Genomic DNA, 72,089 nt, shown 5'->3' with positions numbered 1-72,089 from the left:
CCACTGTAAAATTGCCTTTCTATGTCTATTAAGATGAGTTTTTTCCTAGGACCATTCTTTCATGAAATTCAATTGTATAATTGTTGTATAATTTTCACTTCACTGTTTGTTTAGAATGCTATAGAAACCATTACATTATTTTATGAATAATTGAGAGCAAATTTTCAAATGGGTGGGCTTGTTGGGCATTGGCTGTGTTTGGTATTGTTGAACAATCTACAATTCTACATGGTCCTTTCTCGTTGAACAATCACATTTAGATCCTTGTAGTTGGTCCCGTTTTCCCCTTAGGTCCTCACACTTTCAATTTTTTGCATTTAATGATTGCAATTAGGTCCAAATCATGATTTTGCCCATTTAATTGATAAAAAGGTCACGTGATACTCACATGTAAGGTTATTATATTCATTTTATTGGTCATAGATTGACTAACTTTTGATCTATGTATTTTGAACTATTTTTCACTTTGGTCTATGTAGTTTCAGTTTTCGTAATCATACTCCTATAATTTATTAATGAATACAATTGGGTCTAAAATTGCATTTTTGTTGATTTGGTTTATGGAAATACCATGTGCTGGTCAGGCGGAAGGTTATTATAGTTATTGAGAAAAACTTGCATGTAACGGGTGTATACAACTTTTCTCACAATAAATGGTTACATGACTAACATGTAAGGAGATGTTGTGAGTGTGTAGATGTATACATCCGTTACATGCAAGTTTTTCTCGTAGTTATTTAACAATAGATTTTTCTAATAAAAACTGTTGCCGACCATTGCACTCTATGTTGATAGGGATGAATTTAGAAATTGAAACTATATTAGGCTCTTTGCAAGGGGATATTATTTATGGATTTGGGTTCATAAGGGATCATGGTGACTAGGGACAGGAATTTCGAGTTAGATGCTCAGATTTGCATTTTCTGTTCATCACTTGGATTCGGAGTTGATGCAATTATTGTGAGAGTAAGGGAAATAAATTTTGCATGTAGAAGATACTTGAGAGTTGTTCATTTTAAATTCCTATCGTTTTACTTTTAGGTAAATTTGGGGTCAAGGGCCCAAAACAGGAAGCACCATACACTATCTTTAAGCGAGTCTGGCAACTCCAATGACATCTTCAACCAAAACCTATACACAACATGAGGGAGGCCCAGCTCTAAATCAAGCCCAAAAGAAGCCCAACTATCACCTACCATGTTCTCTTCCCTATAAACATGAAGGGAGCTTCTTACGAGACCCCACTTTTTTCTTTTCATTTTTTATCATTTTTTTTGTTTGTTTTTCTTTTCAATAATTTAGTGCGAAAATGATGGGTTAAAAATTCGATAAGTTTTTGTTGTATGAACAATTATTTTTAATTATGATATTTCTAATTGAAAATGTCATTAATATTGGTTTTGTTTGGACCGAAATTAAGATCCCATTGATAATAGAATCTTGGTGTTAATTATTGGCAAAAAAAAAAAAAAGAATCTTGGTGTTAATTAGAGATTAAAGAAATTACTTTTTGTCAACTAATTTCTGGATGGAAATTTATTGTAATAGGTCATGGTAAATGAGAATGTTATAGGGATGTTTATTGAAATACGTTGTGGAAATGATTATCCAAATGAATCATGGGAGCATGGAGACCAAAGAATGCTCAATTCAATTTGCAAACACACCAAAAGGGGGGAAAAAAATCAATTCAAGCATTTATATAAAATAGGGTTATTTACAAAAAAGTCAATAAAACATTTCAAAATTACAAATAAGTCAATAAACATTTTCCTAAATCCCAAAATAGTCACCATTGACTAAAATGAAATTATGCATTATACAAAGGAGGACATAACAAATACTAGAAATTACAGCTGTCACACCCCAAACCCCGAGTATGCAACAATTGCACCTATCTTAAATGTCTCAAAAGATTAAGGCTACGTTTGGTACGCCGGACTGTGTTGGACTGGACTATTCTTATGGATTATGCTGGATAGTGTTGGACTGGAGTAAGCTGGACTAAATATTATCCTGTGTTTGGTGCTGTGTCGGACTATAAAGCTGGATAAGCTAAATAACACTGTCCTGTGTTTGGTGCATGGTCGGACTAAGGTATAATTATTTAAAATTTTAAATTAATTAAAAATTTTAATTATCCTAAAAAATAATATGGTCAATTAACTTTTTATTTATTTATTTTAAAACAAATTAATAAAATGTTGCACATTCAAATATGTTTTTCTTCTCTCTCGCACTATAGAAAAAAAGGAAAAAAAAAGCTTTGTTGACCATATAACGCATTGATAAGCCCCTAACTACATATACTTTCTATCCACCATGATTAACTTGATGTTTTATACATAATTTTTCTTCTTTTTTTTGTCTTAAATAAACTTTACAAAAATTGGATAGCATTCCCTTTGTTTTTTAGACATTTTCCAAATTTCACAACCTGTAGATCAATGCATAATCTATAACACAGAAACCCACACATTAATACATATCCACAATCAAAATATTTATAATATTAGATTCATTCATATATAGTTCAATACATAATTTCAAACATTAAAGTTCAAGTCCTAAATAAGTTAATACATATATAAGTTCATGCATAAGTTCATAATCCATTTCAAAGTTCATGTCCTACATAAGAAACCACAGCAAAATGTCTTGACCGAATATAATCCACAAAAACAACCATTATAAGCACCCACAATCAAGACATCACATAACCACATGTCATTCTTAAACATTGTCACTTAGCAACCTACGAACAAACACTTCTTTGACCTCATCGTCCAATGACTTGAACAATGATATAGTTTGAGGCTTTTCCAAAATAATGCACATGGCATCAATCTGCTCTAAACCAGAAAGTCCCATTTTTTTTAGTTCTTGAGCAATGTCACTTCGATCTTCATTACCTCGGACTATAGCATAAGTTATAGCTTGCATTCTTTTTCCGGATTCTGCAATTAGCTTTTCCAATGCAAGAACTATGGTATCTGCTCCATCACTTGAGTTTCCAGTTGCTCTTTTCCTCTTCCTTTGGCTACTCTCAAATTGAGTGCTTTGTTGGTTCATTGACATAGGAGATGTATCATTCTCAGCTCCATTGTCACTTTCATTAACCCCATTATTGCTTTGTTCCTCCATCATCTCAACAGGGGCTTCCGATCATTTTCCAGTAGCACAATCTTTTCCATATATATTAGCAAACCTGTCAAAAAGTGGAAAAGGTTTGTTTCTCCAACTTCTGCATCTTTGTGTTTCTACAAATAAGAAAATGCGTTAGTTTAATTCTAAGATGTAACAATGATAATTAATATAAAACTCATTTCTATTCATGTACCTACACATAAGTTTCCCATGCTTCGTTACTATCAACCTCAATGCACTTTTTGACATCATTCCAAGCAAATCCACTTGTGTTACACATGTCATAGACTAAGCTGTAATCCTTAATTTTTCCATTTTTTGGTTTTTGACTCAATGTGTGGATATGCCTTTAGATTAGAACTAGGACATAATTCATTCACAACTTTCTCAATTTGCATCATCGTACCAGATTTGAAACTGCCTGTATCACAACGATGGCCTCGAGCAACAAAATCCTTAATGACTTTCAGCAATGCATCCTCTTCAAATTTTGACCAAGTACGCCTAGATTTTTTCTTGCTACCACCAGATTCTTCCATTTCTAAACATCCAATATTGCAAAGCAAAAACATATAACATATGCTAATAAGAAATCACATAAGAAAATAAATAGTTAAGTGTGGTTATGCAAATACATAACCAAATACATAGTTAAGGTTAAGCTCACATCACATCAGCAAATACATAGTTGGACTTTGAGCTAAATAACATAACCAAATACATAGTTAAGGTTAAACTCACATCACATCTTATTAGGTTACACTCAAATAATATTAGCAAATACATAGTAAAGTTTGGCTAGTGGTGCCTATTTTCCCTCCATTCATTGTACATTTGTAGGGCCAAGTCATTCCTCCATGCAGTCCATTGATCAGATGCACCAATGGTACCAAGCATATCACCTTCTACCATATTTTCTGCATCTTCAACTTCATTTATTTCATCTTCCATTGGATCTATAGACGTACATCTCCCTCCTAATTAGATTATATAGAAGACAATAAGCCGTAAGTATATGACATTGTGTCTTTATTGGATAAAAGGAAGGACTCCTTAGTATGGCCCACCTAGCTTTTATCAAGCCAAAACAACGTTCTATTACATTCCTTGCAGATGAATGTTTCATATTAAAAAACTCTTCCTTATTTGTAGGTGTGTTTCCTTCTCTCCATTCAGATAAATGATTCGTTGTTCTTCTATATGGTGCAAGAAATCCTTCACCATTTGTGTAACTGCCATCTACAAGGTAAAAATAGCCTAACAACCACAACGATAATTCCTATTAGTATGTGTATAATATACATTGAAAAATCACAAATGCCTTATAAATTTGAGGCTAACTAATAGCCTTACCAATGGGAACCCGTAACCCATTAGGCCGTGTTATTGCATCACGAAGTACTCTAGAATCGGATGCGGATCCCTCCTAACCCGGTAACACAAATATAAACTGCATGTCTCGTGAACAAACACCTAACACATTTGTGGCAATTTCACCCTTTCTTGTTCGGTATCTTGGTTTGTCAATTTTAGCTACACGGACTTTAATGTAAGTTCCGTCTAATGCTCCCAAGCAATTCTAAAATAGAAAAGTTGTAAACTTTAATGTAAGTTGTAGAAAAACAAGTCAAACACTAATTACAGTGTGGGGAGATTATTGTATGAACATACCTTAAACCATTTCCATCTATGATTTGTGGAGTTATCACACATAGGATCTGGTACTTTCAATAGGCTACCTTGTAGTCGCAAAACTCCTTGCAACACAGAATTGAAGTACCTACTAATAGTCTCTCCTGATCGAAAAAATCTACTACTAATCGTGCGATTCTTAACATGATGTGCAAGTACATGTAAGAACATACACACTTGCTCTTCCACAGACACCATACCATCATTCTTTACCCTTCCATCATTACGAAGCAGTTCACACAATAGACCGAAAGTCTTTCTATCCATTCTCAGTTGATTGACACACTCTATGTCACTATTGCCTATAATGTTATCTAGATAATGCAAACGAGTCTCATGTCGAACTAAGGAACGATTATTTAAGGCACATCTTTCCATACGTTTCTGTCTCTTTTTTAACATCATCATCACAAGTATTGCACAAGCACTCATCGTTTCTAAATGCCATAGCTCCAATAATAAGATCAACAAAATCTTTCTTCTATCCATATCTATACAATTACAAGGTAGAGCACATTATGACCAATATAATTCAATCCACATCAAAATATGACTATGAGATAATATATATATGTATATATATGCAGATAATATATATGGATATATGACTATGACTATATGTTTCACAAGTCAGACATAATCAGTACATGAAAGACTTCTTTTTTCTCCTTCTTGTTAATTTATTTTTTTCCTAATAATAATAATGCCTATGGACATTATACAAGAAGCCGTAATAAGTTTCTTATTCATATTCTTAATTTATTAGTCAATTGATTCTTAATTAGTCTTTATTACTACTTGGACTTAATTTTGTACATACATGTATATTTGTGTGTGTGTGTTTTCATGCCATGTCATAGTAAGGTAAGACAATATATATTACAATATGTTAGGGCACCACTTTATATTACCTGAGAATATTACCCAAGATATGAAAAGTATATAGTGATGGATTTCTATTGACAAACAATCTTTGCATGGATTATCTCTCCTTATTTTTACTCCTTACTATAAGCAAACTATATCTTGCAGTATATACCAAGTCAAAGTTGATTCCAAGTTATAATTACGTGAGTTGGTGTTTGCAGGAAGTTTGGAAATTGTGTAGAATTTTCAAACGAATCTCATCATACAAAAAGTACACAATACCAAATTGGAAAGAGTTAGCCACAACTAAACAAAACCCAAGTACTGATTCAAGTTCTAAAACGTACGGCTTGGAGTATGAGGAAAAAGGAAAACAAATAAAACCCACATGAATTTAATTAAGAAATCTCACAGGAATAATTAACTAAGACCAAGACAGACAAGGAAATTAAGCAGATCAAAGAGAAAGAACAAAATTGGGCGATAATTACCCCAAAAAAAATTGCAGATACATAACAAAAAAAAACCCCCAAGAAATTAAAAAATACAAATGCTAAAAAAAACCCCAAAAATTGCAGATAATTACTTCAATGAACACATATCAGTTATCAAAATAAAAACCCAATTGAATTAAGGCCATAGATATTAAAAAAAAAAAAACCCTCAGATCTGGTTATCAAAACAGAAAAAAGAAACCCAATATATCATCTACAGAGGACATAATAGAGCTAGAGAGAATGAGATAGGAAGAGAGTATAGAGAGAGATCACTGATTGAGTGAAGATGAACGACGTCGAGCAGAGGTGTGCGATGGGTGCTATTTTGCGAGAGAGAACACAGGTGAACACGTGTGTTATCAGCGAGGAGTCTGAGACCGTGTTGTCTTACAATGCTTAAGAGGGTGATTTTAAGTTGGGCCCGATATTGGAGTCCTACTTAAGCTAAGCCTGGTCTATGCCAAACATAATATTATGGGCTTATTTAACACTATCCGGGCTAACACAGTGAAACAAACGGGGCCTAATGTCACTAATCACGCATTAATCCCCCAATATACCCAAGATAGGTTGAGCATTTTAATTTAATGGGACCGAGTTGGATCAGAGATAATAAATAGCGGGAAACATGTGAAGTAAAAATAAAACCTCTTTATAAAACCAACCATCAAGGTTACGGTAGTTCATTGCAACCTTGAATAATTACATAAATTCAAAATACATAGCAAACATAGAATAAAGATTTCAAAACTACGCAAATGTATAATCAAAGTAAATAACTCAAAACCATCTCCAAATAATAGAGGTAAAATCATTCAAGACGTACTCGAAACGAGAAAACAATCAAATAGCATCACCAAATAAATCCAGGTAGTTGACAAATCTCAAAATGCTACTCTACTCGACCATCGTCCAAGTTTGTCTCTTTACCATACTCGTACCTATAAAAACATCCAATAAACAAGGAACACAAAAACAATGTAAAGGATAAGCATCTCATATGATCATAGCTTCCCTCAGGGGACCCTGCCAGGTTTGAAAACCACAAAACCTTTCCCGGTGAAAAACATAGTGTAAGTCATTTTCCGTTGGATTATTAATCATCCAAATAAGTTCTTCAAACATTTCCTTTGAAATAGTTTATAAAACATTTATGACTCGACTGTATAGTAATTATGATTATAAACATGCAAATCCACATATAAAGATAATTCAAATGGTCGATACACATACATTGGGTACGACTATAGCTAGCTATTAAAAGATATAGCATCCATAGTGGGAGTGTCATGGTAAACAGAAATAGGAACTCGTAATTAAGAAATCATATTAACTGCCACATGATCAATCATGGGTCCCTGCTTCGCACAAGCACACGTAGCCACGTATTGGCTTAGCTAAGCTCCTCATAATATACTGATTAATTCTTCTAGAAGGTTTAGGGATTTGAACCCAAGATTACGTACTACGCTATCCAAACTCTCAGACCAAACACAATAATAATAATAGCATGTTATCACAGTTTAAAAAACTACACATACACACACAAAGTCCATAGTCAAGAATGTAGGATAAATCTCCCTACTTGGAATCCAATGCTCTTCATGTATTATCTATATAGCCTATGCATTCTCATTCGTCTCAAATCCATCGCCTTCTTGTCACGTCACAAAGAAATCATTCGGTAACTGGTGTTCCTAGTTTCCGACAATCTCGTTATGACTCATCCTTTTAGGTCATACGTCCCTAAAGTCTCTAGTCCTAAGTGGACTAAACTTTACTCTTTAGGATTTCAAAGTTTCAAGTTAACTTCAAAGTCAAACCACTTGACTAATTACTTTGGTTTAAAGCAATTCCACAAATTAATTTAGGTTAGAATAAATCAAACCTAAGTATTATCTAAATATTTAATTAATTAGTATTTCTCCAAAATATTCCACTAATTAATCAAGCTTGAACAAAAGCTTAAATCTAATTTAATCTGTACAAGTTAATAACCTTCAATTAATCTCCAAATTAAGGTTACAACTAATCATGCTTAATTAACCAAATAAATTAAGCAATTAAATCTCCAAGATAAACCTAGGCATGCTTAATTAATAAATAAATCCTACTTAATTAATCTAAACATGCAGCCTAATATTAAAGCCTAAGAAAAATAAATAAAAGACTTACCCGGTTGTAGACCTCCAAAGCTAGACTCCACTCCTAAGGCCTAAGGGACTCCTCTAAACTTGGGTCTTCTCCTCCAAGAGAAGACCTCAAAATATTTTACTAGGAGGGAGCTTCTCAAAAATATGAGCTTGCTCTAGAATAGAAAAAATAATAATTTTTCTGGAGAGAGAAAGAGAAACCAAAGTTAGAGTGAGAAGCTTTCAAACTCTATTTGGTAGTACAAGTGAAAATGAGGTACAAGAGTCTTTATTTATAGGCACAAGGAGGTGAGAAAAAGTTATGAGTTTCTAATGTGGGACAGGATGCAAAAGAAGTGTAAAAACACAAGGAAATCTCAACTTGGGTCACACGACTCGGTGGGTTGGCTCGTTTTGTGAGAGTAAACGAACTCGGGTGGATCCATTTAGAGAGGCGCGGGTCAAAGAGAAGTGGGTTGGGTTGACCGGTTCATTAAACGAAATGGACGGCTGAGATGAAGGGGCTTTAATGATGCGGAATGGCTGAGATTTTAAGTTAGGAGGGTGATTGAGTGTGGCCGGCCTCAACGCGAAGCTCATGAGCTCGCTGACTTGCGCCCAGTCAGTGCCGCGTCGTACGGCATCAGTCCCAGTCAACCTCTTTTAAAATTAATTCTTTTTCCTATCTTTTTTCTAATTTTTCCAAACTTTATTAATTCTCCAAAAATAGCTTGGGACTCCAAATAATTCTCCGAAAAATCCTATGGACTCATAACGATAAGGACTAATTTCCTATGGCCTCAAATAGTCAAATCACTTCTAGAAAAATTATGAAAATTTCTCATCTCATAATTTAATTCTGAAAATGAAAACAAATAAAATAATCACCAGACTCTTGAATTTCCTTTTCCAAGAATTCACTTTCACATAACTAAACTTCAAAACTACGACCAAAGGTTTAAGTTAGTTAAGGAAAACTTTAATTCCTTTAAACAAACCTTAATAACAAAGTGAGAGGGTTAAGTAACGAAATTCACATACGTCGACAATTCAGGGTGTTACAACAACCACTTCTACTACCATCAATCCAACATTTCTAACATCTAGAAATTTCAAAAAATTACAAAAAAGTCAACAACTAACTAGGAGCTGACACGTGTCCAAATTAAAGGTAACAAACTAACTAACTTTGATTAATTAGTTAATACAATTTAATAATTTTTTTTCCCTTTCTCCTTTTTACCTACAGCAATGTGTAACTTTTTTTTTTCTTTCTCATTTTTTTACCTGTAGCAATGTGTAAGGGTTTTTTTTTTCTATTTTTTTTTTTCCAATTTTCTCTATTTTTTTTTTCTCCTTACATTTTTTTTCTCTTCATCCTCTTGTTTAAGATGCATATTCGACATATGCAATGTACATATATATTAGACACTGTTTTTTAACTAAAAATTGCAACACAGTTATCAATTTTAAATTGGAAATTGTTGCACAATTTCGGAAACATAGTAGACACAATGTCTAATATGCCGATTTTAAATTGGAAATTTTCTGCACAGTTTCGGAAACATATTAGACACAGTGTCTAATATGCCGATTTTAAATTGGAAATTGTTGCACAGTTTTGGAAACATATTAGACACTGTCAGGCAGTATGCATATTAGACACTGTGTGACAATTATTGATTCGAAATCAATAATTGTGTGACACAGATAATGAAAATCAGTATTTGTAAAAACCTAAACAGATACTAGAACAGATACTGTCACACATATACTAAAAAAGATACTGTCACACAGATACTGAAAATCAGTATCTGTATCTGTTTTAGTATATGTTAAAACCTAAACAGATACTATCACACATATACTGAAACAGATACTAAAAATTAGTATTTGTAAAAACCTAAACAGATATTGTCATACAGTATACTGAAACAATATTATAGAACGCAATAAGTGTCTCAAGCAATATTATAGAATGCATAATAATCAACAAAATAAGGACAAAGTTAAATCAAATTAAAAAAATTGTAGCAAAGGAATATAAGAAAGTGCTTCAGATAAGGCCAGACTTATGAAACCTACAGCAAGGTTATACAAAGCAGTACCAAAAGAATACTCAGAAATGATTTCACCTTCCATTATGAAATCATACCATGTAAAGCAATGAAAATCAAAGGCAAAATACATTATATTTTGTCAATCCAACCATTAAGTTCCCAGGCATACCTAGTCTCAATACAACAGTAATTTCACGAGATCTCACTAGATGACTGGACAATCAACCATTCCAAGATTTCCAAGCTAACATTTTACATATGAGCTATTATATATGTATTGCTTCTCTAAAGTTTAAACTGAGGAAACAAAAAAGAAAGCATTAGAAAAAACAAAAATAAAAAATTATTGTAAGGAAACATATATTGAAAATTAACACTGGTCTGCCGAACCACCTGGTTTGTTCAGCGGTTACCTGCCGAACAAAACAGACGAGTTCGGCACTGTTCTGCCGAACCACCTGCAACCCTTTTTTATGTCTTCTTGGGTGAGAAGAGAGAGGAAAGGAGAGAGAGAGAGAGAGAGAGAGAGAGAGAGAGAGAGAGAGTGAGAGAAGAAGGTGGTGGTGGTGCTGGCTATTTTGGCTCAGGTAAGGGGAAGAAGAAGGTGGTGGGGGTGGTGGTGCATGCGGAGAGAGAGAGAAGGAAGAAGGTAGTGGTGGTTCGGGTAGGGGGAAGAAGAAGAAGAAAAAAAAATAGGGGAAGGGAGTGTGAACGAGAGAAAAAAGAAAGGGAAAGAGGGGGGGTTGTATGGTCTTTTTTTTTGTTTATTTTTTTTAATAAGGGTGTGCAAAAAAAAAAAATGTGTGCAAATAGTAGCTCTCAACAAAAAAAACTCACCACATGTGGCTAGAATTCCTCTTGGCGGAGATAATGGGCTGAGCTAGTGGGACATTAGCTAAAATGGAATTACTCAAAATATCCAATTTACTAAAATAAAAATAAGGACAAAAACGTAAAATGAACGCATGAGATATTTTGAGAAATCCGGTAATGGGATAGAAAATTTGGTATTGACTTTTTTGTAATTTTGAAATGTTTTATTGATTTTTTTGTAATTTGCTATATAAATATTGCAAAGCTTCATGTACACAACTTTGAAGCTTTTAATTCCAAAATTCGAACATTGAGTGCAAGTGTTTTCTCCCCAAACTAAAAATTTCCAGCAAAGTCCAGTAGAAAGAAGATCAACTTTTATAAGGGCTAAAATTTCCTGAAAGGTATGAAAGATCTCCCTCCAAACCGTATATATGACTTTCATCGAATACGACCTTCCACATAATTTTATATGTATCTATGAGATCGAGTATGGAATTCTGTTTACTCAATTTAAATTGAGTATCCATTTTCCTCATTTTTCTACTAGGATTAAAAATCCTGCATATGGAATTATGTTTACTAACATTAAATTGAGTATCTATTTTCTCTCATTTTTTTTACTTTCCTACTAGGATTAGAATTTCGTTTACCTCATTTTCTTGCTAGGATTGGAAATCCTGTATATGAAATTTTGTTTACTTACTTTCAATTGAGTATGTGTCTCCCTTATTTTCTTGCTAAGATTGGAAATTCTGTATTTTACATAGGGAGACTTCCATTTAGGTCCTTTAGTTTTATAATATACTGAATAAAGCCTTATGGCTTTTAAAATTCTAACTAAAGTCCAATAATATTGTAACAATTCCATGTTACACAATATTGGTCCATCATTTTCTTTTTTTTTCACACATACCAGGTGTCGAGCGGTCGGCGGCCATTTTCGATTGTTCGATAGTGCATTTTTACTTCTTTTTCAAGCCTTGGTTTGTCGACTTTATATTAGGTTTTAACTCTGAGATTTTGAGCGGAAACCTCATTCTATACCCTAAGAAGGGATTAGGTTAACCCATACCCTATACCCTCAAAAAATAAAAAAATAATGACATATTTCTTTGACAAGGCAATGATCAAGGGACTTTATTTAGAAAAAATAAGAGTTTTATTTGAAAAAAAAAAAAAAAAAAGTCATAAGGGTTTTTTCCATATGATTGATCATGTATGATTTGCTAGTTCACACTTGAATTTTTATGATCCAACATGACTAAAATCCAATTTGTGCAAAAAGCTACTTTTGGTGGGTACAAGCATTTAGAGTTTAATAATTCAAAATACTCATGACACAAATTCAAATATATTTTGAACCTAGACAATAGCAAAATGATAAGATTTAGGGGAAGAAAGAAAATTAGGCGTTGCTCCAATTTTGGAGTGTCATTCAGACTAAAATCATTAGCTTTTTTTATTTGTACTAAAATCCATTTTTTTAGAGTAAGGTCCAAAAAATGGACCCTCACGTTGTGTTTAAATTTTGGCTCATATTATCTCTTAAATTAAGATAATTAATATGAATTAATTTTAAAATTTATGGAAGATAATATCTGTTAGGACATCTTTAAATTTTACTTTTTTTTAATTAAAAAAATTATTCAAGATATATCTAATTTTCAATTTAAAATTATTTAAGATAATTTCCACTTAGGTCATTATTATGTTTTAGTTGTAGGATTTAGGGTATATGGTATTAGATTTAGGATTTAGGGTATATGGTGTAAAATGTGGCTTATGGAAACTACATGTTAAAGTTTTAAGTATGAGAAAAATCTATGACTTAAAACTTAACATAAAACTGAAAAACCATGTGTATTAGGGTTTAGAGTTAGGGTTTTAGGTTTAGGATATAGAATTTTAGAATAATGTAATAATATTATGATAATATTAGGAAAATATGATATGATAATATTAGAATAACATAATATGATTATGTTATGATAATATTAGAATTTAAATTTCATTAATTGTAGAATAACATTAGAGTAGTTTTGAAATAAAAAATGTCTAGACAATATTTTGAGCCCTCAGTCAAAATTTTAAAAACCATTATGGTTTTAATCTAAAGATAACAGATAAAATAGACTAAACCGTTAGTCACCGGAAGAAGGAAAATTAGGCTACCAATCCACAATTATATCTACCATATGATGGAGACATAGGAAAATTAATTAACGTATTCAAAGTCCTCTGGAACCAACAAATAGTTTTGCAATCAGATCTAAAAACATTATCTTAATAAATTAAATGAAGATGGCAGTTACAATTTCAAATGGCAAAAAGGATGAAACAAGTACAATTCAGAAATCACGGAAGCTCATTTTAGGATCCACCATTTTTCCGGTACCCCGCCCTTTTCCTCTATATCCACCTCTCCTTCCTCTACCCCTTCCTCTTGAACCCATGTGTTTGAAAAATGATTTTCCATGTTTCATCTCCACTAGTGAATGGAGCAACTCATCACAAAGAATGCAACCGGTATACAAGGTTGCTCCATTCTCCAAGGGTGTCGTCTTTTTATTGAAGTCCACTTCTATGATTGTCGAGTCACACTCAGGACACCGCTCACGAGTAGTAGAGATTTGGTGAGCACCTTCGGGAAGCAAGACAAGGAAATTGCACATATTGCAACAAAGCCGCCACTTGGGAGCACTTACAGGGTCGAGCACAAGTGTTCCACTACATTCTGGGCAAGCACAGACTCCTTGGGCTATCAAAGAATGTCGACATGTGGGGTGTGGGCAAAGGAAGCATGGCATGCCAGCTCCCTTTCCCAGCTTTCCAGATGAACCAGATTTTACAGCACCAAAGAGTGTGTCGATACCTTCAAATGGAGGACTATTGTAGCAGTATGGGCAGAGAGGAAATGACTTGCCATCCGGGCCAGGCATGGAGAAGATTAATAACTCAAAGTTGTCCAAAGGACAAGTAAGTTCCTTGTAGAGCTGCATAAAACAATTGCTTTGCATGAGAGGTTTTGTAATAAGAATTTTGAACAGGATGCTAGGAAATGGCATTCTGGATTAAGACAAAGCGAAAGCAGTTCACTTTTTCAAGCAAGACTAGATTGATCTTGAATATATATTTTAATCTTGACAATTTACACTTTTTATCTTAAGAACTGTGGTCAGATCAAACTGCTCCAGACAACCATGTTTGGGGACTTTTTCTTTTCTTTTCATGTTAAATCATGCTATAATTTTTTAGATGTGGTGAGGTTTTTTTTTTTTTTTTTTTTTTTTTTTTTCAATAAAATCCCATAGAGGAAAGCTTGGTAACTAAAGACTACAGTAATTCATGAACAAACTGGAAGGCATTTTGCATTGTAATGTATGTATAAAATAATTTTCCTGGAACCAAATCCAGACTCATTATGAATGTACATGATATACAAGACTCTTTAATTAAGCTTATTTAAGGGATACATTATGGGACCCACTCCACATTGTAGTTAAATGATAACAAGCTTGATTTGAACTTGTAATGCATACCATATTATTATTATTTTGAAAAGTACCATATTAAAACTTTTAATTTTCACTTCTAACCAATTATATAACCTGAATTAATAGTGCATACCTTAATGGTACCCTTTTGAGGAAGATGATAAACCTCCTCGCATGTATTACAATACAGACGTGAAGGTTGGGTGGAAATGTGCTTCATGTACCGTAGACATTTGCCACATTTACTGAGAACTCGCCCTGAGTCAGCAAGTGGAGAGAATTGCGCTTCAAATAGTGCATCCATGTTTTCGATCTGCAACAAATAGAAAGAAATGCAACTTACCAAGTTCAGAAGAGATGTGATCATATATTCACAAGTCCATATCCATTAGCCAAATGCTGTAATTTACTAAAATTGATGGATGTCTAAAAGAAGTAGTTAATTTTATTGGGAATCTGGATCAGAAAAATGCATCACAGAGGGGATGTGAAAGGCCTAAAGAGAGATAGAGCTTTATTGATGGAAGATTGTATCATGTAATCCTCAATATATCTCACATAATTACTATGCTACATACAAATTCAGAAGCACATGATGTCTATAATCCAATAATCCATACAGCATACCAAGGAGAACTGAATAGCATAAACACATGTAGAGCAGCCCAAAGTAATTGGATTTTAGGGCCTTCACTACCCAACCCAAGTTGTCAAGTTCAAAATAAAATAGCCAATGACAAATATTTCTAGAACAAACAATAGAAACATCATTAAGCATGCTGTAAAGTAGGCACGCGTCAAATGATAACATATTCTAACCTGCTTGACAAAATAACTGAATTTTTGCCTGAATTGTTGCAGGACATGCTGCACAACACGAAATTGATCTGCTTGACCCTTAGCAACAAGAGTAATCTGCTGCTCAATGAAACTGCGAATATCTGGCAAACAGAGATCTGGATCGATACATTGATAGCCTCTTATCAGAGTAATACCTAAGGCAGTTGGAGCCAACTTCCTGCCAGCTTGTACCTGCAATTGATTGTATAAACCAAGTCTTGTAAGATGCAGCATAAAATATGTGTATACAAACCCAGACAACTAACTTTCAATAGAAAAAAGGAGAATAGAAACCTGCACATAATTGCGCTCACATATGTTGTTAATATGAACAGATATTGACGCATCTGTGCCAATTCCATTCTTCTCCATGAGGGAAATTAGCTCACTCTCGCTTAGATAATCCGGAGGAGAGGTTATCCCCTGCATAATTTAAAGATTCAAAATCAACAATGATGTACAAAAGCATACCATGCTACTTGTTTTCACCCTTTTCTTTTTCTTTTCCCCTTATCCCCAACATCTCAGGAAAAGAAAAACAAATGAAACAAAATCCGATCGAGTGCAGTTTATGAGAAGATATAGAACTAGTCAAGCAACGTGTAGATTAATTTAAAAGCTGAAATTTGAACGATCAACACATTACCTCGTGAAGGTCCACTCTTGAAATTTCGATTTTCTCCCCTTTTGTAAATGGAGGAAGATTTTTCTCATTTACTGCCAACCAGGGCATAATAGAAGTAAAGCCTTTCACCAAAACACGTTGCCCTACAAAATGGAAGAATTCTCCACCGATTGAAAATTCTACCTTTGTTCTGGAATGGACATTGAAACACATAAGAAAAAAACATTATACATTTGATTGATTAGTATTTTTATCACAAAATATATTATAAAAGTTGTAAAACATTAAACTAATGGCGTCAACTTTAAGCAACTTCGACAAAATACCATATCTTTACAGGCAAAGCTTATAATAATGTTGATGTTAATTTCCTACCACAAAACAGAATTTGAAGAAGATACAGTAACATATAATGGTATATACAATAATGGAACAAGGTGTAAAACGTTGATCTTCATTACGTTGAAACAGAGTAATTGTTGGGCTTAGCTTTTTGAGTCACAAAACACATTAACAAGAAGAAACATGATAGAACGAGCACAAAGACATGCCATCTGAGACATAAGAACAAGGGAGGGGAATTGTGCAACCAAGTCCCATCAGCTGGATATGCACCTAACAGTAAACAATGAAAAAGACAGAAACTTTTACCTTACATACTTGCAGTCAGGAGATACAGTCCCTATGAAGTGTTTACAGACATACTCATATAGTCTCCAAGCATCATTTCCTAGCATGTCCTCAGTTGCAGACCTCAATGGAGTAACAGGAGGATGGTCACCTACATCTGTCCCTGATCGTGGCTTTTGATAACCATCAGCAAGCAGCTTCTGTACATAATTACCCCATGTTGGGTTATTTACTTGTGCACCAAGTGTGCCTCTAAAGTCAAAAGAAGAAGGATAAGCTGTGCTCTCGGTACGCGGATAGCTAGAGAATCAGAATGTATAAATTGTCAGACAATTATCAGAATCCTTAACCAAAAGAAACTTGACAATATAGAATAATGTGTTGAAAGAAGCACCCTTCAACACTAATGATTGAAATTAAGTGGCCTGCAGGCCAGGTTGCTGGTCCACCATTTCACCAAAATGACCAGTTGAATTTTCCTAGCCATGAGATGTTATTCAAGAAAAAAAAGGCACCTAGAGCAACTGACCACACTACTTGACAGAAACATTTTCATGTCAGAACGAACACTCAACTAATAGAACTATCTTTTTAACTAGCCACGCAATAGCACTTGATGCTAACTAACATGTTAGAACACCAAAAGTACACCTAAAAGGTCTATAATCAGAATAATGTAAGAATCATATAAAGGCATTCACCTGGCATTTTATCTATCAAAATTATGTTTTATTGTTGAAAGTCAATGAAGTTGCATCGATTTTAACACATTATGGAGCGGATAAACTTTGTAATGAAGTCAGATTACGGTCTTCATTATGGGCATCCATCTCTGCAGAATTCAAACACATCTCTTTTTCTGCTATTCTATTAGACTGGAAGTCAAGGGTGTTACTTTGTCTAGTGTTTGTTGTTGGAAATTGAAAATGTTTCATTGTTGGTATTTAGCTCTGTGTTTGTATCATTGAGGTGGACTCCTTGTCCACAATTTGGTATTCTTCCAAGAGTTGATTAATAAAATTTTTCTTTCTTTTCAAAAAAAAGAGAAAAAGAAAACGCATAAGTACAGTATTAATGCACCCAAGTATTGGATGGAAAATGAACACATGGTGCAATAGCATTAAGTTTGTGTCCACAGGAGTTCTTTATCATCTGTTCCTTTCAAAATAAACCAATCTTTTGGCTGCAAATTGCAATACATGCTCGCTGCATTTGTAAGTTGGCCTGCACTCATTGGAGCAACTGAGCTCACGACTAGAATGTTGGCACATTAGGTGCCGAATGGGATCCACTAGATTACTTCACAAAATGACTTGTCACATGGCAGTGAATTTAGTATATACTTCATGGTGAGATCATATGACCCATACTAAGTATTTTGGCCAGTCAGTTTGTGAGTTTATTAATCTTCAATAAGGAACCCATAATTATTGGTTGGTTGCAATAAACCCTGACAGATCTAAGAACTCAATTGGTTTTCACTAACCTAAGTTTTTCAAAATGATTTTCTATATACACGTATATATATAATATAGAATAATTATTTTTCTTTTCTTTCTGGATAGTCCTTTTGGCTATAGTTTATTTATTTGGATGTGTTTTCTTAGTAACATGTTTTGGCCTTTTGTCCTATAACATAGTTTTATTGTCCTATAACATAAGTTTTAGGATGATGTACAATGTTTTACTTATGTTCTGTTTCGTATTATCATGTAGCTTTTGGTAGTTTGTTCTTTGGTTAACATAAGGAAGAACAAAGGTAAAACATGACATGATACGTTAAATTATCAAATAGGTTTTGGTTTATGTATTTAGGCATGTTAAGTAACGGGTCGTGTTTGGAATTACAGTAATTTTATAGTACACGGACCAAGACGAGATGAACGCAGATTAAAAACACTTTTTTCTTAGTTAATCTTTGATAATGTGGATCCTAATGTTTTAATTTTCTCATCTAGAAAAATTTATTCCGTTGCATATTTTCAACCTACTTTCCATCAATTTAAATGTAAATAATCACTCTCAGATAAAGAATTCCAACAAAACCTGATGAAGCCTTGAGTATACAAGCGTTCAGCAACTTGCATAGCCATTTGTGGTCCAAAGCCTAGTGCACTTGAAGCAACCTGATTTATAAATTGAAAAAAAAAAAATAAATATATTGGCAATTTACTGAAATCATCTCATGCATATACAAAGAACCTGAACAGACTAATTTAGGCCTTTCAATTTTTTATTTAATACATACTTTAATATATCAACTAAAGGATTTCAAAGAATAATTCAGTTTCTTAATGGCTGGGTTACGGAAATGGAACTTGAAATAACTTTGTAGAAGATTGATTGATTATAATATTTCTAACCCATACTCTAATCGCTACAATAGAAAAAACTTCAACCCTATAACGAGCTAAGATCTCTAAAATGATCTCATTTCTTTTCTAGGTGAAAATGGTTGCAATAATTTTTTTTTTTTTTTAATGGTTGCAATATTCTTTTATGACTTTGCAAGAAGACGTCAACTAAATTACTTAGGAGCTGTAATAAGAATAGCTGCCTTCAAGAATTGTTTTTTTAGTTTATAGAAACTAGCAATATTGACATTTACTATATTATAGAAGAGCATTCCTACCATCAATTACTAATCCGCCTTATGTCACTTTCTGTAGGCATGAACTTCTTGAAATATTTAACTTTCAATATAATTATTTAGAGAATGGGGTTTGGTAATCATCTATGTCAATAATTTGTCGCAAAATTTGTAAAGTGCGGCAAATTAACATCTCATAGCTCCTTATTTTCCAGCACAGAACAGAGCATGGAAATCACATTTGTCCTTTTTTTATCTTCTGGTTGAGACCAATATGAATTATGCATATTCTCAAGCTGAACTATCCATTCGACTACCTAACACATGACAAAGATAAAATTGTAATCTGCATTAGTAATCAATTTCTTCCTCTTTACATCTATTCTGTAGTCCTGTTAAGTATGTCAGCAACCCAATAGGCAATGTCCAGAAACATGTGTATATTTTACAAATTTGATAATTAAATTTACAGTCTACGTGCTATTAGAAAAAGCTATCATCAATCTTTAGATTTTTTTTCTCACCTTCAGAAGGTTCACTGTATTAAGACCAGAAGGACGACTTTTGCTTTCCTGCTTCTCTGATATTTCAGTCACTTCTGCAATTCCATCTTCCATCACTAACTTCTGAAACATCACAGCAACCTGCAATATGTGTAAAAGTCTCAAAAACCTTATCATTACAAAGGAAAGTTAAGGTTGTGCTAAAGTTTTAAGCCAAGACGGCCTCACATCGAAGTCAAACAACTTGTTGCGTTCCCATTCTAGCTGAAGCTCATAGCCAATTTGTAATATGTAAGGGTGTACAGCCCAAAACTTTTCCGGTTTAAATGTATTTATCTGCAAATAACGCTGTACACAAAAACCAAGGGTGGGAGTTTGACATGGCCCATAGCTGAAAGAAAATGAATATTAAGCTTGGTTAATTGATGGTTCATACTTGAGATGAAAATGGAACATGAAATCACAGATAAAAACAAAGCCACACAATAAAGTAAGTAGATCCTCCATGAATTATCAATTTATTAGAACATCATAAACCACACCTAGAATCTGCCCCAACCTGTCCCAAATCTTTGGCCACCTAACATGCCAACCAACCCAAAAAAAGAAAAAAAAAAAAGGTCACTAACATGTTCTTCTGAATGAATAAACTGCAGATGAAAATAAATAATGCATATTCTTAAAGGAAAGAAAAAAGAAAAAGAGGAATGCAATCTACCATTTATTCACCAACCCATAAATTTTGAGGAGTCAAATATATTAATTTGCAGAATGTTATGCCTAGAGACTTTCAGGTAGTAGAATACAAGAAGGATGCTTCTATTTTTATTTTTTATTTTTTTTTATATGAACCAAATTGTATTGATATTCAACAAGTACTTCATAGCGGACAAGATACCCACCAAAATACACACATCACAGTACAAGCTATCAAACTTTACATATAAGCCTAACAATTTCAATAAAACAAAAAAATAACCAAGCAATAGAACTAAACCAATGCAGCTCTCCAATTAGAAACCTTAATATTTTTTTCTTTTTGTAATAATTTTTAGACAAAATGCTGTTTTTTTGTCTCTTCGATTTTTAAGTTTAAAAACTTAAACTATATGTTTTGCCTACTTCAGATTAAAAAAAAAAAAATTTTAAAAAAAACTAACAGCCACTTTATTCTTTATGGAGATTTTGGCAACTGCAGGGTTACTTCAAGGAAATTTCAGCAGCTCTTTGCTGCAATCCAGTAGCTTTTTCTCTCCCCAGTGTTTTCTGAAAGTAATTTCTTCTCTTCTCATAGTTGTTGGCACAAAATTGAGACTATGGGTCTAGAAGATAGAAAGGCTCTTTCAATGTGTCTAGCGTCTACTTATTAAATTTTTTTTAATTCTGTTAGCAATTTGAAAGCCTTACACCTTCGCCTTTGAAAACAATGTTGTTTTGGTTATTATTATTATTTTTTCTACAATTACTCTTTTCCCTATTAAAAAAAAAAGATGTCCTTAGTAGTTCTAGTGTCAGAAAGTATAGTGGCCTTTGCTTAAAGAATAAAATTTCTAAGATATAATTACCCACAAAAAAAACCAAATTGATCTTTGTAAAGGGAAATGTATGGTGGCCTAAAGAAAGTAGACAAAAACGGAGGAGAAAACCAGAACATGTTGATATGCAATTGCAAGAACGAGAATCTGAAATAGAACAAAATATCTCAAGATCAGTCAATTAAATGCAATATCTTCACAAAATAGCAACTTGAACATCTTTCAATGACTAGTTTGGCACAGGAAATAACAGGTAATCTAGAAATTCTGGCACTAAAAATTTAGATTTAAGATTAGGATTTTATGTACGTAGAGGCCTAGTTAGGCCTTGGTATGCAAGAGTATTTAAGATGAAAGAACTTATGCCTGATTAGTATCAAAGAACAAATTTGAATGCAAAGAAACTAGGAAGTAAGAAGGAGATCAAAAAAACAAGCAAGTGATTTAAGAATGAGAGAAACAGAAACAGAACATGTACCCTAACGAAACCTGTATCCCAACAAAGCTTAAGCTAGTCTCATCCAATATTTGTCTTTTCCACACTTACACCTATATCTAAAATTCTGAGTATAAGAACCAAAAATGCAGCTAAAGGGGATACAAGTGTGTATGACCTTCATCTACAGTATTGGTTATTGTCTACCAGACTAAACTTTTGGGATTATCAGTTCTCTAACAACCTTGTAAATTATAGCAAAATATAAGTTCTATTGATTCAATCATACAGAGGAAAGATAAATGCTCAATGGAAATGGAAGCTAAGCAGTATACAAATAATGATCAGCAAAAAAAAAACACACACACACACACACATGAGAGAGAGATTAGAGAACCAACGAGATAACTCTGGAATCAAGATTTCCGTATTTCCCCTGAAAATAACTTGTTTGAAACCGTGTAAATGCAACTCCAACTTTCAAATCTATCTCTTGTCGAGCATCTACCGCCAATGCCTCGTTTTTGTTAGGTTCAACAAGGTTGTTCATGGCCTTCAAAATGTCTTTCTCAGTAACAGAAGAAAATCTTGCACGATAAATCCTTCTTCTAGTCTCATTTGTGTGGCCAATACAATCAATGACTGCAACAAAAGGTTTCAAACATTACCAGCATTCTACTAGATTTAAGATTATATTAAGTTGGTAAGGGGATAAGAAAGCATAGGATTGAGAATGTCCTCATATATGTCCACACAGAAATGAGCTTCTAAAGTACAACTTGTCAAGTACTTGTATATCTTAGAGTAGTAAAATAAAATCAGTAATTAAGACTACCAATCTTTTATAAATTAGCATACAAGACAAGTATAACAAAAGTTTTTTACTTTTATCACTAAATTGGTTTAAGAACGAAACAAAAACAAATATCAGTCAAAATGTGAAGTTTGAGCTGGACATATGTAAATTTTACTTGTTCTTGAATTATTTAATCAAATGTAATCAGCCTATATTGTTAAGAACTTTGTCATTCTCCATTTAATCAATGCCAATCAGACATCAGCACTCTATTTTATAGTTTCCCCTATTTCACATCAATTATACAACCAGAAACATGGTATATACAATACAATAGAGAGCCCTTGTTCTCGAGTTCCAGATTCCATATCAATAAGATAATTTTGTACTCAACTAAGTACACACCACACCCTGAGGAACTTAATTTATTAAAGTATGAGAGAGGAAGAGAGAGAGAGAGAAGGGGGGGGGAGGGAGAGACAGACAGACAGACAGACCAACCTTCAAAACAAATGTTTTCTCCTTCACGATCACAATCCAACCATAAAACCAAGTGACCAAAACCGCGAGCTTCTTGGCTTAAATGCCTGCAAATATGAGCCTTTACACCAAGGTCAATAGCCAAAAATTTACTGATCATGAAAAGTAAGGAAACCCTAAAAGTAAAGTTCATCACAACAAATGGCATACAGATGCTTTGTCTAATAATCCAGGGAGGAATAAGAATACAAATGAAAAAGATATAGAAATTAACAAAAAGGAAGCAAGTAAAAAGAAATAGTTGTACCTTTGGATTTGATTCTGTCTTGCGAATTGGAGCTTGAAAAAGATCCAGTGGATCAGTGGCTGTCCAGTTTTGATATGTTTCTGGAAAATCTACACTAGATTTTGCAAGAAAAGAGAGCACTTAGTTTAGAAACATAACAAATAAACTGTCAGACCTATGCATAAAGCTTGATGATTATACCAGATAACACCGACAATTCAACACTGGTGGAGGATTGTTAGATTTCAAAGGTGATAGCTAATTAGCTAGAGAGAAACGGTATTTGACATAGTGGCTATATCAACAAGATGAGAACAAAAACAAGAACCCTATAATCAACAAGATGAGAACAAAAACAAAAGCCCTGTAATCAACAAGACGAGAAAACCATCTGAAAACAAGTTAAGGCTAGTCAAAGGCTTATTTCTAATTCCAAATGCATAACTGGGGTGCATTTATAGCCTGTCAACGTCAGAGTCCTACCCTGCCTGAACCAAAATCAGGTAAAGGTCTTACTTACTGAACCTACCCATAACCTGTTAAGGACATTCTTAGTTCCATCCGTTTAGGAATAGGGCAGATACGTAACTGAAAAAATTCAAGGGAAAGAGCAAGTTTTAGCACATATCAGATACAAAAGTTTTTTTTTTTTTTTTATATATATAAGAAACAAATGTCAAATACAAAAGGTTAGTATAATAAGTATACAAAGAAGGATATTATTTAGAGATAACACACAAATCTTCACAGAGAACGATATTTAAAGGCACAAGCTAAAAAAAAAATCAACCTAATGTGTATATATAGTTATAAACATAAATGAGATCCTTCAAAATGAGACATGGATGTGAATATTCACTTAGCAGAATTAAAATTTAAAAATGAAGACAAAACTAATTTAAAGATCGTATAATATTTGAAATAATGACATTGCTAAACACACAAAGTTGAATCCATTATCACATCATATAGCCAGGGATAGTATCTAATAATGCTTTTTCTTTTTAAGAGATGAGAAAAAAAAAAAAAAAAAAGGACCTGAAAATATGCCCAATAACTGATGTCACTTTAAAATGTGCATGGAATCCAAGAAACATTCCATCAAATTCATGGACCTCCGTACTACCCTTTCTTGTAGACATCTGCAGTATGCAAAAATGTGCTGAATGTCAATGTAATTCAATTGTGAAAAAACATGAAATTTATGAATCTAACAACTGGAGACTACATAAATTATCAAAGTAAGAAATGCAGAAAAAATGGGTCTAAGTGATACAGGCTATAAGAAGTTCGAGAGAAAAGCACATTTACAAACCAAAGAATTCTTCTTTCCTGGCATAACTTTGATTGAGAACCTGATTCACATCCTCCATATTATAATTGCCATAAAGTCTTTGGCTTTTGTTGATGTTAGTAATTTATTGGTATAGGTTCATGTCTTTTCTACAAGTTTTTGAAGTGCGGGGGATTTTGTAAATCTCCACGCTTGCTGGACTTGGGATGTAGCTGAGACCCATGGGTCCTAAACTGGGTTTCTATTACATAATCAGGCCTGATTTTGTTGTCCTTTTATAGATTCTACTTGATTTTAATAGTTTCCTATTGAGGAATAAGAAGTAGAAGCGTGGATAGATACATATATATGTGTGTATATATATATATATACATACACACAAAAGCCCCTTCCATTGAAGGGGTCCCTCATTTAAGGGTAAATAAGGGATCTCTTGTCCCCACTCCACATTGCATTTTAATGATCGGAACCATCTATATTTAAGGTCTCCGTTGAAGGATCATCCTTTCAAAAAATTAGCTACATCGGAAGCCATTTACCCATTTGATTAAATGGTCATCATTTCAATTTCTTATTGAAAACATTTTGTTCATCTATTTATTTAATCAAAGTTAGATAGCTTAATAGTTTCTGATTTGTCTAATTTTTTGCAAGGATGATATTTGAATAGAAAACTAAAAAATAGACTGTTCGGATCGTTGAAATACTATATATAGAGTGGCCCCTATGAGACATCCCTTAAATAAAATTATTTGAGGAATCCCCTAATGGAAGGGGCCTGTATATACATATATATGAATATATATATATACATGTGCATATACAGGCCCCTTCTGTTGAGGTATACCTCATTTTAAACATGATAAGGTATCGCTTGTGAGACCCATTCTGCATTGTAAGTCAATGATCAAAGCCTATTTTCTAAGTCTCTATACAAGGATCATCCTTGCAAAAAATTAGACAAATCAGAAATTGTTTAACCATTTGATTAAAGAGCCATCATAAGTGTTAACGGAATCTATATATTCGTCTATTTATTCTATCACAATTAGATGTCTTAATGGTTTCTGATTTACCTAATTTTTTGCAATGATGATCCTTATATAGAGACTTAGAAAATAGACAGCTTCGATCTTCGAATTACCATGCGGAGTGGGTCCCACAAGCCATACATCATCATGTTTAAGATGAGGTATGCCCCAACAAAAGGGGCCTGATATATATATATATATATATGAATGAATTCAATTTCAAGTAAGGGAGAACAAGACTGAGAATATTTTACAACTATTATGCTACTTTGAAATAATGTGATACAAACGAAATCAAGATGTGTTACTTTGAATATTTTACAACTATTATGCTACTTTGAAATAATGTAATCCAAGATGTGAAGTCACCATAGGTATGAAAACTAAATTAACTTTCTTCATTGTTTATCTACTACTTTTTCAATATATTCATTTAGTCCAGGCCATAATCAAGTCTCATCAGACCCTAAATTCATATCACTAAAAACCCTAATTCAACCTACCGGCAAATAATCCTAAAATCCACCAAATTAACCACTAACCTTTTAGAGTATTGCTCATGAGAACTCTTGACAGCCCAAATAACAGCTCCAAATTCCAATCTTTTTCCGACACAAAGAAACCCTTAAACCCAACTCTAATTGATACCCGTTTAGAACCCCATACAAGCCTAGAATTTGTAAAAATTTTAGCCACCAATTGGCTTTACAAAAGCATAAAACAGGCTTGTGCTTGTTTGCTGAATCACTAAGCTAACACATATATAAAGCTATACAGTATTTTCATGAGTTAAACAAATTAGCTTGCTGGACAGAAACGTAGCGCAACTAGGCAATTAAAAATTGGATGACTTAATATACAAGGCTGCATACAAAGAACCTTCTCCTCCATATAAATATCAGGGTTGTACAAATTTTACATATTTTTGTCACGAATTTGACTATCATACATATATAGTGTTTTTTTTTTTTTTTTCTACGAGACATAGGGCACATACAAATTCAAGAAAGGCAACCTAACAGGAATATCAAATTACTAAACAAAAATTTGTGCTACAAATAAACGTAGGAAAAGGAGTCAATATCAGCAAAAACTGGAGCTTCATTAATGCAGGAGCCAAGTTCAAAGTATTTTAAATCAGTCCATCCAAGTTCCAAGCACCACATGAAGAGTCTTTTTTCATTTAATGAATGCAATTTACATATGAAGAGTCTCTTTATGTCACCTGTTCAAGGCATTAAGTGTAATGAGTTATGTCTCTTAGAATTCCTAGACGTATTAATATGGGTATTGTTCATGTATCAATGGCTCTATACAAGTGCTGGTTTGTAACCTTTGAGAGAAGTTAATGGTGAAAGAAATCAGATTTTTCTGCTTGTGTGTGAAGCACAAGTTGACTTGGAGTGATTCCAAGCCACCTTCGGTGAGATGCCGAAGGCCGGTGTGATGCCAAAATTTTTCTATTTTTTTATTGGAGTGATTCCAATACACCTTTGGTTCGATGCCAAATGCCGGAGTGAGTCCGGATCTATCTTCTCTTTCCTACTCTTACTATTGTCCTACATCATTCATTTTCAAAAACTTTGAAAGCAGCAACCATCTTGCCCTCCCCAGACTGTTTTTCTTTCAACCCAAATGATCATCCAAAACTAATAGAATAGAACCTAAACATCTTATTCTCCTTTACTGCTGAAGGTCACTTACGCTCTGACTTTCTGTAAACAAACTACCACAACCGACATCCAACCTAAACACCCTATAGTCCATTACTCCCCTTCAAAATACAAATTATCTACTTTGTAGAAGAAAGCACCCCATGCAACTCAAACCAAATCATCCTACAAATTCCAACCTCCAATTCATATCTTCTAAAAGAAATGTGAAAATCAATCACAATCTTCTTTAAAAACTAAAAAGTGGGTGTGGCCCAGTTCTCATTTTCTAGTTTGGTTCACTCCTCATTTAAATAATTCATTATATTTACAGATGACATCCCAGCTTCTCAGCTGCCTCCGACATTTTATGGGCATTCAAACAGTACCATAACTTAATTTGGAGCTTTCGAGCTAGAGTTTCAAAATGTGTGTGCGTGAGTGTATATGAGAGAGATAGAGGGGGGGCGTACTTGACCACGGGAGAGTACGGAGGCTATAGAAAGAGCTATGCTAGGCTTCTCTGCAACCTGTAACAAACAGTAAGAGTTCAAAGACAATGAGAATCTGAAAAATTACAAGGCACAGTATCCACATAAATTTTGTGTATGAGTAATATTCCTACCATGAGAACTTTGTTCGAAGCCATAATATTATGGTTTGATCAAATTTGAATCTTCGCCTTACAGTTGCACCTCTGTTGAACCAGAAGTCGCTTTACAATTACAAGCGATTTTAGGGAAGATGGGTATGCTGGAGAGAGGCGACGGGTGAATATCGATTTGACTCTGGGTGAGATCGAAACCCAGAGTCCGAGTGAGATCGAAAGAGAGAGATGGTGAGAGAGGGACGTGGTGGAGAGAGAGAGTCTGACAGTTGGTGAGGTTTCTGGGTTTGGGTGAAACTGTGAAAGAGGGCGGGGAGAGAGAGAATTATCACTAAAAAAAAATTAGCTTTTAGAAAATTTGATTTATAAATAGTTGAGAAAAAATACAAGGACGATTTAGTGATGAAATTAATTTAAATTATGATTCTTGCAAATTGCAATTTACTCTATATGTTGGTGGGATGGTAATAAGCTTTTATTCTTATTCTGATTTTAGACAGTAAATACTTTATAGTGTGTGTTGATGCCAATTTCTAGTCTATCAACAAAGTAGTCCAAACAAGCCTCTTTGTGTAGTTTGCTTGAGATGTTTATCTTTTTTTGAGGCCGAGCATTGAGCTTTTATTCTCAATATAGATTCATTTTTTCTTATTATGATAAGTATTATTATGATGATGGATGGGTGATATGTATTATATAACTATCTTTTTGTGATATGTATTAGTGTATCACTCATCCATTATGTAGTACAGTAATGCTACACTTACCACATTTTTATACCACAATTTCATACCATCTTACATGGCATTCATACATTGGACACTAAAAATTAAAAATTAAAACCTAAAAAAGAAAAAGGAAATACACTTCCAGTAAGGTAATGACACATCAGGTGGGATACAAATGTGGGAAAAAAAATGTGGGACAACTAGCATTATTGTATGTAGTAATGTTCACCATCATCTTTTTGTGGTGAGTAAAAATAGACTCTTTCCAATATCGTGCACAAGTGAACAATTGAGTGTCAATAAACAAAACAATTGAGTGATTTGAGAGATACTAATGTGGTGATGGCCAAAGCCTCTTCGATTACAAACTCATAATAGAAGAGTCACGAGTATATTCTAACAAAATCAAGCAATCAAACCGCTATTTTAACCAAAAGGGACTTCCAGCTGTTGTAGTCTTGTAGATGGACATGTGTCAATACATTTTCAAGGAAACTCCTTTATAAGGGGTCTTGAGGTCCAAGGAATCTCCACATTTTTAATATGCCAAAATTGCAAATCATAAAATAATTGCTTTAGAGCCTGCCACATGGGGACTTGGGTGTACCATTCTTTGGTGTTGCTAGTAGTCCATACCAAGGGTAGATGTGTCTGTTCTAGGCTGATGACTTTTGTGTGAAACCCTACCAACTGTCCAGACTGACGTGGCAGGTAGAACATAGTTTCATTTATCATGCCAACCAGGGGTGGAGCCTTCCATTGTAGATGGTTTCACTATATTTGGTTATGGCTAAATTATCAATTTCATGTATGTAGTTTGATCAAAATTTAAATTCTGTCTCTGTTTCAATTTCAGCAATCATGTCCATAGAGATTCAGCCATTTGTAATTGAAGGATAAATTTCAATTTTAGTCAAATTTATTTGACAAAACAGTCAATTTCCATCCAATTTGTTGACGAAATAGCCAACAAATATGACGGAATTTGAAATTTTTTCTTAAATTGCAAACAGCTGAAACTACAGCAATATCATTATTATTAAAATTGAAACTTTGGCCATGGAATGAAAAGAAGCAAAAGATATTCTACAAAGAAATAATTTGATAGCTCTTTTACTCAGACTCTTTGGGTCAGAGAAAAATGAATTAAAAGACCAAACAACTCTATTTTGAGAATCATTTTTCTGAAAAGAGTATTCTTTGGAGAACTGTCTTAACAAAAACTGGATTTTGTTCCAGTCCCTCAGTTGTCATTACAAAATAAGCATTTTCTGATAACAAATACTGCAAAGCCAGTCTCCTATACAATTAGCCAAAAAGATATATTAATCTAAGCTTCATAGACTTTGCACTCCTCATCAGCCGGGTTTGTCTTGCAGAAATCCTCCAATGGGTCTCCGCTTCCCACTACTGGTGATCCTGGCCACTTGCTTGCAACCAAATGTGCCAAATCCACAACCCTTTGGCTGCAAATAAAAGCAATCCACTTGATCAAATTAAGACTCAGCCAAGTTTTTCAATTGAGAAAAATAGCTTATCTCATTTGGGTCAAGCAAGCAAAATTGGCAGCTGGCCAACTTGGTGTTTTGCAACTTTCAAGTACATGTTTTAAATATAATTAGTGAACTAGACTACTCATTCATAAATTTTTTTCTGATGGAAAACTCTTTCTAAATTTGAAACAAGTGAGCTCACCTGTATCCCCATTCGTTGTCGTACCAGGCCACTACCTTGACCATATCATCACCCATGACCATGGTCAAGGAGGAGTCAATGGTGGAGGAAACATCAGTGCATCTGAAGTCTACAGACACAAGAGGAACATCACACACTGCCAATATGCCCTTCAGTGGTCCCTCGGCTGCCTTTCTGAAGGCTGCATTGACATCTTCTGCTGTTATGCCCTTCTTCTCAACGTTAATCACAAGGTCAACTACCGATACATTAGGTGTTGGCACACGGAGGGCAATTCCGTTGAGCTTTCCTTTGAGCTGAGGCAGCACTAGAGACACAGCCTTGGCTGCACCAGTGCTTGTAGGAACTATGTTCAGTGCTGCTGCTCTGGCTCTCCTTAAGTCCCGGTGTGAAGCATCCAAGAGCCTCTGGATATACACAGGATTGGCCATGATTTCTACTTGTTTTTCTCCGTTATATACTCAAACATATAATGCCATTTTCAAGATTAAATAAGAATTAACTACCTGTCACCAGACCATATTACAGGTTACAACTGTTCCGTGGTTGCATATCCAAATTTCAATTCTTAATTTTAACGAAAGAATGAAATCTACATGCAGAGAAGAATATAGGAGCCATTCTTACCTGGTCTCCAGTGTAGGAGTGAGTAGTTGTCATGGTTCCCTTGACAATGCCTGAAAGTTGTGATCAGGAACAAAGTATTAGTCCAAAAAGGCATGCTATTGGATTCACGCTGCCAATATAAATGATTGCTTACCAAATTCTTCATCCAGAACCTTCACAAAAGGAGCCAGACAATTTGTGGTGCAAGAAGCGTTGCTGCAGATACACACAAACACAAATTTTATGCCATTATAAGAGGTAAGACACATTGAGTCAATTAAATCAATCACAGTCATAATTGTCTTGTTTAATTTGTTATCTTGGTAATATATTTGAGAACACTGACCTTACAATGTTGGCAACATCATGGGAATAGTCTTTTTCGTTTACCCCAACAACGTAGGTAGGAATGTCGGCCCCTTTTGCTGGAGCTGTAATGATAACTTTCTTGGCACCAGCTTGGATGTGTTTACCAGCACCAGGGCCATCAACAAAGACTCCTGTTCCCTGTAGGTTATCCAATTCTGTTAAAGAGATGTTATTTCCAATATTATCCAAGACAAAAATCTACTATATGTAGTTCTTTGTAGTTGCTCACTCTTCCTATTCGAGTATTAATTAAGTATAGCAATCACTTACCTCAATAACAATGTCAATGCCAAGCTCAGCCCATGGAAGCTTCAGGGGATCTCTGTTAGAGACAACCTTGACAGGCTTACCATCAACGCTAATGGTTTCATTGTCCACTATTTTCACGTCTGCTTTGAAAATACCCAGCATTGAGTCATATTTCAGCAAGTGTGATGCCTGTATTTGAGATTACTGAATTAATAAGAGTAACTAATTTAACTGATTAAATTCTCCAAAAGCATAAACTAAAACTTACATTCTTGACACCACCGCTGTCATTGACAACAATGACATCAAGGGGTGAGTCCTTCCGTCCATGCCAGCATCGGAGGAAGTTCCTACCAATACGTCCAAATCCGTTGATTGCCACCTTCAATTTTGCCACAGTCTCTCCCTTAACAGGAGCTGACCCTGCAGTCTGAGATGGATAAAGAAATAAAAATTATAGGTTTTGAAAAATCCACTCAATAAAGTTGTCATGTTGACCAAAGAAGCCTACATATATCTGAGTTCATCAGGTTATATGACAAAAATTGCACTTTTGGGTGACTTGGTACGCCATTATGGGGAGTCAACCAAAACATTTTCCTGAGATATAACCCTCTTATACTGAACTTACATGCTATGCTAAGCATGGCATAGCACTTATAATGCATCACTGCACCTTCTTGAATTCAAAAATTTCTGTAGGGCACAAAATATGAGTTAAGGGGTCTTGAGACATGGCTTGATAGTGTTAATGTTACTGGTCCAATCACTCACATTTTTTTTTTTGGTAGAACAATCGCTCACGTTAAATCGTCAAAACATGCTAAGATTTCAGAAGAAAACATATCAATATATCGATCAGATATCCATACATACATACATACAAACAAACACTGCATATATTTGCCTAATGAAAACAGGGCAGGATAAACCTTGGGAGTAAGTTGGGCAGCCACGGCGTCGAAGAAGGAAGTCTCTCTACCATTGCTTGCATATGTCACACATGAGCTACTGGATCGTAGGCCAGAAAATTCAGCAACTTCCAGCCTCTGCAGGACCAAAAAGAATAAGCAAATTATATCAGACTGTCAAGACAATAAATAACATGCCACCTTGAACACTTTGTTCATGAGAGAGAGAGAGAGAGAGAGAGAGAGAGAGAGAGAGACCTTGGAGAAGCATTGAGTGGGAAAATAGTGGGAGGCCTTGGAGGGAAGCCTGGTGTTGGCTGGGACTCTTGAAGAGGCTAGAGCTGCGTGTGAGGCCATGGCTGCAACTAAAGGCTTGATGACTCACTTAGTCACTATATATACAGTTTAAATTCGTGCCTTTAGTATTCTGAACGTTCCCTTATTAAAATTATGGTTGCTATTGAATTTAAGGAACTTGTGGTTATAGCATGGTATATGAAGATATATAAGATAAGATCATGTTCCATCTGTGACTTCAAAATATGAACCACAGATTTTTTCCCCCATTCTTCTTCTTCCTGGAATGCCCTTCCATCTATCTTTTTTGTTTTCTTTCCTTATTTGGTTAAGAGAGCAAAACAAATAAAGCATGCAATAGCACAACCATGCAGGAGGCCATGCATCTTTTTCAAATTTCTTCTTTTAGTCAAAGATGAATTTATAAAAATAAAAAAATAAAAAAATAAAAATAAAAAGCATGTAATAGCCACAAGTGTGTAGATAAGTGTATGCTCCATGTATTTTGGACGAAAAGTTCATGTCAAATTACAGAGGCAAATCTAAAAGGGTCACCATTCAATGTGTCCCCATCCAAATCCAAGATGTATTTCACAAGCAGACTAATGGCTGACAGAAACCATGGTGGATGGTGGAAACTGCTTCAATTCAATGATAATATCTTAAACATTTCACCCAGGGAAGTAAAATATAAAGTCTGAAGGCTTGAAGCAGTTCACCACAAAGCTACCGTAGTTAATTTAAAAAATAAAAATAAAAATACATAGAGAGCCTGATCCATTGAACTGACTACGTCATCATTCGGTCCCCTGTTTTGTAATCCCTTCTTTGGCTATTAAGGATATTGCTTAGAGAGAGAAAAAAATTAACCAAGTCATTCAAATCTATGATGTTATTATGCACTTCAAAAACCAACTGAAAAAAAAAAAAAAATACATAAAATTCTGTATTCAACATTGTCCAAATCTTAGCAATTTCTGGATCTTAGACTCAATTACATTTACTATAGCTAGGAGCTTCCACAATAAGAAACAACTACACTGCTTATTCAGCAAAATAAGGAAAACACTGAGTTACATGTAATTCAGAGCAATCTCATACGACAGCTTCAACTTCCTCTGAGCTCACAGGTACTTCATCTGGGTCATCTTCTGATCGGAGCTGCCCAGAAACATCATCTATAGCAGAGTTCAGCTGTGCGATCTTCTCAGCCAGTACTTTTCGTGTTTTCTGTGAAGCAAATAAAGCACATAATGTGATTTTGAAAATAAACCCATTATTGGATTAGAAACATAATACTCTCTCTCTCTCTCTCTCTCTCTCTCTCTCTATATATATATATATATATATTATCCAACATAAATTGAAAGTTTTGGCAATCATGTTTGTTCAAGATATGAATAGAAACTGAAACAAAACGGTCAAAACATCAATAACAACAAAATAGCATTCAGCATCTCCAAGAAATGCTGAAAACATATGGAAAAGCAAAGAAAATTTAAAAAGCAGGAAAAGAACAGCAGAGGCCATTTCAAAACATCCTTGCAACAGATAATGGAAAGATAGGGTCAACCAGTCAAGGGGGACTTCTCACCTCCAAAGCCTTTTCTTCATCATATATGAACTTGGGCAGTTTTCTCATTAGATCCTTTCGGTCAGCGCCAGCCAGTGCTTTACTGATCTGTTAACGAAAAACATTCTGACAGTCAGAAAAATAATTTGATTGGCTAAATGCATGGGGCCATCAAGTAAAGCAAACCCTGTAGCCCAAAAAACTGTAACATTTACAAATCACAGGGCCCTAACCACTAAAAGGTTGTGAGGTACAGAGTATACACTAAGATTAAATTTGGAATAGACAACTCATTAGTCACAAAATAAAAACATTGAAGAATTTATATTAATCGATTGATAAATAACCTAGACATATAGTAGCACAATGAACAATAATGATCATATGAGCATTTTCAGAAAACAAATTACACTCAATGAAGTATGACAACCTGAGGTGCATATACACAACTAAGTGTGCCAACTATAAGTCCTCCCAAAACAAAGCCACTAACAAAGATGCTTGAACCGTTTGACCTACCACCATCACTGCAATTACACAGGCAAGGCTGACATTAGAATATCATTGAAAGGTAAACAAGTGATAAAACTACAAATGACAAAGGGCCACAATATGAAATTGAATTTCAAAAGACAATATCAGATTTCCACAATAGTGCAAGATTGTGAAAGCACCGCCAAGTGACAGCTTGGAAAATGAAAAATTACTGTATACAACTGAATCCAGCACCCTATGATGAGGAAAAAAAAACATGGATAATGTGCACTTGAGGAGGACAAAATGGGACATAATAATAGACACAAATTGCAGATTATAGAACTTAACTGACCAACTCATACCTAAAGCAATTAACCAGCCTGCCCTAATCACAAACAAGACCTAAAAAACATCAGGATCACAAAGTAAAGGACTAACAGAATACCTATATGCAGCTTGAACTGTGAAGGACCTTTTGGAGGTAAAGAGTTGAGCTTTCCCAATACGTTTGGAATTAAGTGACAAGTTTGTAGGGGCCACAGTCCCAAGACATTGTTGTGATGGCTTCAGAGGACATCCTGGTGAAAAGAAAAATGGAAAATGAAGAATTCATTTCCAATATGAAAAATATCACATGAACATTAAAAGAAATCCAAAAGTAGCCACTTAGATAATGGGAAACATATATATACGTAAAACCCAAGAGCTAAACCTAAACTTAAATCCTAATCTATGAATGGGTGGATAGACACAAAAATCAACATCCGCTCGAGCACATCTGAGTTCGCACAAGAAGCAGACTCACCATTTGCCGACAGTTAGCTATGTCAGCTTATTCCCTGATTGGCGGAAACATGTGCAGAAATATAGCCATAAAATTATGTACAAATGCATAGTAATTGAGTAGGAGCCCAGACAAGATGAGGAGAAACGTGGTCTTTTTACTTCCTGGCTTGAAATGCAGCACTAAAGTGGCAAATATCTATTTGGGATGAGTGATTTCAAATCTAGGGATTTAGTTAATATTTCATAGTTAAATTGCTTGATTGAACTATGCCAATACTTAAATATTTATATTTGTATGAGAAGAAAAAGAAGAAAACGCATGGATTTCAAATGATTCATTATGTATGTTCATTTCAAATCCACTTGAAATATATTGTTTGTAATTATTTCAAATGCATTCTAACGAGTGTTTGATAGGTTTTTTAACTAAGCTAACCTAGTCAAGATCGAAATCCCTACTTTTAAATCATTTCATTGAAATAGACCCTAAGATTGCATTTTCTTATCTTTTTGGTTCTAATTATAGCTTTGAAAGAACACAAAACCCATCTGGGAATCCGTGGTTTAACTAATTCAAAATGAAATCTTTCATACCCGATTTATATAGTATATCTTTCATTCAACGATTATAAGTAACTAACAATTCGAATTCAAGAATACTTTGCAAGGAAGCACATTCATTCTAAGACTAAAGATTTAGTAATAATAAATCAAAAAAAAAAAAAAAATTAGCAAAAATGAGTAAAGAATCCAATAACGCAATTTTAATGAGATCGGTCATGTGGGAAATTACCAGAAGATAGCTGGACGGGAGCATTTGTAGTCAAAGCCAGCGAATGCGAAATAGTAGCCATCGTTTGCATCCACACCAACACCAAGTACCAACAGAGAGAGTGGAAATGGGTGTTAGACGGTTTGGAGAAGACAAGTTTTGTGGGTTCGATAATATCAATGCGTTCAGTCCAAAAAAAAAAAAAAAAAACGACAATATCAATGCACTTCATACAATGATACAACTTCAAATTTTAATTAAGCATTTATTAATGGAGAAGCATCAGCACTGTATTTTTTAGAAAATTAAGATTAAATATCAAATTTCAATAATTTTTTGGTATAACATGAAAATCATATAATATTTCAATTGAACTACCAAATTTAAATGTAGTTTTTTAGATTAGGTCACAAATATGTTGGCCTCTTTGATTTGAGCCTTTTCCATTTGACATTTTTATTCTTTGGCCCATATATGATGAGTGCTAGTTAAAAATTTATAAGGTTTTGTCAAAATTGTCTTTGAGACTTTTATATTATCTTGAAAATTTGTTAATGTAATCTCAACTTCACATTTAGTTATGACTGTACGACACTCACAACTTCAAATTTAGTTGTGACTAAACGACAGTCACATCTAAGTTGTGACTAAACGACAGTCACATCTAAGTTGTGAGACAGTTACAGTTAAGTTGTGACTTTATTGAATTTTTTTTAGAGAAATTATACTACAATATAGTATAAATAGTGAGTAATTTTAAACCCCCTAACCACCCAAAAAATTTGCCTAAACCCGCACTCATCTAGAAACTCTTTCAAAATCCCCTATAACTTATAATCCTAAATTACCCTTCTGACGCACCCTGACACGCACTGACGCGCGCTGATGTCACTGTAACTGAATTTTGGTAAAACTGATTTTTTTTTTCTGAAACTAAATTTCAAGAATTCAGTTACACTGAAACTGAATTACAGAAATTCAATTACACTAAATTGAAAAATTCAGTTATGAATTCACTTACTGAAATTGAATTAAGTGATGAAACAATTACACCTTGACTAAAAAGCAATTACACATTGACTAAAACAATTACACCTTGACTAAAACAGTTACACCTTCACTAAAACAGTTACACCTTCACCCAAACCATCAAATTCGAAGTAACTGCAACTGGAGCTTGGCAACCCTTTCAATTGTCTGCAATGCCCGTGGGTTCAAAATTATGGATTTCAATTTCTTCAAAAACCAATTCAATTAAACACAACCAATAGCAATATAATGCAAAGGAGATTGATTCCATACCTGTGTCGAGGCCAATGGCCGCCAGAGTCACCATATAGGGCCAATTTGGTATTGCTGTGTGAAAAAACAGCTGTGAAGTAAAACAGCTGTGAAGTAAAGTCAGATGTAAAGTAAAGCAGCTGAGTGTTTGGTAAAGTATGTTTTCAAAAGTGCTGTGAGTGCAAAAAATAATATCAAAGTGTTTGGTAAATGTTAATGTAAAAGTGCTGTGACTGTGTATAATTACTAAAATAGACATGATGCTAAAAGTGTCTTTCACTTATTTGTTTGGTAAAAATAAAATATTTTTTTACTTGTTTTTAAATTTTTGGCTACAAATTTTTATTAGCATTAATTTTTCTAAGAACAACATTATTAAATAAGTAAGTGTATTATTTTTTTAGGTATATTATAATTTTAATCGTGCAAATAAAATATCATAATTAATTATTACAATATAAAATATAACTAACAATGGACATATTTTTTAATTTAAAATAAACAAATTAAAAAATATAGAAATCAATGAGGATGTTATGGGTAAAATAAAATATTTATTGTTGCTGTGATTCACTGCAGCTTTCAAAAGCACCTAGAAACTTACTTTCTGTTTTTGTTGTAGGGAGTTGAGAATTGTAGGAAAAATCAGTTTTTAATTTTTTTACCAAACACCAAAACTGCTGTAGGTGATTGAGAATTGTCATCCACAGCAGCTTTTGGGTCTTCCACCACAATCCCAAACGGGGCCATAATGGGCAGAGAAGCCGCAGCTTTGTAGCTTCGCAAAAGTCGTGCCCAGTGGTGGTCGGAGTGAGGAAATGGCATGGACAGACTCAGCGTGAAGAGAGGAAGATATTGGTGCCAGAGCTAGGTTGCGACACTGCTGGAAAAGAAAGATCGTCGGCGGAGGCTTCGCTGCTGTTTGGCATCGTTCCATCGCCGTCGAGGGTCGGTTGGATGATCGATGGGTACCACCGTGTTCGTTGGGAGGAGAGGAAGCTAATGGTGCCAGAGTTAGACCGCGATGCTGTCGGAAAATGGAGATCGCCGACAGAGTAGCTTGGGTCTGCTTGGGTTGATCCATTGCTGTTGTTGGGTTTCGTGGAAAGTGGAGGGCAAGGGGAGGAAGCGGGATCAGAGAGGCGAGCATGGTGGGACCAGTCTGGCCGAAAACTGTTGCTGGACAGTGGTGCATGCGTCGACGGGAAAAGAAAGAGAGAGAGAAGAGAGAGAGAGAGAGAGAGAGAGAGAGAGAGAGAGAGAGAGAGAGAGAGAGAGAGAGAGAGAATGAAAAAATAGAGATGTGAAATTAAAAAAACATGGGGAGTCAAAGATGGGGTAGAAACAGAGACTGAAATTAAAAAAAAAAAACATAATTAAAATTTTATGGAAATTAAAAATAAATAAAATGGGTAAAACTGGAAAATTAAAAGATATGGAGTCAAACTTGGTTGGGTATTAGTTGACTAGGGGGTTCAGGAAAATATTAAGTGTAAGATTGAGGGTTATGAGAGAGGTAGATTTTGGGTAGGGGTTATGAGAGATTTTTTCTCTAAGTAGGGGGTTGTTAATTATTTACATTAATATAAATAGAGGTCAAAACAATACTTTTACTCAAAATAATATATAGTATAATGGTGTGAGTTGTCTTTTTTAATTTACCAAGACAGTCACAGTTAAGTTGTGACTGGATTGATTTTTTATTTTTTTAATATAATATAGTATAAATTAATGTAATATTTGTGATGTAATATTATTTTTATTTTTTGATTGTAGTAGCATGTGATGTAATATTTGTAAATTCTAATACTTTTTACTTTATTAATTTGTTTGACTTTTCAACTAGTAGTTAATCTAAAATGCTATTTAATTTTGATACCTAAACTAAAACGTTATTAAAATTTAGTAGTTAAAATCAATGGACCTTATATTTTTACAAGAACTTTGACATAAGTTTTTAATGAGGTTTATTTCATATAGGATTTCAATGATTCGAACTGTCTATTTGTTGACCATTTAACCATTGTAGGTAAATAGTTTCTAATTTACCTAATTTTTTGCAAAAATGATCCTTAATTGGAGACTTAAAAAATAGACAGTTCGGATCGTTGAAATCCTATATGAAATGAGCCCATTAAAAACTTGTATAAAAAATATAGTGTCACGGATTCGCCTCCTTTATTAATTAATTAATTAACAATAATGATAGAGGAAAAGATAGGCTCTGCCGCTCTTTCAACTTGTGCCATTTAATCAATGCGAGTTGATCGTAGATTTCACTTCAAATGATCAACTTTGATCGTAGATCTCACTTCAGCACCATAAAAAAAAGGGAGAAGTTCACTAACACCTCATGAGGTTTGGATTTATCCCCCTTCCACATTTCATTTATTCCACCAACACCTCATATTTTTAACAAATGTAAACTTCTACTAATAGTCAAAGGGTAAAATCATCATTAAAACTTTACAAAAATATAAAAAATAAACATCGTTTTCTTACCTGAACCTAAACTCATATTTATGTAAGGTTCAAATGATGATTTTACCCTTTGACTATTAGTAGAAGTTTGCATATGTTAAAAATATGGGGTGTTGGTGGAATAAATGAAACTTGAGGGGTCTGACTTGGAATAAGTCTAAACCTCAGGAGGTGTCAATGAACTTCTCCCTAAAAAATACCCTCAATTAACATGAGTGTTGACAAGCATGAACTAGAAATTAATTATTAGACTTTTGGCATGCGCTCATGGTAACGTTAAGACTATTTTATAATTGTCAACAGTTAAATTTCTTTTTTCTTTTTAATTTCATTGTGCAGTACATGATAGCTAGGGGTGTTTGTTTTATGAGTGCACCTATTTAATTTAACCACCCTTTTCTGCTTTCTTGACCACTCTCTCTAATTTTTTTTGAGAAATTTGGAAAAATGACCTCTTTTTAAAAAATGGGTTAACCCACTTTTTTATTTTCATAGAAATCTAACCAAAAACTTATGTGAATAGTCTTAATTGCCCTTAACTTCAAATATAAGAGATGGATTCTCCCCTTTCTTCCAGCACGTTCATTCTCTCTCAACTTCTTTACCCATTTGAACCAGAATACCACTACAACTCAACCACTCACCACCACATAGCTCAGCCCCTTCCTTTTTCCTTTCACGTTATCACCCTCTCTCACATTAGTTAGTCTCACATCCTTCCTCGCAATCTACTCCAGCAGAGATCCACTCTGTGAACCGTCGCAATACAAAGTTGTTGTACCATCGAGTCGCCACCACGCTTTCTTGCGAGACTTGTTGAACCTCCTGCGCATAGGTAAAATTTTTTAAAATTTTTGCTTTTCCCTTTTGCTTTTATGGCATTGATATGCTATTTTGTTATTTTTGGTTTGGTTTTTTGTGTTGAATAAAGAGAATAGATGGCTTATGAGGATGTTGATGGTGGATGGGTTTGGTATTGGTGGAGGTTGCAGGTACCATTGAGGTCGGGGGATAGTTTCTTGCGTGAATTTAATTTGGTAAATATCGACCTCTTGAGTACCCATGGAGAAAAATTGCAGATTTATTTTTTTTTCTTTGTTATGAATTTGTTGAACAATTGACCCTCGAGAACACATCGAGAGCACCTCGAGAACACATCGAGAGCACCTCGAGTACCGGCCCTTTGAGCAATGTTGCATATATATATATATATATTTTGTTCTTTGTATTGAATTTGGTGAATATATCAACCCCTCGAGTATTGCTCCATCATTGTTCATCAAATTAGGTGTTTCTACTCTAGCTACCCTCTAAAATACTCGCGTGTTCATTGTTAATTTTCTAAGTTTACAAATAAATAAATAAATAACAATTTGAGTGTGTGTAGCTGGTTTTTTTTTTTTTTTAATAATTGTGTAGTTGTTGATTCAATGTATTACTGTAATGCTTGGTTTTCTCTTTATTTGCAGAAGTTGTTTGATTTTTTCTTTACTCTATACCTTTATTGTCTGATTGTTATTCCATTACTCGAGTAGCTAGTAATCGAATGCAACTTGACAATCTATAAATTTTTAGTAGTAAATCGGCTATCCTACTCAAGTAGTACTTGAGTTCTACTCAAGAAATGACTATACATAAATTGTGTATTTCGGCAATCCTGCTCGAGGTCTTCTCGAGTATTACTCGATTGCTATTTGAAAAACTATACACGAGGTACGTGTGTTTTTCGGCTATCCTACTTGAGGTCCTCTCGAGTATTAAATCTAACCCAGGGCAATAGATCCGGAAAAGCAGATAAAACTTTGCAAAAGAGAAAGAGATTAGAAAAAACTTCCAAAGCAGTAAAGACCTTTGTAAAACCCAGAAACTTTCATAAGAAAGAGATTAATCCTTTTTAAGCTTGAAAACCAGTAAAGTTAAAATATAAGCAATAAACAAACAAATTAACAAGAATTGAAATATGCAAACATATGCCAGAATTGCATTAAACATCAAACTTACAGATGGAAGTACTTGGAGTAATAGATCTCCAGAATACACTCAGAAGAAAACTCAATACTTGCAAATAAACTAAAACCTATTTGAGCCTGCCTTACAATGAAGGGAGAGACCCTTTAAATAGATCCTAAAACTACACTATAGCCATGTGGAATGACAGAAAGGCCTAAACAAGTGGCCAACAACGAAAAGAAATAAAGTAGATTCCTTCGTAACGTAGTGGAGCATTATTGAAGAGCATCTTTGCCTTTTAGCAAAATGACAAATGGCCGACAAGAAGTGGATTCTTCACGTGGTGCTTTAAAACGGACGCCTTTGCTTTTAGCAACGAGACAACAAAAACAGCTGGCCAGCAACTTTAATTGAGTGGAGAGAAGATGTTGTAGCAATTATCTTCATTATCACCAGGCCCAACTGATTGAGAGTCTGAGTCAAAAACTTCTTCTAAGGCCTTCTTTAGGACTTCTTTTGGGATGGACTTATTTTCTTCCATGAGCTTGGAGATCTGACCTTTTAGGCAAGATGAGGAAGATCCGGGAGGAGAGACCCTAGAGGAGAATCCAGGGACAACTTCCTTGACCAACTTAACTTTGAAGATGGGAGGAAGGATATGGTTATAATTATAATTGTCCCACCATTTAGTGTAGATAGACCTCCTGAGATTCGGGATGTAAATACCTTCGTCTTCATCTTCGGGAGAAAAACAATAATCCCATTTTAGAATCTAACAAAGATTATAGAGGGCATAAAACCACATACCAATGTCCCATGGGGAGACATCATTAGTGTTAGCCAATCCAAAGAGTCTAAGGCTCTCGAATACTGCAGGCGGCAGAAGATCAGAACCAGGACCCCAAACCGCGAACCATTCTTTGAACCAGTTAGGAATAGGCTTTTTAGCCTTTAGTTGGAATTGGAAGAACCAGGAATGAGAAAATAGCTCATTCTGAAAGAAGAGAGTTATCTCCCAAGCCTTCTTGTAGTCAAAGTAATCAAACCATGCAGGGAACATGCCTTCAAATTTTACAAATTTTCTTTTAGAAAATTGGGACATTCCCTATTCTTGGGCAGAGATTATGTCCAGGATGAAGAACTGTGAAAAACCAATTACCCATCTTGAGCGGTAATTATGAGAAATTCTGACAGAACCGGTTTCAATTAATAAGGATTCAAACCACTGCTGATTTTTTGATCCTAGTTTAGGTTCACAGTGATTGTTAAGGTAGCTTTTAGCGACAGTTTTTGGCTCTTTAGCCAATTCATAATCTTCAATTATTGATACGCCAACCTCTAGGGTTGGGTAATACGGGGTCCTTTTAGGACCCTCTCCCAGAGACTGCTTAAGCTTCTGGGTGTGCCCTTGGACATCTTCTAGGTGCCTTTGAGACACCTTCTGAGGACTCTTCCCCATGTAGTGGTTTCGCCTCATTATCCTTGCCCTGCAAAAATTCACGAGTTAGGAAATATGGGAGTGAGTTACTTTCCCCTTTGATATATTCGATTTAAAAATCAAAAGCTGAAAGGATGGCTTGCCATCTGGCAAAAATCTGTTTTGAAGCCAAGTTTTTAACATCCTTTTTTAAAACATCTTTGGCTGCTTTGCAATCAACTCGGATAAGAAACTCTTGATTTAATAAATCGCTTTCAAACTTTGTAACAGTTAAAACAATTACAAGAATTTCTTTTTTAATAGTGGCATTGTTTTGTTGGGTTGGATTCCAGACCCCTGAAGTAAAGCGCACCAAAAGTTCTTGTTTAAAACTTGGATCCTTCTGTTTTAGAATCCCTCCATAACCCCTTTTAGAGGCATCAGTTTCAACAATCTTGAACATTCCTGGTTTAGGAATGCTTAAGCACGAGAGTTCTTTAGCTCTTGCTTTTAAGACCATCACTGCTTTAGTGTGCCTGTGGCTCCATGGTGGAGGATTCTTCTTTAGCCTTTCATAGGGAGGTTTACTGTCCTTAGCCAAATCCCTGTAGAAATCAGCAATATAATTTAGATTGCCCAAAAATCTTTGTAATTGAGTTTTATCCTTAATTTCATTTGGGAACTTGTCAGAAAAAGCAATTGCTATGTCTATAGGAATTATTGTTCCTTGGTGAATATTGTGGCCTAGGAACCTTACCTTGGTTTGAAACAATTCTATCTTTTTAGATGAAATCACAAGACCTGCATCCATAACTACACGTAAAAAGGTATTGAGGTGCTTAAAGTGTTGATCCACAAATGAGGAATGTACCAGCACATCATCAATATAAGCAATAGTAAAGGATAAGTAAGGATTGAAAATGTTATTTATAATGTTTTGAAATTTCGAAGGGGCATTTTTTAATCCAAAGGGCATTACATTCCATTCGTAATGTTCGAATGGAACAGTAAAGGCCGTCTTGTACCTTTCTTCTTCAGCTATCTGGACCTGCCAGTATCTTGACTTCATGTCAAATTTGGAGAAAACAACAGCCTGATAAAGTCTGTTAATGAGGTCTCTCTTGTTTGGAATTGGGTATCTGATCCATCTCAGGGCTTGGTTTAAGGCCTTATAGTTTATGACCAGCCTAGGAACCCCTCTCTCGATCTCAGCTGCTTTCTCAACATAGAAGGCCGGACAACTCCAGGGGGACTTACTGGGCCTAATTAGGCCTTTGGCTAAGAAATCCTTTATTTCTTGCTGGCATAGCTCCAAATGTCTTTTGTTCATCTGAATGGGCCGGGCCTTGGTAGAGATCATGGTCTCTTTAAAGTCTGGCTCATATGGCAATTTTACCACATGTCTCTTCCTAGCCCAAAATGCTGAAGGGAGGTCAGAACAAACATTTTTATCAAACAATTCTTTTAAATCCTTTACCTGAGTCTGGACATGAGGTTCTTTTAGAACCTTTTATACATGCTTGTATTGTATCTCTTCTTTTAGAGATAACAGAAACTTCTCTTTGCTTTCTACTTGGTCAGCAATGATATCCACTTGCTTAAACAAGGGTTCTTGAATGAATTTGAAATGGATTCGAACTCCTTGGACATCACTAGTGATTCCTTCTTGATTAACCTGCATGCTGTTAGATTGGTATAAATTGCTTAAGAAAGGATTTCCTAGAATACAGGCCTGATTTAGGTCTTTAACTAGGATGAACTGGACAGGCAGGCAAACTCCATTATTGCATATGGCAGAATTAGAGAGTTTAAATTCTGTGCTCAATTTCTTACCATTTGCTGTCCTGAGAACCTGGATGGTTTTGTTGAAATATTTAGAAGGTACTAACCCTTCTCTCAGACAATTCAAGTCAGCACCGGAGTCAATTAAAGCAATAGTAGAAAATTGAAAAGATTTGTCATTTACATCTACTATTACAGTTACCTTGGTGTACCATTTTTGGTACCTTACCTTGTTAATGGAGTTAATTGACTGTTCTTCAACTTAAGAGGGTTCAACCTGTTCTTCATGAAAGAATTCATCGAATTCTTTTTCCTGTATTCTTCCTTCACTCACCTAGGTTTCTAAATGAAACATATTTCCTTTAAGAGCTTTTAGCTCTTCTTTTACCTGATTAACTTCAGTTTTCAGGTCTGCAATGGTAACCTCTTTTTTAGGGGCTTGTTGCTGGATCCTGTTGATAATGTTTTAAAAGTTGTATGGTTCAAACTTGTCAGCTTGAGCCATCCTGCTTTGCCTTTTTTCAATTGATTTTGTAGCTCTTTCCAGCAGGTTTTCCAAAGCCTCTCTTTTCTGGACTGGATCCTGTATTTTATCAACCAAGTCAAGTAACATATTATCCTCTAAGGAAATGACATTTACCTGACATCCGCATTCTTCTCTTTCAGACTGGCTGGAAGATTCTGATTCTCTCTGTGAACTCATCTTCTAGCCCTAGGATTTCCTCATCCTCTGAAGCCTCAGACTCTAGCAGCAGTAAGGCCTTCTACAATGGGGATCCCCAAATACCCAATACCCAAATCAATTTTAGGGATCAAAAAGTGTAAAAATATAGATTTTGGGGATCATTAACACAATGGTATTGATGCCCAAATATGGGGATATTAATATTTAACTCATTTACTTAATTTTAAAATTGATTAAGTGCCCGTTAATTAAATATTTAAAATATTTTATGATTAAGAATATTATATTATTGTTAATAATTTAATTAGCTTTTCAAAATGACACCAATATTAATATATTAATATAAAATATTAAAAACCTTAAACACAATACAATTTATTTCATTTTACAATACAAACACATAAACTAAACCACAAACACATAAACTAAACAACATTGGCCCCTCAAGCATGTGGTGCGCCTCCTGCTTGGATCCATACGTGCTCAATCAAATTTTCCTTCAAGTGTTCATTCACACGCCTATTTCTAATCAAATTGCGACGGACATTCTCCTTAGGTAAAGATGATGGAGGCCCACCTTGTATGCTTGGTTCCACGCCGACATACTCTGATTCTGCTCTTCTAATCACCTCTTCCACGTTAAACTCCTGCCAGGCTGGATCATCTTGTTGTCGCTCATCATCGACAATCAGATTGTGCAATATTATGCACGCTTTCATGATATAACCCATATCATCCATATCCCAATAACGAGCAGGTCGTTTGATAATCTGCCATCGGGCTTTTAAAATCCCAAACGCCCTCTCCACATCCTTACGGAAGCCCTCTTGTTTCCTCGCAAACAACCTGTGAGGTTCCGAAACTGGATTGCGTATTGATGAAATTAGAGTCGCCCACTTAGGGTAGATCTCATCAGCAAGATAGTATGGGATTTTGAATTCCACATCATTGACACTATATTTCACCTTGTGGGCTCTTCCAGATATCTCCCAATCAAAAAGGTGTGAGCAGTCCAACACGGTAATGTCATTGTTAGAACCCGGAAATCCAAAGTTTGCATGCCAAATCCACGTGTCGTATGAGGCAACTGCTTCCAAAATAACGGTAGTTGTATGATAGTGCCCACGATAGTGAGCTTGCTCAGCCATGGGACAATTTTGCCACACCCAGTGCATGCAGTCTAAGCTTCCAATCATTCCTGGAAATCCTCTCTGACGCCCCTTTCGCATGAGTCTTCTCATATTTTCCAAGTTAGGTCTGCGGAGATACTCCTCCTCATAGACGTGGGTGATGGCTCGACAGAACTTATATAGTGCATCCTTTATGGTGCCCTGACTAATGGTTAGTAGCTCTGCAACCCCATCGAGGGGTTGGCCATACGCCATCACTCTCAATGCCGCAGTCACCTTCTGATGGGGTGTGCAACCAAGTCTACCGAGGGCATCTGGCCTGGATTGGAACCAATCATCATGGAGGCACACATCGTTTAGAATCTTGTTGAATAGGGGTTGATGCAAACGGAAGCGTCTCCGAAACGTCACTGTGTCTTCTATTGGTGCAGGGATGAAGTAATTCTGCATCAGCCTCTCGTGAGCGCCTTCCATATCCCGACGTGTGTAACGCCGACGAGAACACGTACCACCGTGACGTGGACGTGGGGCGACGACTGATTGCCCCATGGACATAATTACACACCCCATCAGCCTTCTGCCTTCCTCTACCCTCTCGTAACTAGTATCGGAATCGTCATACTCGATCTCGGGAGGACTCGAAGATGACGATGAAGGATTCATCGTAGTTTTGATCGGATGATAAATTATCCTGAATAGATAAAAACTATGTGAATTTCAATTGACGAAGTTATCACAATTTATAGAGAGTTCATAATAATAAAGTACGTGACCTATCATTTCATGCAGGGTACGTGAATAGTCATCTCATGCAGGGTTAGTGAATAGTCATATCATGCAGGGTTAGTGAATAGTCACTTCATGCAGGGTACGTGAATAGTCACTTCATGCAGGGTACGTGAATAGTCATATCATGCAGGGTGTGTGAATAGTCACTTCACACAGAGTACGTGAATAGTCATATCATGCAGGGTACGTGAATAGTCACTTCATGCAGGGTACGGGAATAGTCACTTCAAATCCACTACATAATTCAAATCCTACTGGTAGGGGAATAGTCACTTTAAACATAATAATTCAAATCCTAAACATAATTTAACTCTCAAGCATAATAAAAACATAATTCAACTCTCAGACATAATAAAAATATAATTCACATCTCAGACATAATAAAAACATAATTCAAATCCACTAATTATTTGGAGGGTACCCTGGGTATGACTGGTTGAGGTCGGTCATATCCGGGTAGTATCCGGCTGAACTAGAGGTAGCACGTGCACGTCTTCTTGCAATTATTTCAGCTTGCTTTGATCCCCAATACTCTCTTTGCATGTCATTCATGTTTGTCAAGTCTTTATCCATAATCTGACCTTCCTCCCACTCTATCGCCCTCTCAAGCTTCACCTATTCTCTTGCTTCTCTCGCCCTTTCTCTTGCTTGTTTCGCCTTTTCTCTTGCTTCCCATGCCATGTTTCTTGCCACTTCTCTTTCTTGCCTCGCCCTTTCTCTGTCATGTCTCATTTCCTCAGCTACACGTGACCTATCATTATATTCGTCAATTGCCTCCAACATATGAATTTGGTGGGGATCAGTTGTCTTGACCCGCTTTGCTTTATTTCTTCCTAGTGGCCTTGGGCGTGACGGGCCTACCGGTTGCCATGATGGTGGATCATCATCTGTATCAAGGCAAGTCTCATCTTGATCATTCGGTGTGTAATCGGTCGGTGCGTCCTGATCTCTGACTCGCACAGTTGAATTTGCAGCTGAGTACTTGACGCATTCTTTTAAATCCTTCCAAACGTGGAGCATGCTAAACTTTTTTCTATTGTTCTTGTCTTTATATATCTCAAGTGCGTCCGCAAACTACAAAAATTATGGCACATGAATAAATTATCAAGTATCAACAATGGAATAAACATACAACATTCAATTAAATATATACATTCATAAAATAAAATTTACCACATCGTCTGAATTCGCACCGCTTTGACGTCTCCTTTCGGCATCCAAAAATAAGGCATAAAATTTGTTGCAAAAGGCGGCAATGTCCTTCCACCGTGATCTAATTGCGCCCATCGTTCTGCCCGTTGGTGTGCTCAAATTACGCTGAAAAACAATGTAAACTTCGGCCCAGAATACATCATTTTTTTGTTGTGCACCGAGTTCCGAATTTGGAGACTTCTCTAGCCAAGCTTGAACTAGAGCAATATCTTCATCTTTGGCCCAACCAAGACCTCTAACCATATTGAATTAACTAAATTTGATGAAAATATGGTGTAAAAGAGAGAAAGATGTGAAGAAAAAAATAAGAAGAATGAGGTTTATATAGAATTTTTGGTGTACTAGCCGTTATAAAATTAAAGGGGATTTTAAGAAATTTTTCTGAATTTTTTGACATTTTTTTTTTGATTTTTTCCATATTTATTATTATTATTATTTTTTCAAAAATGACATTTTATTTTTTGGGCCGTTGATCTTCAACGGCACGTAAATCTCCACCATTCATTTTCAAATGGCCCACCTTTTTTGGGCTGACCATTCAATATGGCAGGGAGCCGTTGTAGCATTTCATTGCGTGGAGAATTGATTAAAGGGCATGAGAATTGATTGAAGGCATGCAGGAGCAGCAGGGTATTGATTAATGGGCATGCAGGAGCTGCAGGGGGCTGCTGGCTAATGTGGCAGCTCCCTATTCCTTCATGCTCCAGTGGGTCCGCAGGTTGCTTTCATGTGAATGAGAGAGAATATCAGCTTTTTATTTTTTGTGGGCCAATAATTTATTTTGGTTTTGGGTATAGTTTATACCCAAAATTGGGGATAGTTTTTGGGTCTCAAAAAATTATGGGGATCACATTTCGGCCCATTGTGAATGGGCTATACCCATTTTATACCCAAAAATTGGGTTTGGGGTTCAGTTTCTGATTGCATTGTGGAAGGCCTAATAATAGTTGTTCTTTTAACCTATCACTTACATCCAAAGAATTTATTTTGTCTTTCATTTTGCAATCTCTTTGGTAATGTCCTGTTTTTCCACACTTGTAACAAGTAAGTCTTTTTCCTCTAGTTATCTGTTTAGATCCAGAAGTCTTACCTGTCTGATGTTTCCTAAAGTGTTGCCTTTTGTGGTAAAAGGGTCTCTTCCTTGTATAGTATTCCTGTTTAGGAATCTTTTTCTTGGCCATCTTTTTTTTCCTTGTAATTGATGCTTCTTTTGAAAAGCCAAATTGCTCGCAGAAGTCGCCTAATTCTTTGCCTTTAAGCAATCTTTCTTTTTCAATTTGCCTCTTTAACTTCATATCTGTGCATAAGGATAATCCTTCAGCACAGATCTCTCCATTAAGTTCTCCAAAGGTGCAGATATGAAAGGGAATCTGCCCTCCATACTTGGCCCTTAACCTGTTTTTTACCTTTTCAGCGAACAGAGCTGGAAGACCTGAAATGAATCTCCTTCCAGAAGTCAGCATGGCAGTCAGCACGCGTAAAAACCTTTGCCATGAAAACATCCTTGTACCACCTGTACTGTGACAGACTAGAGCATTTTAGGTTCATGAGAACCTCTCTAGAACTATCCTAGATTAATTGGGTGGATCCTACAAAGTGAAGAGTTAGTGTAAAAATAAGCGTATTAACCGCATCTCCTTCTTCCTCTTCCCGTTCCATCCCTCCTTCTCATTTGACGACTACCTTATTTGCTCCTAGAATGGATTTTCTCTGCTCTTGACTCAGGAAGTCCCACCATCCTCTCAGTTGACCTGCAAAACCAGAGATTATAGCTACAGCAAAATTCCTGTCTGTACTATTCTTGTGGTTAGCCTTCAGTGCTGTGGCTAACATCATCATCTGTCTCAAGGTGTCCACAATCTGGTACTCTGTCTTGCCGTCGATGTTCCATTCCACAATGGAGGATCCGTCAAACCTAACTGGATCGTTTATTCAGTTCTCCTCAAATTGCATATCAACAGGCGTGGGCCTGTGATAGTAATTTCTGGTTGGGGCTATTCTCACCTGAGTGGCTCCAAATTGGATTTTGTTAATTTGGGCCTCATGTTCTGGATGCCTAAAGGCCTCTTCAATTTCTTCTATCTCTGAATCCTCATGTGCCAAAACATTAATAAATGGCCCAGCTGTTGGGCTACCTTCTTTTGAAGAATTCCTTGTCGTAGCAACAAGCCCTTTGGACTTTTCTTAGATCTTAATCCCTGCCAACCTGTTAGAAATTTGATCTAAAAGATCATCATTAGAAGCTTTTAGCGTAAATGATTCACTCATCTCAGGTGGTGGTTTGAACATCAACTGTTCAGTTGTTGTTCCTAGCTTGATTGTTTCCTTTTTAGGAAATGCCTCAGCCAAAGCCTCTTCAATCCTAGTTGTCTGTTCCCCTATGGTTTGCAAACATAAATTCAAAAAGTTATTCTGCTGAGTAATTGTGTCAATGTGGGTCAAATTTACCTTAGATTCAATGTCTATTTTCGGACTTGCTTTGAATGGTGCTGCCACTGCTCATGCAAAGTTTAATACATAACAAGGGGGATGGATTGCTTTCATGGGGTCTCCTATTTTAGGAAAATATGTCTTAAAAGGGCTAGAAATGGCATTAATGGCTTCTTCAAACATGGTTTCCTGGATATTTTCATACAACCAATCAAAGAATGGAACCATTTTCTTATTTTCCTTCATCCACTCTGTCCAATTTGTTCTTTGTCTAGGTTTTCCATTAACCACCTCCTCTTTAGGTGATTCTTACTACTCATAAAATCAGCTTTTAGCAGATCTTTGTCAAGTCTAAAGCTAGACTCTTGGTGGGCTTCTAGAATATTGATCTGAGGTCCAGTGTAGATTGGGCCTTCAATATCAGAAAAGGTTGGCCCTTCTCTGACACTTGGCTCGGCTTGATCTAAGTAAATTGGCCTGCTAATGTTTCCTAATCTTTCTGTTTCCATGATAATTGGGTCATCATCTATCCTCCTAGAGGGTTTCGTTGAGAAAGAATGCCTTGAAAGGCAAGGATCTTCAGATCTAATAGACATAGGGGGTTTATGAATACCAGATCTTGAAGGTCTGGTACTAGAACTACCAATCCTAGTAGATCTAGAATCAGAAAACCTAATCTCTACCTCACTTCCCTCATATTCCACTATTTGGTCAATTTGGGTGTTTTCTAGTGGTCTCTGAGGGGCTTCTTGGACTAAAGTCCATTCTCTAGGTAGGCTTACCTGATCCCAAGAAATGGTTCTGGGAACTGCCACGTTGGCTCTTCTTGCATCGGCCTGTAACATATGGTCTTACCTTCTTCATGCAGATCTCTAGCACCTGGGCACAGTGTTGTCATTGTTTTATAGTATATTAGAATATACTACTGCCATATTCTGGGAGCCTGGGATCATGTCAAATCTCTACGACCTGATATTCAATGTTAGTGCTTTTAGCACCCCTTTATTTGTGAGAGCCACTGAAAAATTAGGGAAACAGTTAAAGAAAATTGGCCCTTCGCTCAAGGATGATTCTACAACTCCTAGTCAGGAATCTGAAAATCTATTATGTCTATAGTCTCGAACACAAACCAAAACAGAAGTGTTTAAGCTCATTCTTACCAAGGGCTTAACTGCTACCTGGACAATCCCTATGTGTAGGTAGTTGTATTTTTTGCTGACATGCTGGTTTAGTATGCTTGGCGTGAAAAGCTGGATGTTGTCATCTTGATTAGAGATAGACACTGTGCGTTCACAGGTCTTGATGACATAGTCACTTCTCCACTCGAATATTCCTTTCTGGTAAATCTCCTTCGTTGGAAAAGCTGGGATGCTCCAGTTCTGTAACTGCTTCTTGTAGTCTCCAATGACTACCTCCTCTGTGTTGTTCAATCTCATAGATCTTGAGCTATCTGATCTGTGCGACAATGATCTCAAAAGCCTCGCCATTAATTAAAGTTTAATAGTTCTACTCCAAGGTTTCTGTGGTTCCTAAACGACACACTCAGCCTATGACCAACTACCTTCCTGTAGGCTACTACCTCACTTTAATGAAAAATCTGGCTCTGATACCAAATGTAGCCTAGGACAATAGGTCCAGAAAAGCAGATAAAACTTTGCAAAAGAGAAAGAGATTAGAAAAAACTTCTAAAGCAGCAAAGACCTTTGTAAAACCCAGAAACTTTCATAAGAAATAGATTAATCCTTTTTAAGCTTGAAAACCGGTAAAGTTAAAATATAAGCAATAAACAAACAAATTAACAAGAATTGAAATATGCAAACATATGCCAGAATTGCATTAAACATCAAACTTACAGATGGAAGTACTTGGAGTAGTAGATCTCCAAAATACACTCAGAAGAAAACTCAATACTTGCAAATAAACTAAAACCTATTCGAGCCTGCCTTACAATGAAGGGAGAGGCTCTTTAAATAGATCCTAAAACTACACTATAGCCATGTGGAATGACAGAAAGGCCTAAACAAGTGGCCGACAACGAAAAGAAATAAAGTAGATTCCTTCGTAGTGTAGTGGAGCATTATTGAAGAGCATCTTTGCCTTTTAGAAAAATGACAAATGGCCGACAAGAAGTGGATTCTTCACGTGGTGCTTTCAAACGGATGCCTTTGCTTTTAGCAACAAGACAATAGAAACAGCTGGCCAGCAACTTTAATTGAGTGGAGAGAAGATGTTGTAGCAATTATCTTCATTATCACCAGGCCCAGCTGATTGAGAGTCTGAGTCAAAAACCTCTTCTAAGGCCTTCTTTAGGACTTCTTTTGGGATGGACTTATTTTCTTCCATGAGCTTGGAGATCTGACCTTTTAGGCAAGATGGGGGAGATCCGGGAGGAGAGACCCTAGAGAAGAATCCAGGGACAACTTCCTTGACCAACTTAACTTTGAAGATGGGAGGAAGGATATGGTTATAATTATAATTGTCCCACCATTTAGTGCAGATAGACCTCCTGAGATTCGGGATGTAAATACCTTCGTCTTCATCTTCGGGAGAAAAACAATAATCTCATTTTAGAATCCAACAAAGATTGTAGAGGGCATAAAACCACATACCAATGTCTCATGGGGAGACATCATTAGTGTTAGCCAATCCAAAGAGTCTAAGGCTCTCGAATACTGCTGGCGGCAGAAGATCAGAACCAGGACCCCAAACCGCGAACCATTCTTTGAACTAGTTAGAAATAGGCTTTTTAGCCTTTAGTTGGAATTGGAAGAACCAGGAATGAGAAAATAGCTTATTCTGAAAGAAGAGAGTTATCTCCCAAGCCTTCTTGTAGTCAAAGTAATCAAACCATGCAGGGAACATGCCTTCAAATTTTACAAATTTTCTTTTAGAAAATTGGGACATTCCCCATTCTTGGGCAGAGATTATGTCCAGGATGAAGAACTGTGAAAAACCAATTACCCCTCTTGGGCGGTAATTATGAGAAATTTTGACAGAACCGGTTTCAATTAATAAGGATTCAAACCACTGCTGATTTTTTGATCCTAGTTTAGGATCGCAGTGATTGTTAAGGTAGCTTTTAGCTACAGTTCTTGGCTCTTTAGCCAATTCATAATCTTCAATTATTGATACGCCAACCTCTAGGGTTGGGTAATACGGGGTCCTTTTAGGGTCCAAATGTAACCCAGGACAATAGATCCAGAAAAGCAGATAAAATTTTGCAAAAGAGAAAGAGATTAGAAAAAACTTCCAAAGTAGCAAAGACCTTTGTAAAACCCAAAAACTTTCATAAGAAAGAGATTAATCATTTTTAAGCTTGAAAACGGTAAAGTTAAAATATAAGCAATAAACAAACAAATTAACAAGAATTGAAATATGCAAACATCTGCCAGAATTGCATTACACATCAAACTTGCAGATGGAAGTACTTGGAGTAGTAGATCTCCAAAATACACTCAGAAGAAAACTCAATACTTGCAAATAAACTAAAACCTATTCGAGCCTGCCTTACAATGAAGGGAGAGACCCTTTAAATAGATTTTAAAACTACACTATAGCCATGTGGAATGACAGAAAGCCCTAAACAAGTGGCCGACAACGAAAAGAAATAAAGTAGATTCCTTCGTAGCGTAGTGGAGCATTATTGAAAAGCATCTTTGCCTTTTAGCAAAATGACAAATGGCCGACAAGAAGTGGATTCTTCACGTGGTGCTTTCAAAGGACGCCTTTACTTTTAGCAACGAGACAACAGAAACAGCTGGCCAGCAACTTTAATTGAGTGGAGAGAAGATGTTGTAACAATCATCTTCATTATCACTAGACCCAACTGATTGAGAGTCTGAGTCAAAAACTTCTTCTAAGGCCTTCTTTAGGACTTCTTTTGGGATGGACTTATTTTCTTCCATGAGCTTGGCGATCTGACCTTTTAGGCAAGATGGGGGAGATCCGGGAGGAGAATCCAGGGACAACTTCCTTGACCAACTTAACTTTGAAGATGAGAGAAAGGATATGGTTATAATTATAATTGTCCCACCATTTAGTGCAGATAGACCTCCTGAGATTTGGGATGTAAATACCTTCGTCTTCATCTTCAGGAGAAAAACAATAATCCCATTTTAGAATCCAACAAAGATTGTAGAGGGCATAAAACCACATACCAATGTCCCATGGGGAGACATCATTAGTGTTAGCCAATCCAAAGAGTCTAAGGCTCTCGAATACTGCAGGCGGCAGAAGATCAAAACCAGGACCCCAAACCGCGAACCATCATTTGAACCAGTTAGGAATAGGCTTTTTAGGCTTTAGTTGGAACTGGAAGAACCAGGAATGAGAAAATAGCTCATTCTGAAAGAAGAGAGTTATCTCCCAAGCCTTCTTATAGTCAAAGTAATCAAACCATGTAGGGAACATGCCTTCAAATTTTACAAATTTTCTTTTAGAAAATTGGGAAATTTCTCATTCTTGGGCAGAGATTATGTCCAGGATGAAGAACTGTGAAAAACCAATTACCCCTCTTGAGCGGTAATTATGAGAAATTCTTACATAACTGGTTTCAATTAATAAGGATTCAAACCACTGCTGATTTTTTTATCCTAGTTTAGGTTCATGAGAACCTCTCTAGACCTATCCTGGATTAATTGGGTGGATCCTACAAAGTGAGGAGTTAGTGTAAAAATAAGCGTATTAACCGCATCTCCTTCTTCCTCTTCCCGTTCCATCCCTCTTTCTTGTTTGACGACTACCTTCTTTGTTCCTAGAATGGATTCTCTCTGCTCTTGACTCAGGAAGTCCCACCATCCTCTCAGTTGACCTGCAAAACCAGAGATTATAGCTACAGCAAAATTCCTGTCTGTACTATTCTTGTGGTTAGCCTTTAGTGCTTTAGCTAACATCATCATCTGTCTGAAGGTGTGGACAATCTGGTACTCTGTCTTGCCGTCGATGTTCCATTCCACAATAGAGGATCCGTCAAACCTAACTGGATCGTTTATCCAGTTCTCCTCAAATTGCATATCAACAGGCGTGGGCCTGTGATAGTAATTTCTAGTTGGGGCTATTCTCACCTGAGTGGCTCCAAATTGGACTTTGTTAATTTGGACATCATGTTCTGGATGTCTCACTACACCAAAATTGAGCTTTCACGGCGTGCAATTTACGGCGTGCACTTGCTGATCGCCGCAAATAATTATGTTTTACAGCATGCTTGGGTAGCGCGCCGTGTATTTTATTTCTATGTATCAATTTACGGCGTGTATTAACTGCATGCCATAATGGCATATAAATCATGGCAAACATATTTTGCGTCGTTAAATGTAAGACAATTTACGGCGTGCATTTTTATTATTAATGGCGTGCATACTTTATGCCATAATTAAAACTGATTTTTTTTATTTTACCCGCGAAACCAAAAAAAGAATGAAAAATTCCCTCGCGTATTTTCATTTGGCTCTTCAGTTTCTGGAACTTCACAACAGTCACTCCCTCTTTCTCTGTCTCTCCTACTCTTTCTCTCTCGCTCTCTCTCGCCAAAACACTCGATCAGTCTATCCATTCTCTCCCTCTCTCTCTCTCTCTCTGTGGATCCTCCCTCTTTACTTTTCTGGGCGTTGGTGCTGGATTTTTTTTAAGAAACACCCAAATGGTGTAAGGTACTAGTATTCCCCTTTTGTAATTTGCTCATTCTCTACTTTACTTAACTAATTTCGTTTTCTGCTCACCTAATTTTATGGGTTATGAATTATATTTTCTTATTCAAATTTTATACATTTTATGGGTTTTCTATTTTTTCAATTTATGGGTTAATGGGTTGTTTATGTTTTGCCAATTTAATGGGTTCTATTGCCTTTTGGAAATCAAGATAACCAATCTTGATCCCTTTCAATATTTCAGGAATGTAATATATTGGGTAGCTTATTTGTTGAAAACCTTGGTTTCAATTTCAGGTTGGCAATGATCAAAATGCAAAACTGACACTTGCTTTGGTTAGTTAAGATGCGGAAGTGAAGGTATGTTTCAAACAGGCCCATGTGTTGTGTAAAAACTTTAACTTGATGTTAATATATTATACATATATCCTGAAGTGTAGAGTTCTCTTATTTTCTTTCCAATGTTATGCTAATAATCATGATAAGTTTTTGTTTTCTTAAAGCAGTCTTTGAAAACGACATGAACTCTAAATGTAATGTACACTTTCACCAACCAGAATGTATCTGCAATCATTTTATAATATTGAAGATACTGTAACTGCTAAAGCTCATAAACGTAGAAAATTGGTTTACTGGTGTTTGCTATAGAACATTTGACTAATATTTGCTTAATTTGTTTCTTGCTACAACTTAAAAATTAAGTAGTTTTGAAATCTGTACAGTATATGTTTCCTATGTTTGATGAATTGAAAGCTTTCTCATTTCCCTTCAGCATTTTCCTCTTTTGATGATACACTAAAATTTGATTGAGGCCATGCAAAGTTTGTTAACAATTTATTGTCGTGTAGAAAAAATTTTGGTGTGATGCAGAAACTTTATTAGAATGCTGATTGCAAAAGCCTAATATGTTGTAGCAAGTGCATCTCAAACTTGGCATGACAAAATGGCCATCTGACATCATTCTTTACACTCAAAAAGTTTCATCTCATATTCTGTATATCTAGAACCCCACATAATATTGATTCTAACGTTTGTGTGTGTTTTGGATTTTTAAATTCTTCCACATATCCCCACCTAACCCCATTTTCCCCTCCAGAACCATGTCTATAATTCCTGAGTCTGGAAGTATTGAACCATTAGGTACATTAGCTTTAAGGGGAAAATGTCTTATCTTTTTATCCATCAAAGTAAAACTGAGTTCTATACCAAAAGAAAAAACAGTAAAACAGAGGTTAAAAATTTGCACATTTTTCATTGTTATAATTGTTCTTTTAATTAAAATTCAATGTTTATTGCAGAGGGCTATGGAAAACGTTTTTTCCTCAAGCTTTGTTTGCAAAACTATTGAGCTTGCAAGACAGGTAGGCATACCTTTGCTACTTTGTTCATGTCAACTGAAGATATAGTAAAAACTAGAAGATTAAAGTAAAAATCTAGCACTAAAATAAAAAAGAAAATACAATATATTTGTACTTCTTTGATTTCTCCCACACTTCAATATGAGAATCTAGAGATAAACAGAAACTGCATTTTCTTATTTCAACTTCAATTATATTACCTTCATTTACATTACCTTTTATTGCTTGGTAGGCTTGAAAGAGTATATGAATGATAGAATTGGATTTCTTATGTATGTGTGGATTATATTCATTTGCTTTATGGAGTGAATACATACATAGCTGTGTGTGCATTTATACATGTATTGGTTTGCTGCACTACTGTATATTGTTTTCCTTGTGTTTTTTTTGTGTGTAAGAATCATTTAATTCTTTTATTGACAAATATATTGTATAATTTTAAATTGGAAAGGTGTCTAGACATTAATTAGAGAGCAACACCAAGGAAAGACAGAGACCATGGATAAAGAATGGGTAAACTATGCAAGGTTATTTTTAAGGCCCTAGCTATACATATTTAGATAGTTTATATGCATGTAGTACTTATTAAAAATAAGATTTTTTTTCCTTTAGAAATTCTAAAGTGTATCGTGATGGAGCACGAAGGTTTGTTGATATGGTCCAAGCGAGTAAGGGGAATCCAGCAAAGATCCAATGTCCTTGCAGTCGTTGTATAAACCTCCAATACCAGCATTTTAATATAGTGTATGAGTATTTGGTCATGAATGAGATGGATTCTACATACACTACATGGGTGTTTCATGGAGAAAATCCAAGTTCATCTGTACAAGAGAGAACTGATGAATTGCCAGAGACATATAGAATGTATAGGGATGCATTCTGCCAAGATGATGATGATGATGATGATGATGATATTGCAGAACCACCACAAGAAAGAAGAGAGCCAAATTTTGAAAATTTAGTGGAGGATGCAGAACTTCCTTTATATACAGATTCTACTTACACAAGGATGTCTGCAGCTGTTGTTTTATATAAGTATAAAGCTAGATATAGTCTAACTGACAAAGCTTTTGATGAGCTTCTTGAGATTTTTGGTGATATGCTACCACGTGATAATAGGCTTCCAGATTCCTTGTATTCAACAAAAAAATTACCCAAGGCATTTGATTTAGGCTATGAAAAGATACACGCATGTGTAAATGACTGTTGTTTATTTAGAAAAGAGTTTGAGCACATGGAGACATGTCCGAAATGTGGTTGTTCCAGGTGGAAAATGAATGACCGAACAAAAAAATTATACATTGGAGTCCCTGCAAAGGTCTTGCGGTACTTTCCAATCATACCGAGATTTAGGAGAATGTTTAAGTCACCGGAAATGGCAGAACAATTAACATGGCATTACACTCATAGAAGTCAGGATGGAAAAATGAGGCATCCAGTAGACTCGTTGGCATGGAATATAATTGATAATAAGTGGCCTTCTTTTGCTTCAGATCCACGTAACCTCAAGCTTGGCCTTTCTTCTGATGGATTCAATCCGTTTGGTGATCTTAGTTCAAGATATAGTTGTTGGCCAGTGATTTTGGTTACTTATAATCTTCAGCCATCTCTATGCATGTCCAAGGAAAATTTAATATTGACTTTACTTATCCCAGGGCCAAAGCAACCTGGGAATGATATAGATATATACTTGGAACCACTTATAGAAGATTTAAAGGAATTATGGATCAACGGTGTAAGTGTTTATGATGCATTCAGTAAGTCCACATTTAATTTGAAAGCTATATTGATGTGGACAATAAATGACTTTCCTGCTTATGGGAATTTATCTGGATACTCCACAAAGGGTGAAAAAGCATGTCCAGTATGTGGTGTTGACATGACAGGACCGCCCCCGGATTCCACCCTGAAACCCGGAGAGGTCCTGCGGGAATCCAAATTCAAGAAAAATCCTACCGAAAATTCGGCAGAACCTCCCCTGAAAATGGACTAACCCAGAAATTTCAATACCTGTTAAAAGCACTTCTAAACCGCAACCACCTCTACCTCAACCAAAAAGGGTCTCAGACCCAACAAATTTCACAAAGAATCCAACTTAAAATTTAAAGTGGTTATCAGAGCCTCTAATCTATTACAAAGAATTTTTACAAAAATTAAAAGGCGCCTACTGGTCCGAGAAGGAATAGAGATGTAACCGCCTCGACGTGATTGGCTCGACCTCCACCAAAGCTACTACCTGGGGGGAACAATTTAAGACAAAAGAAAATAAACCATGAGACAAAACTCAGTGAGTGGACGGTTTAATAGAAAACAAAAATAAAAGTAAACTTCCTGTTTCAGAAAATCCTTCAAAACCACGTTTAGGTCTAAGACCTCACGTCACTCTTTGAAATCCCCCAGTTTGAAAACATAAAGTTTATTTAAACTTAAGAAATCCCATAAAACAATATATATTTCTCAAATTAACAATTTCTTAAAACAACGAATTGTAAAACATCGTAACAACCTTGATAGAGTTCAAAAGAATCCTTCACTTAAAAATCATATTTAATATTCTCTGAAAATAACCAAATTCATTTTCCACCATGCTATATACCCTGAATAACCTGGCCATACACCTGTGCGGAATTCCTGCATCGCACAGGCAGGCAATATCCTGGCCATACACACGTGTGGAATGAATCCAACACGTGCAGGCAATATCCTGGTCATACGTGCACGCAGAGCAGCCCCCAAAGGGCGAAGCATCCCGACACACGGCCCAAAGCCTATATGTGTGCCGTGATGGGTCCCAAAGACCTATTTATCTGATAACCTGGAGGGTACTGCAAAGGCGGTCTGAAAACCATCTTTCATAACCAAATCGTAAAATCATTTTCTCATCGAAATAAAATATATTTGAAACCTTCCAACAAAACATAAATCAAAATGCCAAAGTGTATTATTTCAAATAAACATGAAACAAATCCAAACTTTCGACAATACCTAAATTATTAAATAAACCACGTGAATGAAACAAGAGACTAGATTCTTTTCCAAAGTCCAACAACTCAGAAACATCAACATGTAAATCTAGGTTTTAAAACTTATTTATGAACACATTTTGAAATCCGAAATCCATTGCCATTGGTCAAATCCCAAATTAAAATCAACAACACGGAATAATTAAAATGATACGATTTTTATAACTTATTAAAGATTAAACAACCAGCTCAAGGATTTTTATTTCTCAAACAATAATTAGAAAACAACTATAAATTAAATTATAAACTTCCATAAACATTTTCAAAAAATAAAACATTTTAGAAAGATTAAAAGTTAGTCCACTCACAGTGAGAATCCTAGCTCCGATCCTCCGCCGAATCGTGCCGAGCCGCGGTCGTCTCGCCTATAAAAGAGACAATCGACGAAATATAATTAGTTCCGACTCAAGGCACTTAAATGTAAATGTGTGCTTAACTTAACGTCACACCCGCCTCTCATTCTAATTCGACGATTCCTAAACTCTACTCAATCCTTCAATCTTAAACCACAATTGGGGTTCCTAGGAATAAAATTTATTATTGAAAATGACAAAAACAGCCCTCTAGTCCGAAAATTAAAGAACAACCCGAAATGGCTTCAAAACCCAGAAATTTCCAATTCCTATGTACTGGAAATTAATCAACATCAATTAGGAAAATGAAAACCCAAAGGAAGAGGAAGAAATCTCACCAAAAATAGGGATGAAATGGGCTGAGATTTGGCCGGAATCCAGCGAGCAGTGGCGGCGGGCTGGGCTTCCTCTGGCCTCGTTCTCGCGCGTGTGGGAGCTGGGCTGGCTGGAGGAGGGTCGGGCCGAGCTGATCGGCCGACGGGGGAGGTCGCCGGGGGTCGGGGTCGATGGGACAGCCGCCGAAAGTGGCTGGGTTGGCCGTGCGCAAAGGAGAGAGAAGAGAGAGAGAACTCGGGGAGAGAGAAGGCCGGGGGGGTGTTCGGCGCGGTGGGGTGGGGTCACGCTGGTGAGGCTGGCCGGCGAGGGGCGGTCGACGGCGAAGGTGGTGGCTGCTGGGTTGTGGGCGCCGGGGAGGGGGTGCGGGAGAGAGGAAAGAAATGGGGAGAGAGGGTGCGGGGAGAGAGGATAAATAGAGGGAGAGAGAATATTCTAGAGAGAGAGAGAGAATCTTCTAGAAAAAAAATCTGATTTTTAAACCCAATTTGTCCATTTTACGAAATTGCCCCTCGTTTTAAACGCCCATAACTTTCAAACCGTAACTTGGATCGAAGCGTGCTACGTGTCTATGAACTCGGGGGATCGAAACCTATCTAACGGACCCGAAGTCAAAATCGAAATCTCATTTATTTTAAAAGTCAATTTTGGGTCAAACCCCAAATTAAAACAAAAATAAAAATTTAAATCACAGCCCTTTTTATTTTCCAATAAATCTCAACATTCTTTAAAATACAAATCAACATTCTTTAAAGACCTATAAAAAAAAAATATTTAAATAAAAATTTAAATTTCTAGTGAAAATTTGGGTCGGGTCGTTACATGACACATGTTCAAAATGGCTGAATTGTAGTAAAAAATTTGCATATATGGGTCACAGAAGGTTTCTTCCACACAATCACCCATTTCGGGTTAAAAAAGATTGGTTTGATGGAACTAAAGAACATGGACGGGAAGCCTAGAACATTAACTGGTTCAGATATTCATCAGTTTGTCGAGAATTTTGAAAATGATTGGGGAAAGTCGAAGAATAAGAGAAACAAAAAGATGAAGAAAGATAGAAGTCCTATTTGGCCATGGAAGAAGAAGTCGATTTTTTTTGAGTTACCATATTGGGAGGTTTGTCGCTTTCCCCTTTATTTTTATTAAATTTTAAAAATACTTCATAGTTTTTGTTGTTGAATTATTGGTACTCTCTTGAATATGAAAGGCAAGACAAAAGATAGCTTAAATTCTCGTAAAGATTTGGAAGAGATGGGCATAAGAAAAGAACTACATCCAAAAAATGATGGGGCTGGTTTTCTTTGTGCAACTGCATCATATGTCTTATCCAAAAAAGAGAAACAAGTTTTCTGTAAAAGACTATTAAATTTGACATTACCAGATGGTTATAGCTCCAACATTTCAAATCGTGTGTCATTGCAAGATTGCAAGATTTTAAGTCTCAAGTCTCATGATTGTCATGTCCTAATACAACAAGTGTTGTCAGTAGCATTAAGAGGACTTTTGCCAAAGGGACCAAGGGTTGCAATATTCAGATTATGTGCATTTTTCAATGAAGTATGTCAAAGGGTGATTGATAAAAATAAATTAGAAAAACTTGAAGATGATGTTGCAGAGACTTTGTGCATGTTTGAAAGGTTTTTTCCTCCATCCTTCTTTGATATTATGGTTCATTTAGTCATTCACCTTGGACAAGAAGCTAGGATTGGTGGCCCTGTTCATTTTCGTTGGATGTACCCATTTGAAAGGTGACATTCGCAATGTACTTTATTAATTATAACCGAAGTTAATATTAATTATAATTTTTAGTATGACTTTTTCTTGTGATTTAGGTTTATGAAGGTACTAAAAAGCTATGTTAAAAATCGTTCAAGACCTGAGGGATGCATAGCTGAAAAATATTTAGCTGAAGAGATCACACGGTTTTGTAGTGGATACATGAAACAAGCAGCTGAAATAGGTGTTCAACATAGACGCGCGCAATGAGGATTTTGAAGATGAAAAAATAGTAGAAGGACGCCCAATTGGTTATGGAAAGTTGAAGACAATGAATTCTGACATGCTAGAAATTGCTCATCGTTATGTTTTGTTCAATATTTCAGAAGTAAAACCATACAAAGAGTAAGTAAAATTAACATTTGTGGCAGTGAGTTGTATTGGTTTATATTGTTGTTACTCACAGTCTAAATTTCCTGTACAGCATGCATTTAGAGGAACTTAAGAGATATATAGATACTTTCAGTGCATGGCTATCAAATAAAGTGAAAAAAAGTGGTAGTAGTGAAATGTCACATATGCTGAGGTGGATTGCATGTGGGCCTCTGAACTATGTTGAATCATTTTCTGGTTATATTGTTAATGGAAATCGATTTCACACAAGGAATGCTGAGAAAAGCACACAGAATAGTGGGGTTTCCATTGAAGCAGATACAATGTGTTGAGCAAGTGCAAGAGACACTTCACATATTCTTGGAAAAATACCATACTTTGGTGTTATAAATGAAATTATTTTGCTAAACTATAGCCATTATAAATTCCCTATCTTTCATTGTGATTGGGCAAATATAAGAAATGGTGTCAAGATTGAAGATGGGTTTACATTGGTTAATCTCCACCAAGGGCAACATCAATTTGAGAAAGATCCATTTATATTGGCATCACAAGCAAAGCAAGTGTTTTACTCAAGAGAGAATGATACGTCCAACTGGTATGTTGTACTAAGGCACCACCAAGAGGTTTTTATGAGTTTGAAAATGCTGATGAGAATGATTACACGCCATCTGCACCAGTAGATGTCTCTCGACTTGACCTAAACCTTGATGATGAAGATTATGTTAGACATGATTGTGAGGACATGACTTATAATTCGGTAATTATAATCGTGAATTATTGGTCTATTGGTTTCATTTAATTGCATATATTATTGTTTTACAAATTTTTGTTTATATACCTCTAATAATTTTTGTTTGCTTAACAGAGTGATAATGAAGAGTGACACTAGTAACAGAGCGTGCATGAGCTACTTCCTATAGCTTTCTTTCTGGGTTCCTGTGGCTTTCTTTCATTTGTATATATACTTCCCTGTAGCTTTCTTTCATTTGCATATATACCTCTAATAATTTTTGTTTATATTACATTTGCCATTGCTAATTGGACCTACATTGTGCACTGCAGGTCAGACTTGTTTAAGGTCTTAAGTAATGGCTGGGGAAGTAAGCTTCGACCTATTTCTCATTTAATATGTCATATACATTTCAAATTATGTTTTTTTAAAACAATTTTTTTATTTGTTGTGCTTGTTATTCTTATAAACTTTTTTATTTGTTGGGCTTGTTATTCTTATAAATTTTTTTTGTATGTTCTATGAAGTCTTCAAAAAAAGGAGCTAAGAGAGGGAAAAAGCAACAGTTAGCTGCTATAGCTGCAGCCATGCAACAAGGGAATGAACCCTTACGAATATCAGGTGGAGGGTCTAATTCTCCACTAACGGTTTCACCTAATGAAGTACCTAATAATCCATAAATTCAAGATGAATCTAACCCTGAAATATCAAAGAAAAAGCCTAGGGGAAAGACAAAAATGGTGAATCTTAGCAAAGGAAAAGCAAAAACGTCTCGTCTTATAGTGGAGTTCAATTATTCTGGCCAACCATATAGAGGTGATGTAGCAAAATTTGCTTCATTCCTTGGTACCACAGCAAGAGAGCTACTGCCAGTGACATTGGAGAATTGGAAGAACCTTTCACAAGAATTTAGAAATCAAATATGGGAGCATATCACGGTATTGTAGAGAAATATATTTCCCACATTCACATTGAATAATTTATCTATAATTTCACTCTAATTTTACTTTGTATACATTTTTTTTTTGGTGCAGCAAAAAGTCGCTATTGAGGAATGCCACAAGAAATATACATTTCAAAAGTTGAAGAAGCATTGGAGAGATTTTCGATCCTTATTAATTAAAGAAGTGATGCAGCAAGCTAAAGTGGTCGGCCTACAACGTGCTGCTGCCCTCCTCAAACCAGATAACATTCACTCCATGGAGAAATGGCAATCTTTTGTCAAAAAACGAACCTCTACAACATTCAGGGTAATGGTTTTTGACATTTTCTTTCAAGTATACTTGTGGGCTATCTACTGTTTTCAGCCAATATTCTCCAACATTCTATTTGTTTTTTTTATACTAACTAGTTATTTATATATTTTTTTCATAGGAAAAATGTGAAAGATTTAAAAGGATGAGGGCAAAACAAACTTTAGTGCATAGGACAAGCCGTAAAAGCTTTGCTCGTTTGGAAGAGGAAATGGTAAAATCTTTTTTAATTTCATATGAATTTTGTCCTGTGAGAAAGTCTGCAATGTAATATTAGCATTAGTTGATCTCTACTTGTTATTTTATAGCGACAAGAAAGTGAAACACCAGATGCAATTTCAAGGGTTGATGTCTGGATCCGTGGTTATGAAACGAAGAAAAATAATGAGGATGAAGAAGTTGAGGATCCAGAGATAGTGGTGAAAAATTATCTGCTGTATACTTTTATGTTTATGGTTAAATTTTTATTTTTCTATTTATATTTATATTTTCAATTATGTACTTGAAGCAAAAAGTGAAAAAATACAAGGCAGCAGACTTGGAGAAATGCTCTATTAAAGATGATGCCCTTACAAAAGTACTTGGTCCTGACCCACGAGGAAGACTAAGAGGGCTTGGATTTGGGGCAACCATTTCAAAGGTGGAAGGTCAAACACATATGCGTGATAAGTTCAATAAATTGGAGAATGAGATGCAGGACTTGAAAAATTAGATGCGAGATCTTATTTCTAAGTTAGACAAAGGAGGGATTAACACTGTAAGTAATGAGGATAAACATAATGATTTCATTTTGTTCATATTAGATTTGTGTTAAAATTTGGTTTAATTGATGTCTTAAGCATTGTTACAGCAAAAAGAAAACACAAGTGTTCAACATTCTGCTAATGAGGCATCACAAAGAAAACAGACAACAAATCCAAGTGTTCAACATTCTGCAACTAATACAGCACAAAGCAAACAAAAGGAAAATGCAGCTGTTCTATGTTCTGATCATCCTGAGAATACAAAGTGCAAGTTGTTAAGTTGGCTTGGGACAAATAAAGTTGTTGCAATTGGTGAAATTGCATCCAAGGATCCCACTATATTGGTCCATCATGTGCCTCTTGGCCATGAGTGCTGGAAAGTTTGGGTGAATGATGTGTTAGATGATAGTGTGGCTCTATATCGACCAACACGTGAGTTCTTTCTTCTTCGTGAAGCATTAGGAAGTACAATTGCGTGGCCAATAAAGTATATCAAAGTATATTAGTCTCACATTTTAGAGGTACATTCTTTTTTCTTTACTTAATTTACTTAATAGCTTTATGGAATGTTGTAAGATAGGATGATATGTGATAATACCAAGCTTTAGCTTTTGCATACACATGCATTAATTATTGCGTACAGACTTTGAACCAATTCTATTTCACCATACCCATATAATTTTGCAATTTAAAACAGTAATTTAACACCAAAGTTTATAATTTCAATTTTATTTATAAACTCCAATCCAATTGAGTAATCTTTCAATAATAGGATCTCTATAAAATCCAAAAAATCACCCCTTCACAAACTATTGGTCAATTTTATTTTATTTTTAAAACTAGAGCTTTATTTTCTTATAAATTCATTTGGCAAAACTCCTTGCCCCAAACGCTTGCTCAGATTCTTGTCAATTCTCACTGCAATTTAAATAATAAAGTACCATGTTCATCTCATTGTCTCTTACTGCATCCTCTACCTACTTCAAAACCTGAGCTAATGATGGCATGGAGGCAAAGTGAATGGGCGATGAAGGGGGCTGCATATTTGAGAAGTAAACACAAGTTCATGTATTATTGAAGCTAAATATCAATTTCATCTGTTTCCCTGTATTACATTCATCTGTTTTTTGTGTATCGGGGGATGCATGCCAAATTGATTTTTAGATTCAGTGAAACTAAATACAAGTCCCTGTATTACATTCATATGTTTTTACTTTGGCTGATGTCCAGGAGATGGAAGCAATAATTTTCAACTTTCTATTTGAGCTGCTTGTAGATTTGGTTCTAATTACACTTAATTTTGAGTTTGGCTACAAGTTCATCAATTATGGGTTTTTTTCTTTTGCCTTATCTTTTTGTTTTCTATCTTTCTTGGGTTTGGCTGCATAATCTTTGACTTTTGTTTTGAATAGATTGTTTTTCATGATTGTTATGCATATTTGCTCAAGCTGTGGTATATTTGGTTGAGATGATGTTCTTACTAACTACTGGAACATCTTTCTTTCATTTATAGGATCCATTACTGATAAAATATCAAGTGCCACAATGATATGTTTCTAGATTAACCAATTTTCTTTTTGGCACTGCATTTGTTTCCAAATGTATTAATCATAACTGAGTACTACAGCTAATTGGGGTTGGAGCATGGATTTACTTAATTTTTCCTTTCAAGTCTAAACTTAATTTTTATTACCTGATGTCATACATTATGCTAAACTTCTCACTATTCTAATAATTATTTTCAGGTACGAGATGAGGTTCCTAGAGTAGTTAAAGGGAATGTCAACATTTTGTTGGTGGATCCAATATATGGCTGTATGGGAGGCTAGTTTATTGCACCTTTTTTTATATCAATCAGGGCAGCATATATAGTTAGGAACTCTTGGTACTTATGAAATATATCTTGTTTTGGCTTGCATTTTGTTATTTACTCTTTAATTTCTAACTCTTAAAAATGTGACTTTGTATTTGGAATTGATTACCATAATTTCAATGAAGTGTGTATTTCTCTTACATTTATCTTGATGCAGTATTTTATTTGGTAAAATTAAATGGCAGGTGTATGAAGCTAGATAGAAATTAAGTTGCATATGTATAAATAAGCAAAAAAAAAAAAAATAACTCAAAGACGGCGTGCAAAATGTAAGCCGTAATATGTAGAATAATTACGGCGTGCAGATCATGTCGTAAATAACTGAAAGACGGCGTGCAAATGTAAGCCGTAATATGTAGACTAATTACGGCGTGCAGATCATGTCGTAAATTGTCATCGTTTGGTTGTTGGGAAATGGTGGGAAAGAAAAGAAGCAAGATTATAAACGTGAAAGATCTTTATTTATGACGTGTTTTGTTTATATTTACGGCTTACATTGCACGCCATTATAAGTATAGACTTTTCATGGCATGCGCTTCAACGGCACACAGCGGCACGCCGTAAATATCAATTTACGGCATGCAACGCCCGCCGTGGAAGCTCCATTTTGCTGTAGTGTCTAAAGGCCTCTTCAATTTCTTCTATCTCTGAATCCTCATGTGCCATAACATTAATAGATGGCCTAGCCGTTGAGCTGCCTTCTTTTGAAGAATTCCTTGTTGTAGCATCAGACCCTTTGGACTTTTCTTGGATCTTAATCCCTGCCAACCTGTTAGAAATTTGATCTATAAGATCATCATTAGAAGCTTTTAGCATAAATGATTCACTCATCTCAAGTGGTGGTTTGAATATCAACTGTTCAGTTGTTGTTCCCAGCTTGATTGTTTCCTTTTTAGGAAATGCCTCAGCCAAAGCCTCTTCAATCTTAGTTGTCTGTTCCCCTATGGTTTGCAAACATATATTCGAAAAGTTATTCTGCTGAATAATTGTGTCAATGTGGGTCGAATTTACCTTAGATTCAATGTTTATTTTCGGACTTGCTTTGAATGGTGCTGCCACTGCTCCTGCAAAGTTTAATACACAACAAGGGGGATAGATTGCTTTAATGGGGTCTCCTGTTTTACTGAACAAAATGGGATCGCAGAGCGAAAGAATCATCACATTGTTGACACTAGGCTTACTTTACTCGCCCGTGCTTCCATGCCTCCTCCTTATTGGGCTGAGGCTTTTCATATGGCTATTTATCTTATCAATCGCATTTCCTCCCGGACACTTAACATGGTTTCGTCCTATTTTAAATTATTTCATAAAGAACCCCAGTATGATTTTAGTTCTCATAAGTTACAGTTTCGCTCCACTAAATGTGTTTTATTGGGCTATTCATTCAACTTGGTTATAGATGTCTAGATTCTTCTACGAGTAGAATTTTTCTGTCCAAGCATGTTCTTTTTGATGAAACAGATTTCCCATTCCACGGAACCATTACTCATTCGCCCAAGGGGGTGTCTTCTTCACCTACAAATCCAGATATGTTTCTTCAAGTCATCACACAGCCCTCCAAGCCCTTGCAGCCTATGCCCACGCCTATGCCACACATACATGTGCCTGGCAGTCCAGTTTCTTTGTAGGTTCCTGCTTCGCAGCCTACCGTTCTGTTATCATCTTCTACACCCAGTCCTTCTCCACCAGTTACGGCGGTGTCCCCTCCATCGCCTACGTCTTCTCCACCATATCTTCAATAAAAAAAATATAGGATTTTGGCTATGTTGTGAATCGAACATGAGACCTCATGGAACAAACTTCAACTCTCAATCAACTGAGCTGACTAGTTTATTTGTCTAATTAGTGAATCAGAACATATTTAATAGGTTTTTCATTTGTATACTTTAATAAATTATTAATATGCTTATTAAGTTATTATATAATATTATAATCATATAATGTTAGTAATTAGTAATAGTGTAAACTGTGTAATACCATAAATAATGAACTTTTAAAATTATATCAACATTACAAATTTACAACTATAGTTATTAAAGTTATTATAATAAACTTTTATAATACAGCTATAATTAAAGTTATTAAACCACGATCGTTCATTAATTCAACGATTTGAACTGTTCATTTTATATGTTGATAGTCAAAGATCATCCTTACAAAAAATTGGCTTAAATTGGAATTCATCTACCCGTTTGAATGTTCAATTATCATTAAAAAAACCACGATCATTCATTAATTCGACCACTGTTACGTCACTTTTACATCTCCGATTGAGCTAATTTTTTTGCAAAGATTCTCTTTGAGTGGGGAACTAAAGTTTGAACGGTTCGGATCGTTGAAAACACGATCGATATGTGAGCTTCTACATATAAATACACTTGAAGAGTATAATTCTTATAACTTTCCCGTTGAAACCTTGTCGTTTTCATAATTATGAAGACCGCAACGTGATTTCAACAATCTGACCCATTCATTTTCTATGTTTATAGTCAAAGATCATCCTTACAAAAAATTGGCCAAATCGAAATTCATCATTAGAAAAATCATGATCGTTCATTAATTCGACCACCTTATGTCACTTTTACATCTCCGATTGAGCTAATTTTTTGGCCGAATTATCTTTGAGTGGGGAACTAAAATTTGAACGGTTCATATCGTTGAAAATACTATTGTATCGTTTGTTTATAAAAATATGGAATAAAATATATAATAAAACATATGTACATTTATGTTTATTATAGTTGTAATGTTATATATAATTTTAAAAGTTTATTATTTATGGTATTACACTATTACTAATATAATAGTATAATATAATAACTTAATAAGCATATTAATAATTTATTGAAGTAAACAAACGAAAGAGCTATTAAATATGTTATGATTCACAAACTTAACAAATAAATTAGTTAGCTCAGTTGGTTGAGAGTTGAAGTTTGTTATGTAAGGTCTCATGTTCAAATCACAACATAGCCAAAATCCTATATTTTTTTATTGAAGATATATATGTGTTTAAATAGCCTTTGGGCCCGT

At 35.4% G+C, this 72,089-nt stretch overlaps 3 protein-coding genes and 4 pseudogenes across 7 annotated transcripts; 2 read left to right on the top strand and 5 right to left on the bottom strand.

The window, feature by feature from the left end:
* Window positions 1-2,733: 2,733 nt before the first annotated feature.
* LOC147273074 (uncharacterized) lies at window positions 2,734-3,686 on the bottom strand (annotated as a pseudogene).
* A 259-nt stretch (window positions 3,687-3,945) lies between these two features.
* Window positions 3,946-5,328, bottom strand: LOC147273073 (uncharacterized; annotated as a pseudogene).
* Window positions 5,329-13,374: 8,046 nt separating this feature from the next.
* On the bottom strand, window positions 13,375-28,333 carry LOC147273072 (DNA topoisomerase, type IA, core). Of its 4 annotated transcripts, XM_086227622.1 has the most exons (15): window positions 28,029-28,333; window positions 27,877-27,933; window positions 24,465-24,568; window positions 23,448-23,541; window positions 23,162-23,261; window positions 22,266-22,506; window positions 20,122-20,284; window positions 19,915-20,034; window positions 18,847-18,926; window positions 16,822-17,100; window positions 16,192-16,360; window positions 15,840-15,968; window positions 15,525-15,737; window positions 14,839-15,018; window positions 13,375-14,204 (listed from the first exon to the last, which is right to left on the bottom strand). In XM_086227622.1, exons 1-15 carry the CDS (start codon window positions 28,050-28,052, stop codon window positions 13,560-13,562), a joined length of 2,598 nt encoding a protein of 865 aa, XP_086083748.1. In that variant the 5' UTR covers window positions 28,053-28,333; the 3' UTR covers window positions 13,375-13,559. The 4 variants fall into 4 exon arrangements, with proteins under 4 accessions (XP_086083748.1, XP_086083750.1, XP_086083753.1 ...); XM_086227624.1 differs by lacking the exon at window positions 24,465-24,568 and having other exon boundaries at window positions 23,162-23,247; window positions 28,029-28,331; XM_086227627.1 differs by lacking the exon at window positions 28,029-28,333 and having other exon boundaries at window positions 23,448-23,536; window positions 27,877-27,905.
* A 1,547-nt stretch (window positions 28,334-29,880) lies between these two features.
* On the bottom strand, window positions 29,881-32,987 carry GAPB (glyceraldehyde-3-phosphate dehydrogenase B subunit). The gene is made up of 9 exons (XM_086255950.1): window positions 32,827-32,987; window positions 32,590-32,706; window positions 31,926-32,087; window positions 31,679-31,846; window positions 31,386-31,546; window positions 31,194-31,255; window positions 31,061-31,110; window positions 30,434-30,840; window positions 29,881-30,204 (listed from the first exon to the last, which is right to left on the bottom strand). Exons 1-9 carry the CDS (start codon window positions 32,923-32,925, stop codon window positions 30,069-30,071), a joined length of 1,362 nt encoding a protein of 453 aa, XP_086112076.1. The 5' UTR covers window positions 32,926-32,987; the 3' UTR covers window positions 29,881-30,068.
* Window positions 32,988-33,783: 796 nt separating this feature from the next.
* On the bottom strand, window positions 33,784-36,654 carry LOC147273070 (uncharacterized). Of its 2 annotated transcripts, none has more exons than XM_086257611.1 (5): window positions 36,495-36,654; window positions 35,361-35,493; window positions 34,866-34,965; window positions 34,460-34,546; window positions 33,784-34,095 (listed from the first exon to the last, which is right to left on the bottom strand). In XM_086257611.1, exons 1-5 carry the CDS (start codon window positions 36,562-36,564, stop codon window positions 33,961-33,963), a joined length of 525 nt encoding a protein of 174 aa, XP_086113737.1. In that variant the 5' UTR covers window positions 36,565-36,654; the 3' UTR covers window positions 33,784-33,960. The 2 variants fall into 2 exon arrangements, with proteins under 2 accessions (XP_086113737.1, XP_086113738.1); XM_086257612.1 differs by having other exon boundaries at window positions 34,869-34,965.
* A 22,477-nt stretch (window positions 36,655-59,131) lies between these two features.
* Window positions 59,132-65,340, top strand: LOC147273069 (uncharacterized; annotated as a pseudogene).
* Window positions 65,341-65,844: 504 nt separating this feature from the next.
* LOC147273068 (uncharacterized) lies at window positions 65,845-67,152 on the top strand (annotated as a pseudogene).
* The last annotated feature ends 4,937 nt before the right edge of the window (window positions 67,153-72,089 follow it).

The sequence above is a fragment of the Dryas octopetala genome, chromosome 9, assembly GCF_963921425.1.
Source record: "Dryas octopetala chromosome 9, drDryOcto1.1, whole genome shotgun sequence".
Classification (NCBI taxonomy): Eukaryota; Viridiplantae; Streptophyta; class Magnoliopsida; order Rosales; family Rosaceae; genus Dryas; species Dryas octopetala.
Note: the sequence above shows the minus strand (reverse complement) of the source record. Positions and strands in the feature narration are given on the sequence as shown.

Excerpts from the sequence above, each read along its gene's own strand:
- LOC147273072 (XM_086227622.1), bottom strand. The coding sequence starts at position 28,052 with ATGGCTTCGAACAAAGTTCTCATG. Across the intron at positions 23,262-23,447 it reads AGACAGAATCAAATCCAAAG|GCTCATATTTGCAGGCATTT; the intron begins GTACAACTATTT and ends CTTGGTGTAAAG. Across the intron at positions 16,361-16,821 it reads CCTGACTGCAAGTATGTAAG|AACAAAGGTAGAATTTTCAA; the intron begins GTAAAAGTTTCT and ends TGTCCATTCCAG.
- GAPB (XM_086255950.1), bottom strand. The coding sequence starts at position 32,925 with ATGGCCTCACACGCAGCTCTAGCCTCTTCAAGAGTCCCAGCCAACACC. Across the intron at positions 31,111-31,193 it reads GGTTCTGGATGAAGAATTTG|GCATTGTCAAGGGAACCATG; the intron begins GTAAGCAATCAT and ends CACAACTTTCAG. Across the intron at positions 30,841-31,060 it reads ACTCCTACACTGGAGACCAG|AGGCTCTTGGATGCTTCACA; the intron begins GTAAGAATGGCT and ends GTGTATATCCAG.
- LOC147273070 (XM_086257611.1), bottom strand. The coding sequence starts at position 36,564 with ATGCAAACGATGGCTACTATTTCGCATTCGCTGGCTTTGACTACAAAT. Across the intron at positions 34,547-34,865 it reads GTGTATATGCACCTCAGGTT|ATCAGTAAAGCACTGGCTGG; the intron begins GTCATACTTCAT and ends TTTCGTTAACAG. Across the intron at positions 34,096-34,459 it reads ATGAAGAAAAGGCTTTGGAG|AAAACACGAAAAGTACTGGC; the intron begins GTGAGAAGTCCC and ends TTTGCTTCACAG.